Source organism: Coregonus lavaretus (assembly GCF_964263955.1).
Source record: "Coregonus lavaretus genome assembly, chromosome: 11".
In the NCBI taxonomy this organism is placed as follows: Eukaryota; Metazoa; Chordata; class Actinopteri; order Salmoniformes; family Salmonidae; genus Coregonus; species Coregonus lavaretus.
Genome location: NC_139998.1, coordinates 27,980,800 through 28,052,888, shown reverse-complemented (window position 1 = coordinate 28,052,888; position 72,089 = coordinate 27,980,800).

Below are 72,089 nucleotides of genomic sequence, written 5' to 3'. Positions count from 1 at the left end.
TATTTCACCTCCACTCCATTTTACATTTTAGTCATTTAGCAGACGCTCTTATCCAGAGCGACTTACAGGAGCAATTAGGGTTAAGTGCCTTGCACAAGGGCACATCGACAGATTTTTCACCTAGTCGGCTCGGGGATTAGAACCAGTGACCTTTCGGTTACTGGCACAACGCTCTTAACCACTAAGCTGCCTGCCGCTCCATGGCGGACAAGCTGCAGACGCTGGTCAAACGCTCCTCAGTTGCATCTTAAATTATAGTATTTTTTCTAAGCTAGTTAGACTGAAGTGCTGTGAGAAAGATCACCCGTCTAGCCTATTTATAGACCAACAACTACTGTGTGTGTGGAATCATTATGGAACTCTGCTGTAGAAACACTGGGTGGCCACTGGGCAGAGTTAGCGTACAGGCAATATGTGGAGGATGAATAAGAACTAAATATCTATGAGCAGCACGCACACACGCAGGCAGGAACGCACGCTCAGGGCTCTCTTTGGCTCAGGGCTGTGTGTTTGTCACAGCAGTGATGCTGAGCTAGAGCAGAGTTCTCTCCCTAACTGTGTCTTTAATTTTGGCTGCTATTATAGCCCTGCACCCACATCATGGCCCACATTACCCACACTGCATCCAAAAACACTTAAACAGGGACATGACTGAGAGATGACTGAGAAACCCAAGGGAGAAAGAGGGGAGGAGGGGTGGAAAAGGAAGGGAGAGATAGAGAGAGGGAGAGGGGATTAAATGCTGATTCCATTTATGTAGCATTAAAGGTCAAATGCAGCCGTTTTTATCTCAATATCAAATCATTTCTGGGTAACAGTTAAGTAACTTACAGTGATTGTTTTCAATAAAACGTTTCAAAATAGCTTCTTAGCAAAGGGCAATTTTGCAGAACAGCCTGAATTATTCGGGGAATGGATTCTACAAGGTGTCGGAAACTTTCGTTGCTCAATTGGTATCAAGGGACCTAACGTGTGCCAGGAAAACATCCCCCACAACAGTACACCACCACCTGTACCAGGCAGGATGGGTCCATGGACAAATGCTGCTTACGCCATATCCTGACTCTGCCATAAGCATGGCACAACAGAAACCGGGATTCGTCGGACCAGGCGATGTTTTTCCACTCCTCAATAGTCCAGTGTAATTGATCGCGTGACCACTGGAGCTTCTTCTTTTTGTTTTTAGCTGATCAAATCACATTTTATTGGTCACATGCGCCGAATACAACAGGTGCAGACATTACAGTGAAATGCTTACTTACAGCCCTTAACCAACAGTGCATTTATTTTTAACAAAAAAAGTAAAAATAAAACAACAACAAAAAAAGTGTTGAGAAAAAAAGAGCAGAAGTAAAATAAAATAACAGTAGGGAGGCTATATATACAGGGGGGTTCCGGTGCAGAGTCAATGTGCGGGGGCACCGGCTAGTTGAGATAGTTGAAGTAATATGTACATGTGGGTAGAGTTAAAGTGACTATGCATAAATAATTAACAGAGTAGCAGCAGCGTAAAAAGGATGGGGTGGGGGGGCAGTGCAAATAGTCCGGGTAGCCATGATTAGCTGTTCATGAGTCTTATGGCTTGGGGGTAGAAGCTGTTGAGAAGTCTTTTGGACCTAGACTTGGCACTCCGGTACCGCTTGCCGTGCGGTAGCAGGGAGAACAGTCTATGACTAGGGTGGCTGGAGTCTTTGACAATTTTGTGGTCGTCTGCTGCAATAGCTGACCTGTGACAAGGATCGACGAGTTGTGCGTTCCGAGATGCCGTTCTGCACACCACTGTTGTACTGCACTGTTATTTGTCTGTTTGTGGCCCGCCTGTTAGCTTGCACAATTCTTGCCATTCTCCTTTGACCTCTCTCATCAACGAGCTGTTTTTGCCCCCACAGGACTGCACCTGAATGGATGTTTTTTGTTTGTCGCACCATTCTTGGTAAACCCTAGACCCCAACATGCATGAAAAGCCCAGAAGGGCAGCCGTATCTGAGATAATGGATCCGGCTCGACAGGCACCGACTATCATACCACACTCAGTTGCTTAGGTCACTCGTTTTGCCCATTCTAACATTCAATCGAACAGTAACTGAATGCATCGATGCCTGTCTGCCTGCTTTATATAGCAAGGCACGGCCATGATCCATTTTTGTAACGGGGTGGTGTACCGAATAAACTGGCCAGTGAGTGTATATATAAAACACAGGACAATCACGTTTTTTACTGCACTGGGCCTTTAAAGATTTTTTTTTACAGCCAGCAGAAAATAGACCGAATAGACATTTTCTCTGTTATGTGTGAGTTCTTCATGCTAGTGCTGACATGCACAACACACACACACACAGACAGTCAGACATAGGCCGTGTCCGAAATCTGGCTTGCCTGCTACTTACTTAAACTGCATACTGTGTACTAATCGTACTATATACTATTTAGCATGTACTGTTTAGTAAAAAGGTATGCATTATGCCACGGCGGCAGTAACATATTACTTTTGGTGGTGCATTTAAGACAAATGGGAACTTAGATCTCAGACTTGGAAGAATTGTGACGTCAATGATCTTCAGGTCGGAGAAGTCGAAGCTCTAGGGGAGAATCTCAATTGCATACTCCTTGCGTCCTCTCTCCTCTCTCTTCTCAAAACCCATTGGATGAGAAAGCCAGAGGTCCCTCCTCTCTGACCTTCTAAGTAGGTGAGAAGAGAGGACGCGAGGAGTATGCAATTGAGATTCCCCCCATGATGATGTTCAAGTTTCCGACTTGTAATTTTGAGGTGGATGACCGTTCAAACCGATTTTTCCCAGTCAAAGCAATATTTCTCCTGAATTCCCAGTTGTCTTGAACCCATCATCAGCTACGGCTTCACTAAACCGAAATTATCGTCTGTAGCCCCACCCAATACCACTGGAGTGTTGTCGTTTTGGGCTAACGTTAGCTAAGTAGCTAGCTGTTTCAGTCCCACTTGGGTTCCAAGCGGAGATCGTTAAACCACACTTGTAGCGGTCTTAAAGACAACAGGCATAACGGTGTCACCGTGGAGGCCTCCGCGAGCATGTCCATCAGTTGTTGGAACGTTCGTACTTTCACCAACGCGTTCAACTGGAATTGTTGCAGGAGAAGAAGAATGCTGTCCACGCCCTGAGGGGTTACACAGGCCCTCATGGTGTGGGAGTTCAGAGTCATGACAATAAAGGTGACCTTCTGGCTTGATGTGAAGTTGCTGTTTTTGTTGTTCAAGGTAAGACCCAGTGCGTTGACATGGGTCAGTGTCAGTGCTGTGCTCTCGGCCGCATACTCGGGAGAGGGGTCGCAGATAAGCCAGTCGTTGAGGTAAGGAAGGATCTTGATCCCCTCTAAGTGGAGGAAGCGCAGGGATGCACTCACGCATCTTGGAGCCAGCTGGTAGAGCACGGCGCTTGTAACGCCAGGGTAGTGGGTTCGATCCCCAGGACCACCATACACAAAAATGTATGCACACATGACTGTAAGTCGCTTTGGATAAAAGCGTCTGCTAAATGGCATATTATTATTATTATTATTATAATACTAAGAACTGGTATGCCTGGGCTTGGAAGGCGAACCACAGAAAACGTCTGTGTTCCAGTAACACAGGAATGTGAAAGTAAGCATCCTTTAAGTCCTGGGACATGAAACATTCCCCTGTGGCAACGGTCAACTGTCCGCAACATGTGGAAAGGGAGAACTTTTAGGAAAACATTGAACCGTTTTAAATCCAGAACTGGACGGAAGCCTCCGTCTTTCTTGGTACCAGGAAATAGCTTAAGTAAAATATGTTCTGATGCTTTTAATCTTGTGATCGCACCCTTCTCCAGGAGAGATGTAATATCCTGGTTGAGGGTGCAAGCTTTCAGGTGGTCTGTGGTCATTCTGACCCCTGAGAATGGTGGGGGTTGGCGTCGGAACAGCAGCCTGTACTCTTGAAAGGGTCAACACTACCCATGGGTCTGAGGAGTGAGATGCCCAGTAGGTCAGGTGCTGCTGTTTTGTAAATTGGCCGACCCCCGCCATAGCTTCTACCCCCACGAGTGTTTGTGGGGTTGGGAGGGGGGTGGCTGCATCGCTGTCTGGGTCTGGCAAGCACCTGCGTTAGGCTGATGGTAGGGCCAGGGTTGTGTGTAGGGCTGAGTGAGAGCGGCAAGGTTCACACACATCAGGCCTCCCTCTGCCACAACTCTGTGATGCCTTGTTTCTGGCCTGACTCAGCAGTTTTCTTCGTTTGATGGCCTGCTCAGTCACGGGGCCGAAGAGCTGTCCGGGGACCACTGGGAGCTTTCTCAGCGACCGTCTGGAGTGGTCGGACATGGGGGCTTGAGCGAGTCAGACCTGCCGACGAGTCACAACTAGGGTGGACATCAGTCTGCCTAGTTCTCTGGTCATGAACACAAACGCATCATTCAGGTTGCAGAGGTCCAGGTCTGCGTGCTCTGGCTGGAGCATCTTGTTCTGTGTTAGCATGAGCACTGAGAGAGAATTCCCAATACGGGTCATGCAGGCCACTGTGTCGTAGACCCATGACAGTAGTTAATCAGTGGTCCTGCACTGAGGTCTGGGGCAGCGGGCGTCATCCTTCAGGACTTCATCTGGGGAGATCATCAGCTCTGCTATGCATTTATCCACCTTAGGCATATAGTAGAGCCCATGTTGTTTTGCGTCGTGCATGGGAGATAGCGTCTTACTATCCTTGCCGTGGTGGGCAAGAGCACGGCGGTCTGCCAAGCATCTCTGAAGCCCTGTAAGAAAAGCCGGTGAAGGTGGCACACTGAATGGTGTAGCTGCCGGGGCCTTTTAAAAGAACAGGTTAGTGGCAGGGGCTGTGGTTTGAAGGTCACTAAGCTCTAGCCTAGCTGAGGCCACACGCAGGACAGCATGTAGTGAGGCAGAGCTTTCTTCTGAGTCAGTGTGATCAGAGCCTTGGAATGACTCCTCTGACCATCCTAAGCGTTGATGTTGAACGGGTCCACAATACTGTTGGCACTTTCCTCTCCATGTTGGCTGCGTCCTTATCCTGATCATTAAAGGGCGCCATCGGTTTCATGGGCTTTCCCTATTTTGGTGGCCCTGGAAAGGGTCCTGGCGAACAATGCCGGATGCTGGTAAATTATCTGTGAAAACCAGGCCCTCAACTCTGGCTAGACATGCTTCACTCCTCCACAGGCAGGATGGCACAGTTAATGCAGGGATCAGAGAGGGCCTCGCACAGGAGACCAACGCCTAGGCAGGTGGGGCACAGGTCATGACCATCTTCCACTTGTGGTTCAGCTCCACAAGAGGAGCAGCCATGCATACCCAGTATCATGGTGATGTGTTATTCTCTCAGCTCAGAAGGAAGAAAAAATGAATAAAAAAATATACAGTGAGTGTGATAGAATTAAAAGTGCCTCAATAATAATGAAATAATAATACAGAATCATAATGTGTACCAGTAAGTAATATACTGTTCATTTATCTAAATGTTGATTATACGATCTGTGTGCTCTATTGACGTCTGATCTGACTTTGATTGGTTATACCTAGGAATTCCAATAAGGGCACATGGGGCTTCCCTGTCACACCCTGGCTCTGGGGACTCTAATATGTTGAGCCAGGGTGTGTAAAGTCTATGTGTTTTGTTCTATGTTCACAGTCTAGTTCTTGTATTTCTATGTTGGCCAGAGTGGTTCCCAATCAGAGGCAACGAGTGTCAGCTGTTGCTGGTTGTCTCTGATTGGGAACCATATTTAAACAGTCTGTTTTCCCATAGTGTTTGTGGGATCTTGTTCCGTGTTGGTTGTGTTTAGACCTAGGACGTCACGTTATCGTTTATTGTTTTGTTTATTGTTCGTGCATTCATTAAATAAATATAATATGTTTGCATTCCACGCTGCGCCTTGGTCCACTCACTCTAACGATCGTGACAGAAGATCCCACCATACCAGGACCAAGCAGCGTGTCCAGGAGCAGGCAGCCTGGACGTGGGAGCAGATAATGGACGGGCAGGGGTCCTGGACCTGGGAGGAAATCCAGGCCGGGATGGATCGCCGTCCATGGAAGGAGACGGTGGAGGCGCGACGGAGAGAGGAGCAACGGCGTCAACAGTGTCGTCGTCGGACGGACGAGAGGCAACCCCAAAACATTTTTAGGGGGGGGCACACGGCATGGGCGACGGGGCAGCAGGAGGCAGCTACAGGGCGTATTGGGAGGTTAGGTGAGGAGGCCACCAGGTTAAGGGGGCTATTGGTCCAGAGGGAGCAGGAGTTAGTGGTTCAGAGGGTGGAGCTACTGGAGGCGATAAGGGAGAAGGTGAGAATAGAGGCACGGCGAGAGGAACTGTGTAGGCAGCTGAGGGAGCGGAGGGTTATGAAGAAACCCAGTCCCACTCCTCACACCAAGCAAGTGGTGTGCGTCACCAGTCCGGTCCGGCCCGTTCCTGCTCCCCGCACTAAGTTGATGGTGTGCGTCGCCAGCCCGGCCCGGCCTGTTCCTGCCCCTCGCACCAAGCCTACGGTGCGCGTCGCCAGCCCGGCCCGGCCTGTTCCTGCTCCCCGCACCAAGCTAATGGTGCGCGTCGCCAGCCCGGCCCAGCCTGTTCCTGCTCCCCGCACCAAGCTAATGGTGCGCGTCGCCAGCCCGGCCCGGCCTGTTCCTGCTCCCCGCACCAAGCTCATGTTGCGCGTCGCCAGCCCGGCCCGGCCTGTTCCTGCTCCCCGCACCAAGCTAATGGTGCACGTCGCCAGCCTGGTCCGGCCTGTTCCTGCCACTCGCACTAAGCCAGGGGTGCGAGTTGTCAGCCCGGTACGGCCCGTTCCTGCTCCACGCACCAAGCTAATGGTGCGCGTCGCCAGCCCGGCCCGGCCTGTTCCTGCTCCCCGCACCAAGCTAATGGTGCGCGTCGCCAGCCCGGTCCGGCCTGTTCCTGCCACTCGCACTAAGCCAGGGGTGCGAGTTGTCAGCCCGGTACGGCCTGTTCCTGCTCCCCGCACCAAGCTAATGGTGCGCGTCGCCAGCCCGGCCCGGCCTGTTCCTGCTCCCCGCACCAAGCTAATGGTGCGCGTCGCCAGCCCGGCCTGTTCCTGCTCCCCGCACCAAGCTAATGGTGCACGTCGCCAGCCCGGCCCGGCCTGTTCCTGCTCCCTGCACCAAGCTAATGGTGCGCGTCGCCAGCCCGGCCCGGCCTGTTCCTGCCACTCGCACAAAGCCTACGGTGCGCGTCGCCAGCCCGGCCCGGCCTGTTCCTGCTCCCCGCACCAAGCTAATGGTGTGCGTCGCCAGCCCGGTCCGGCCTGTTCCTGCTCCCCGCACCAAGCTAATGTTGCGCGTCGCCAGCCCGGCCCGGCCTGTTCCTGCTCCCCGCACCAAGCTAATGGTGCACGTCGCCAGCCCGGCCCGGCCTGTTCCTGCTCCCCGCACCAAGCTAATGGTGCGCGTCGCCAGCCCGGTCCGGCCTGTTCCTGCCACTCGCACAAAGCCAGGGGTGCGAGTTGTCAGCCCGGTACGGCCCGTTCCTGCTCCACGCACCAAGCCAGGGGTGCGCATCGTTGCCCGGTCCGGCCCATTCCTGCCCCTCGCACCAAGCCTACGGTGCGCGTCGTCAGCCCGGTCCGGCCCGTTCCTGCTCCACGCACCAAGCCAGGGGTGCGCATCGTCAGCCCGGTACGGCCCGTTCCTGCTCCACGCACCAAGCCAGGGGTGCGCATCGTCAGCCCGGTCCTGCCCGTTCCTGCTCCACGCACCAAGCCAGGGGTGCGCATCGTCAGCCCGGTCCGGCCCGTTCCTGCTCCATGCACCAAGCCAGGGGTGCGCATCGTCAGCCCGGTCCGGCCCGTTCCTGCTCCACAAACCAAGCCTACGGGGCGCGTCGCCAGCCCGGCCCGGCCTGTTCCTGTCCCTCGCACCAAGCCTACGGTGCGCTTCGTCAGTCCGGCACAACCCGTGCCTGGGTCACCGGTGCCTGGTCAGGTACCGGTCAGCTGCTCCACACCGGAGCCTAAGCAATCCGCTCCTACGATGTCCAGTCCAGCTCCAGCCAGCGGGGTAAAACGCACATGAGCCTTGTTTCACATGTTATAAATGATCTTGAACAGGAAGAAGTAAAAGACCTAGAGGATGATAGCATGTCTGAACTGTTGAACCTTAAAGACATGATAAATGAGATGCAGGAGGCTATTGACGTTATCTCAATAGCCAAAGCAAATAAAAATGAAGAACACGAAAAACTACAAACAGAGCTAGAGCAATTAAGGCTTTTGCTTAAACAAAAGGAAAGTGAGATGCAGGAGCTTGTTAACAAAATTTGAAATGACACTGTCACAAACCAGGCCCCGCCTCCCTCTCAAAACACAGTGCAAATGCAGGGACATGCCACAGTATGGCTCAAAGAGTTCAGGATATCTGGTCAAATTGGTGAACCAGGCCAAAAAGACAGACAGTTCTCCAGCCTTGCTCACCGAATCGAAAACAGACTAAATAAAGGGTATCCAGAGATAGAAATAGTGGATGCAGTGGTAAGAGCTTTTGCACCAGGGCTGCAAATGCGAAGCTATTTGGAAGGGAAGTCAGAGTTGACTCTACCCACACTGAGGAGAATACTGCGATCTCACTACCAAGAGAAGGGTGCAACAGAACTGTATGGCCAACTCACATCAGAAGTAAAGAGCAGCAAAGAGACCCCACAAAACGACCTAATCCGTTACTTGGATCTGAGACAGAAAATCCTGTTTGCCTCACAGGAAGCAGAGTCTGGTCTTAAGTATGACCCAGCCCTGGTCCAGAGCATGTTCATGCATACTGTCCTGACTGGTCCACAAAATGACAACATAAGAACGTACATGCAGCCATATCTCTTAGACACAAAAACTACAGATGAGCTGCTTCTAGAGAAACTGAACACAGCATTTGCTAACGAGACAGAGAAACAGAACAAAAGGAAAATGGCCATGCCACAGCGGCCCACCACTGTCCAATCAGCTCAGACTGATGAGGCCGCTGTTGAAAATAAATGCCCTCCCCAACAGAACACACCAAAACTTCCCCCTGACCTGGTATCAGAGCTAAAAGAACTGAGGTCTGATATGATGGTGCTAAAGACCTTGAGTGCTGAAGTCTCACAAATCAGAGAATCCATTCAACAACCTGTGATTATACCGCAGCAATATCCCACACCACCAAGCAGAGAACAGGATAACATGACAATGCATTATCAAGCACAAGGCCCACCGCAGCAGCACTGGCCAGCTCGTGGCCTAGGATGGATGAGAGAAACCGTCCAGTTCCATCAACAGCGATATGAACCACAGGTGAGAGAAGTAGATGACGTCGTCCCCACAGTGACCGTACGTACATACCCCAACCAGAAGCCATTGATTACAGGCAACAGCCGCACTGAGCTAAAGGGTAGAGCTGCCGCATTCAAGGAGCGGGACTCTAACCCGGACGCTTATAAGAAATACCGCTATGCCCTCCGACGAACCATCAAACAGGCAAAGAGTCAATACAGGACTAAGATTGAATCGTACTACACCGGCTCTGACGCTCGTCTGATGTGGCAGGGCTTGAAAACTATTACAGACTATAAAGGGAAGCACAGCCGCGAGCTGCCCAGTGACACAAGCCTACCAGACGAGCTAAATCACTTCTATGCTCGCTTCGAGGCAAGCAACACTGAAGAATGCATGAGAGCTTCAGCTGTTCCGGATGACTATGTGATCACGCTCTCCGTAGCCGATGTGATTAATACTTTTAAGCAGGTCAACATTCACATGGCTGCAGGGCCAGATGGATTACCAGGACGTGTACTCCGAGCATGCACTGATCAACTGGCAAGTGTCTTCACTGACATTTTCAACATGTCCTTGACTGAGTCTGTAATACCAACATGTTTCAAGCAGACCACCATAGTCCCTGTGCCCAATAACACTAAGATAACCTGCATACATGACTACCGATCCGTAACACTCACGTCTGTAGCCATGAAGTGCTTTGAAAGGCTGGTCATGGCTCACATTACACCATTATCCCAGAAACCCTAGACCCACTCCAATTTGCATACCGCCCCAACAGATCCACAGATGATGCAATTTCTATTGCACTCCACACTGCCCTTTCCCACCTGGACAAGAGGAACACCTACGTGAGAATACTATTAATTGACTACAGCTCAGCGTTCAACACCATAGTGCCCTCAAAGCTCATCACTAAGCTAAGGACCCTGGGACTAAACACCTCCCTCTGCAACTGGATCCTGGACTTCCTGACGGGCCGCCCCCAGGTGGTAAGCGTAGGTAACAACATCTACCATGCTGATCCTCAACAAGGGGGCCCCTCAGGGGTGCGTGCTCAGTCCCCTCCTGTACTCCCTGTTCACCCATGACCGCATGGCCAGGCACGACTCCAACACCATCATTAAGTTTGCTGACGACACAACAGTGGTAGGCCTGATCACTGACAACGATGAGACAGCCTATAGGGAGGAGGTCAGAGACCTGGCCGTGTGGTGCCAGGATAACAACCTCTCCCTCAACGTGATCAAGACAAAGGATATGATTGTGGACTTCAGGGAAAAAAGAGGACTGAGCACGCCCCCATTCTCATCGACGGGGCTGTAGTGGAACAGGTTGAGAGCTTCAAGTTCCTTGGGGTCCACATCACCAACAAACTATCATGGTTCAAACACACCAAGATAGTTGTGAAGAGGGCACGACAAAGCCTATTCCCCCTCAGGAGACTGAAAAGATTTGGCATGGGTCCTCAGATCCTCAAAAAGTTCTACAGCTGCACCATAGAGAGCATCCTGACTGGTTGCATCATCGCCTGGCATGGCAACTGCTCGGCTTCCGACCGCAAGGCACTACAGAGGGTAGTGCGTACGGCCCAGTACATCACTGGGGCCAAGCTTCCTGCCATCCAAGACCTCTATACCAGGCGGTGTCAGAGGAAGGCCCTAAACATTTTCAAAGACTCCAGCCACCCTAGTCATAGACTGTTCTCTGTGCTACCGCACGGCAAGCGGTACCGGAGCGCCAAGTCTAGGTCCAAATTCGCTTCTTAACTGCTTCTACCCCCAAGCCATAAGACAGCTAATCATGGCTACCCGGACTATTTGCATTGCTATTTTTTATTTTTTACTTATCTATTTTTTACTATAAACTGCATTGTTGGTGAAGGGCTTGTAAATAAGGATTTCATTGTAAGGTCTACCCCTGTTGTATTCGGCACATGTGGCAAATACAATTGGATTTGATTTGATTTAGCCCAGTTCCAGCCAATGTACGAACCACCAGTGAGAGAAACAGCACAGTTCCAGCAGCGATATGCAACACAGCGATACTATGCACCCCCAAACGGGGCCCGTATGAGAAGGTACTTCCACTGTCAACAGAGCAGATCAGAGGAATACTGCCAGCACTGCTACAGATGTGGGAGCAGCGACCACTTCCTGGCAGGCTGCCGGTTTAGAGGAACAAGGCCCACCAGAGAGGTTCCTTTAAACAAAGACATGTTACCCCCGTCGGACAGGGAGTAGCCAGTCACACAGACACGTCCCAACACTGTACAACCTGTGGAATGAGAGAAAATGGCCATGGACTGAAACAGTGCTCTTCCTGTAAGAAAACACTCCACTGCTCGAGAGAATGTCAAAATGAACACTGGGTTGAACACCGAAAATACTACACACAGAGACCGTACTCCTGTATGAAGATGAATGTAACAAAAAATTATTTTGCTAAGGTAAACCCACCTTCTACTGTAACTGCCTTAGTAGGAAAACAGTGCCTTGTTGGATGCTATCTACAGGGTCAGAGAACTCAAGCCTTGTGGGACACTGGCTCTCAGGTGTGTATCGTTGATGAACTGTGGAAAGATGAAAACTTACCTGGTGTTAGGCTGAGAAATGTTTAAGATATAATTGACTCACCTGACTCACTACAAATAGTAGCTGCCAATGGAATGAACATGCCTTATGTAGGTTGCATAGAAGTGACTTTCAAACTGGCCTCAGAGGCAACTGACATTAAATAATGAGTCATCCCAGTGCTCATGATGAAGGGAAGACATCTATCTCATCCCATTATTGGCTTTAGTGTCATTGAGCAAATCATCAACAACAGTGAACAGTCAGAAGGCACATGCACAGAGCAGTTAAATGAGACAGTGAGAATGGCCTTTCCTAGCCTAAAGAAAAACAATGTCCAGGCTTTCATAGAGCTAGTGAGTGCTGAACTGTCATACGAGTACCTGGTGAAAACTACAAAAGAGAAGATCAACATACCAAAACGCACCTCTGTTCAGGTTCAATGTGGAGTGCAGACAAAGCCTGTTAAAGAGGACACCACACTGATCTTTGAGCTTGATGTAAACCCTCAGTGGGCAGAAGGACTTGAGTTCTGTGAGACTCTACTAAAGCTGAGAAAAGATGCCTCTCCACATGTCATCATTGATGTTCAGAATGTCACAGACCAAGACATCATGTTAACAGGGCGAACCGTAATTGGCACTGTGCAGAAAATAAAGTCAGTCTGTCCCACCACCATGCTGGAGAACTGTCATCAATCCCCCCTGTTGCTGTCAACAGAGTTCAGACACAGTCAAAATACTGAAGACTTATGGGATCCTCCTGTTGATCTGAGCCACCTCAACACACAGCAGCAACAAATCATTCACCAACTGTTGAGAGAGAAATCAAGCTCATTTTCAAAATTAGACAGTGACATTGGTTGCATTGAGAATCTGAGCATTTCATTAAAAGACAGTGATCCTGTTGCACGAACCTACCTGTTGTGCCGAAGCCATATACAAAGAGATTGTCAGACCCTGATCTGTTACACCTGTCTTTGTGCTTGTCTCCACCCCCCACCAGGTGTCTCCCACATTATACCCTGTGTATTTATACCTGTGTTTTCTGTTTGTCTGTTGCCAGTTTGTCTTGTCTCGCAAGCATACCAGCATGTTTTTTTCTGTGCTCCTGTTTTCTACAGTCCCTGTTTTCTAGTCCTCCCGGTTCCGTCCATTCTGCCTGCCCTGACCCCGAGCCTGCCTGCCGTCCTGTACCTATCTGACTCTGACCTGGTTTACGAACTTATGCCTGCCCGGACCCTGAGCCTGCCTGCTACCCTGTACCTGTCAGAATCAGACCTGGTTATGAACCTCTGCCTGTCCACGACCTGCCCTTTGCCTGCCTCCTGTGGTTTAATAAACTGCTCTGTGTAATGAACCTTCCGTCTCCTGTGTCTGCATCTGGGTCATATCCTGAGTCGTGTTAGTACGAACTGGCCATGACTGACCCAGCAGACTCGGACCAGCTCCACAACGCTGTCTCCTCCCAAGGAGCCACCATTGGAAGACACAAGGAGTTACTTCAAAACCTTATGGAAGGACTCCAGAACTTGGCAGAGCGCCATGACCAAACTTTCAATGCATTGCTGGAGCAATTCCATGGTTCTTCTTCTAGGCAGCAAGCCTCTACGGTAACCCCCAGACTCTCAGTAACACCGCTACCAGCGGCGCTTCTCCCCAGCCTATCCCGGGCTTCCCGAGAACCCTGCTTACCTCCTCCGGAGCGCTACGCTGGAGATCCAGGAACCTGCCGAGCGTTTCTCTCCCAATGCTCCCTCATCTTCGAGCTGCAGCCCTCTCGTTTCCCTCGGATCGCTCAAAGATACCGTATCTTATAACGCTGATGTCCGGCAGGGCTCTCGCCTGGGTGACAGCGGTGTGGGAGCAACAATCCACCGTTTGCCTCAGTCTGGAGGAGTTTGTTGCGGAGGTTAGGAAGGTGTTTGATTCTCCGTTGTCAGGGAGAGAGGCTGCTCGGAAGCTACTCCAACTGTGTCAAAACTCCCGTAGTGTGGCAGACTACGCGGTAGATTATCGCACGTTTGCCGCTGAGAGTGCCTGGAACCCGGAATCTCTTTTCGACACGTTCCTTCATGGATTATCAGAGGAGGTTAAAGGGAGCTTCCCATGGACCTTGACTCCCTCATCGCCTTGACCTTACGGATCGATGGGCGGCTACGGGAACGTAGGAGGGAGAGGAGGTCTGTTCCCGGTCACACTCGCTCGTCCACTGCTCCCATCTCGCTTCTGAGGAATCCCGGAAGTTCCCGACGTCCAATCCGATGTGAGCCATATGGGGATTTTTCCATGCCACCCTGTTGTGTGGTGACCAGGCCAAATCTCTCTGGGTGCTCATTGACTCTGGGGCCGACGAGAGCTTTATCGACGCTACCTTGGTGTCGGAGCTGGGAATCTCCACTCAACCCCTCTCCATTCCCATGGATGTCAGAGCGCTGGATGGGCGCTCTATTGGCAGAGTCACCCGCAATATGGTTCCTATCAACCTACGAGTATCAGGAAATCACAGTGAGTGTATGCAGTTCCTGCTCATAGAATCTCCCAATGTACCCATGGTTTTGGGGTATTCATGGCTCTAGAAGCACAATCCCCTGATCGACTGGGCTACTGGTTCTATCGTGGGTTGGAGCCCGTTCTGCCATGCGCATTGTCTTAAGTGGGAGAAGCCTCGGATCTCGCCGCCATTCCCACAGAGTACCTGGACCTCCGGGAGGTCTTCAACAAGGCCCACGGTACGTCTCTCCGCATCGACCCTACGACTGCGGCATTGACCTTTTCCCGGGCACTACACCACCTCGGGGGCGGCTTTACTCCCTGTCGGGTCCGGAGACCAAGGCTATGGAGGAGTACATTGAGGACTCTCTCGCTGCAGGAAGTATTCATCCATCTGCCTCTCCCGCCGGCGCAGGGTGCTTCTTTGTGGAGAAGAAGGACAAACCCTGCACCCGTGTATCGACTTCCAGGGCCTTAATGACATCACAGTTGAAAAACGTTAACCTCTACCACTCATCTCCTCGGCTTTCGAATGTGAAGCCTGACGCACTCTCACATTTGTATAGCCCCACTGCTACTCTGTCTGACCCCGAGACCATCCTCCCTACCTCCTGTCTAGCGGCTGCACTCGTCTGGGTTATAGAGAGCCTGGACGGGGGGGCGGGGGGGTCCGGCTAACCGGATGTTTGTCCCGGACTCTGCCCGTTCCTCGGTCCTGGAATGGGCACATTCTCCGAGACTGACCTACCATCCAGGCTCCCGTCGGACCCTGGCTTTCATCCGACGATACTTTTGGTGGCCTTCCATGGTTCCTGATGTCTCTGCATTCATCGCCACCTGCACTGTGTGTGCACAAAGTAAGACTCCGCGGCAAACTCCGGCTGGCCTTCTTCAACCATTCCCTGTTCCTCACCGCCCCTGGTCCCATATATCCCTGGACTTTGTTACTGGTCTTCCTCTGTCAGATGACAACACCACTATCCTGACAGTGGTGGATATGTTTCCTAAAGCCTCCCATTTTCTTCCCCTTCCCAAGTTACCCTCAGCTCATGGTGCAGCAAGTCTTCCGGTCATGGTCCTCAGTTCTCGTCTCGGTTCTGGAAGGTGTTCTGCACCCTCATCGGCCAGCCTGTCCTCTGGTTTTCACCCCCAATCTAACGGCCAGTCGGAGCGAGCCAATCAGGACCTGAAGACGGCTCTTCATTGCCTCGTCTCTGCCATCCCCACCACCTGGGTCATCGGCCAGCCTGCCCGTAACACCCTTTCCTGCTCGGCCACTGGTCTCTCGCCCTTCAAGTGTTCCTTGGGATATCAGCCCCCGCTCTTCCCTGAGCAAGAGAAAGAAGTCAGCATACCCTCTGCCCAGATGTTCGTCCGCTGCTGTCGCCATACCTGGAAAAGAGCCCAGGCCGCTCTTCTGAAGACCACATCCAGTTATCGGCGACAGGCGGATCGCCACCAGACCCCTGCTCCCCGCTATCAGCTCGGGCAGAGGGTATGGCTTTCCACTCGTGACCTGCCGTCCGGGTGGAGTCCCGTAAACATTTCCCCCATATCATCTGCCCTTTCCCCCGTTTCATCTGCCCTTTCCCCATCTCTAAAATCTTTAGCCCCTCTGCTGTTCGTCTTCTGTTTCCCCGCACCCTCCGTATACATTCCACTTTTCATGTGTCTAGGATTAAACCTCTGTCTCACAGCCCTTTGTCTCCTTTTTCCATATCCTGAGCCATGTTAGAGATTAAACTTGCATGACCTGATAGCACAGGGCTGGGTGGAGAAGTCCAACTCTCCTTACTCTTTCCCAGTTGTATGTGTAAGGAAAAAGGACGGCAGCTTACGACTGTATATAGACTACAGGGAACTGAACAGGAAGACTCACCCTGACCTCCAGCCAATACCCAGAATACAGGATATCATGGACAGCCTTAGAGGAAATTCCTGATTTTCGTTCTTAGATCAGGGAAAAGCATATCACCAGGGGTTCATGGCAAAGGAAAGCAAGCCCATGACAGCCTTTCTGAACCTTTGGGTCCTGTATGAGTGGGTTCGGATTCCGTTTGGACTCATGAATGCACCAACAGCCTTTCAGCGCTGTGTGGAGGAATGTTTGGATGGCTTGAGAGATGAGATCTGTGTCCCGTATCTGGACGACACCCTCGTCTTCAGCAAGACCTTTGAGAACCATGTCAATGATTTTAGAAAAGTACTACAGAGACTAAGATAATATGTGATAAAGCTGAAGCCATGCAAGTGTGAGATATTCAATGCGGAGGTTCGCTATTTAGGGAGAATAGTGTCTGCCGAGGGAAGCAAAATCGATCCAGTTGATACTGCAGCAGTCAGAGGTCTGAAGGACAAAATACCAAGTACAGTAGGAGAGTTCAGAGGGATCATGGGGTTGCTAAGCTACTATAGGCAATACATCAAAGACTTCTCACGCATTGCTAGCCCACTTTACGACCTGCTCACAGGGTTTCCTGAAGAAGTTACAGGTACACACAACAAAGCAAAGTGATGGCAGACAAAGGGGAAAACAAGAGGAGTGCCCACTCACAAATCAATCACGTGGACTGATGAGCATCAGCAGATAATGGAGCGGCTGAGATTCTATCCCTGTACTGGTCAGTCACAGTAAAGTTTCGCGACTACTTATGCTATGCACCGACTTTCACAGTGTACAGTGATAACAATCCCTTGACCTACGTCTTGTCGACTGCCAATCTGAATGCGAAAAGGTGCAGATGGGTTGCAGAACTCGCTGATTTCCATTTCATTATCAGATATCGTCCAGGCAAAGAGAACATTGACGCTGACAGTTTGTCCAGAATGCCAATAAACACTGATGAGAGAATGTTCAGAGGAGTTGACATTGGACTTATTTGGAGCAACTCCACTGGCCTCCGACGCACAACAAGACTCAATCATATCCTGGTCAATGGCAGTCTCCGCTATGTATGCAGCAACAACAGAAACCAGATCCATCATGCCTTTCTCAAAAGCAGAGATACAGTGAGGGAACAAAGTATTTGATCCCCGGATGATTTTGTACGTTTGCCCACTGACAAAGAAATTATCAGTCTATAATTTTAATGGTATGTTTATTTGAACAGTGAGAGACAGAATAACAACAAAAAAATCCTGAAAAACGCATGTCAAAAATGTTATAAATTGATTTACATTTTAATAAGGGAAATAAGTATTTGACCCCCTCTCAATCAGAAAGATTTCTGGCTCCCAGGTGTCTTTTATACAGGTAACAAGCTGAGATTAGGAGCACTCCCTTTAAGAGTCTCTTTAATGACTATGCTCTGAAGTTTGGATTTCCTACAAGAATACATCACGATCAAGGAGGAAAATTTGAAAAACTGCTTTTCAAGGAATTGCAAACGTTCTGCGGCATCGCAGGGTCAAGGACAACTCCCTACCCTCCGCAGGGGAATGGACAGGTTGAACGCTTTAATAGAACGGTATTACAGATGTTCAAGATACTCACAAACAGACAGAAAACTAACTGGAAGGAGTACCTGAACAAGCTGCTGTATGCATATAACTGTACTCACTGTGAAGTGACAGGATTCTCTGCATCTTACCTTCTGTATGGATGGTCACCGAGGCTACCCATTGACATGCTCTTCAACTTGAACTCAGGGTCAGGAAACAGCAATCATCAAGACTATTCTAAGAAATGGAAACAAGGAATTCAGGAAGCACACAGAATCGCAAGGGAGAACATTAAAAAGTCAGCAGACAGGGACAGGGGTAAAAGGAACTATGACAGCAAAGTCAGAACGTCAGTGTTGCAACCAGGCGATCGTGTCCTCATCAGAAACATGACACCACGTGGAGGTACAGGCAAACTTCGTAATCACCGGGAAGACAACATTCACACAGTTGTACGCCAGGTTGGAGAAGACATTTCGATCTATGAACTGAAACCTGAACAAGGAAATTGACGGTCCAGACGAGTCTTGCACCACAACCTACTCTTACCGTGTGACCACTTGCCCCTTGAAGTTCAAACACAGCAAAATTCCAAGCCAAAGAAAAGAGGAACAAACCAAAGTAACGGACAAATGGAAGAACTCGAACAGGACGATGAATACTACAGATATTAAATACCGTCTTGGGCGTACCCAGAAAGAAGTGAAAGTACTGATGTAGAACCTGCAGAACACGTAGTTGACCCCAAACAGGACACACCTGTGGTCAACCCAATGCCTCTGCCAGAAATGACTCAGAACGAAGTGGAACAGACAATGGACTTACCTGTGGACTTACCCGTGGACAAAGAAGTTCCAGCTCCTCCGCATCAGTGAAGTAGAGCAAAAGTCTCAGTTGCCTAGGAGAGAACGTATGACAACCTTGGAATTCCAGCCTGTTACAATGCAGGACCAACAAACAATGTCCTGTACCAGTACCAGACTGTGCACTACGCAAATACACAAGAAATGGCCTCATGGACAACTCCTGTTCAACCATACCAGTACCAGCAATATATCTACGGAATCTAAAAAAAGACAAGTACTGGCCAATACAGAAATATATTGTTTAGTGTGCAAGAATATGAAAGTGCTCATGGACTTATAATAGAGCTGAGTACAGAAACAAAGAAGCTCATGGACTTATGATACAGTTGAGCACTAATTCGGGTATAAAAGAGTTCCTGTTACTATGAGAGAGAGAGAAATAAAGTTCCTGCTGATGTGTTAAGAGCCATATAAGACAAAATTATGTTAAAAGAGCCATATAAGGTCAAATACAAAAGAGCCATACAAAGAATGTCAATTCAAGCAATGTCAGAAGAGTTCCTGAATGTTATACATTCATACAGCACTTAAGGTCAATGGTGATGTTATCGGGGTGATAACTAATTTTGAAGGGGAGTGTGTGATAGAATTAAAAGTGCCTTAATAATAACAAAATAATAATACAGAATCATAATGTGTACCAGTAAGTAATATACTGTTCATTTATCTAAATGTTGATTATATGATCTGTGTGCTCTATTGATGTCTGATCTGAGTTTGATTGGTTATACCTAGGAATTCTTATAGGGACACACTGGGCTCAGTGTTGCCAACTTAGAGACTTTGTCGCTATATTTAGCGAGTATTCAGACCCCTCTAGCGACACATTTTCAGAAATTTGACTAGCGACAAATCTAGCAACTTTTTCTGGTGTTATTGGAGACTTTTGGAGACTGACGTGAAAGCACGTATCATTCTTACTCTTCTCAACGAGCAGCGGGTGCTGCCGTGGGCCCCACCCCCGTCCCAAAGCACTCACAGGCAGCCAGTCCTCACGCAGCAGTTCCTCCCAGCTGCAGTCAGAGCAGGAGATGACACCCCTCTGTGTCCAGACTGCAAATGAATCGCGCATGCGGGAAGCCGCGACTGGCTGATCCCGCCCTGGCTTACATTCAGGGCGGGATGTAAATGTAAAATTTTCTTTGTCTAAAATAAATCACTGCACAAAAGTAAATCACTGCATTTGACTCACACAGCCTCAGTCACTTACTCACCTCGTCCACTGTGTGTGTGCCTCTCTGTGACATAAGCTAAACATCTAGCTGGCTAGCTCATCATGTCTCAGTCTAAACTGTACACTCAAAAATACAGAAAGGAGTGGGAATCAAACCCTGAATTCAAAGGCTGGTTGAAGCCGTTTATTGGAGATGGTACACGGGCATACTGCCTGTATTGTAAGGCTGATTTCTACGCCAAACATAGTGAAGTAAAAAAACACATGACAACTCAAAAACATACTCAAAAGGCAAAGCCTTATAACAGTTCCACCCAAAACAAGCTGCCATTTATGGTTTAAAAAATTGACTCTGCAAAAAAGGCTGAGGCCACCATGGCATTAGCTATCACTGAACACTGTTCCATGCTGACATGTGATCACATTGTAGAAGCATGTAGATCTGCTTTCTCAGACTCCACTGCTGCTACCCACTTCAAAATGCACAGAACAAAGTGCACAGAAATGATTCATGGTGTTCTAGCACCATACTTTCTAAAAAAGTTGGTCGCAGATGTGGGTGACCAGCATTTCAGCCTCCTCCTCGATGAGTCCACGGATGTAAGTGTTTCTAAGTACCTGGGGGTTGTGATAAGGTACTTTAGTGACACCAAGCAGACAATTGTATCACATCACAACGTTGACATCAGCAAACCACTCACCCACACTACGCCATACACGCTGTCTGCCATCTGCCCGGTATAGTTGAAATCTGGATTCATTCCTGAAGAGCACACTTTTCCAGCGTGCCAGTGGCCATCGAAGGTGAGCATTTGCCCACTGAAGTCGGTTACGACGCCGAACTGATGAGTCAACAGATGAGCTTCCCTGAAACGGTTTCTGACTGTTTGTGCAGAAATCCTACGGTTGTGCAAACCTACAGTTTCATCGGGTGGCTGGTCTCAGACGATTCCGCAGGTGAAGAAGCCGGATGTGGAGGTCCTGGGCTGGCGTGGTTTTGAGGCCGGTTGGACATTTTACATTTTACATTTACGTCATTTAGCAGACGCTCTTATCTAGAGCGACTTACAAATTGGTGCATTCACCTTATAGCCAGTGGGATAACCACTTTACAATATGTTTATTTTAATTTTATTTTATTATTATTATTATTATTATAAAAAAATGTGGGGGGTGGGGTGGGGTAAGGGGGGGTTGAATGATTACTTTATCCTATCCCAGGTATTCCTTAAAGAGGTGGGGTTTCAAGTGTCTCTGGAAGGTGGTGAGTGACTCCGCTGTCCTGGCGTCGTGAGGGAGCTTGTTCCACCATTGGGGTGCCAGAGCAGCGAACAGTTTTGACTGGGCTGAGCTGGAACTGTGCTTCCGCAGAGGTAGGGGGGCCAGCAGGCCAAGGGTGGATGAACGCAATGCCCTCGTTTGGGTGTAGGGACTGATCAGAGCCTGAAGGTACGGAGGTGCCGTTCCCCTCACAGCTCCGTAGGCAAGCACCATGGTCTTGTAGCAGATGCGAGCTTCAACTGGAAGCCAGTGGAGTGTGCGGAGGAGCGGGGTGACGTGAGAGAACTTGGGAAGGTTGAACACCAGACGGGCTGCGGCATTCTGGATGAGTTGTAGGGGTTTAATGGCACAGTCAGGGAGTCCAGCCAACAGCGAGTTGCAGTAATCTAGACGGGAGATGACAAGTGCCTGGATTAGGACCTGTGCCGCTTCCTGTGTAAGGCAGGGTCATACTCTCCGAATGTTGTAGAGCATGAACCTACAGGATCGGGTCACCGCCTTGATGTTAGCGGAGAACGACAGGTTGTTGTCCAGGGTCACGCCAAGGCTCTTCACACTCTGGGAAGAGGACACAACAGAGTTGTCAACCGTGATGGCGAGATGATGGAACGGGCAGTCCTTCCCCGGGAGGAAGAGCAGCTCCGTCTTGGTGATCCGTCATCCACACTGGTATGTCTGCCAGACATGCAGAGATGCGATTCGCCACCTGGTTATCAGAAGGGGGAAAGGAGAAGATTAGTTGTGTGTCGTCTGCATAGCAATGATAGGAGAGGCCATGAGAGGATATGACAGAGCCAAGTGACTTGGTGTATAGCGAGAATAGGAGAGGGCCTAGAACTGAGCCCTGTGGGACACCAGTGGTGAGAGCACGTGGTGCGGAGACAGATTCTCGCTACGCCACTTGGTAGGAGCGACCGGTCAGGTAGGACGCAATCCAAGAGTGAGCCGCGCCGGAGATGCCCAACTCGGAGAGGGTGGAGAGGAGGATCTGATGGTTCACAGTATCAAAGGCAGCAGACAGGTCTAGAAGGACAAGAGCAGAGGAGAGAGAGTTAGCTTTAGCAGTACGGAGAGCCTCCGTGACACAGAGAAGAGCAGTCTCAGTTGAATGACCAGTCTTGAAACCTGACTGGTTTGGATCAAGAAGGTCATTCTGAGAGAGATAGCAAGAGAGTTGGCTAAAGACAGCACGCTCAAGAGTTTTGGAGAGACAAGATAGAAGGGATACTGGTCTGTAGTTGTTGACATCAGAGGGATCGAGTGTTGGTTTTTTGAGAAGGGGTGCAACTCTCGCTCTCTTGAAGACGGAAGGGACATAGCCAGCGGTCAAGGATGAGTTGATGAGCGAGGTGAGGTAAGGGAGAAGGTCACCGGAGATGGTCTGGAGAAGAGAAGAAAGGAGGGGATAGGGTCAAGCGGGCAGGTTGTTGGGCGGCCGGCCGTCACAAGTCGCAAGATTTCATCTGGAGAGAGAGGGGAGAAAGAAGTCAAAGCATAGGGTAGGGCAGTGTGAGCAGGACCAGCAGTGTCATTTGACTTAACAAACAAGGATCGGATGTCGTCAAGCTTCTTTTCAAAATGGTTGACGAAGTCATCCACAGAGAGGGAGGAGGGGGGGGGGGGGGGGAGGGGGAGGATGATTCAGCAGGGAGGAGAAGGTAGCAAAGAGCTTCCTAGGGTTAGAGGCAGATGCTTGGAATTTAGAGTGGTAGAAATTGGCTTTAGCAGCAGAAACAGATGAAGAAAATGTAGAGAGGAGGGAGTGAAAAGATGCCAGGTCCGCAGGGAGTCTAGTTTTCCTCCATTTCCGCTCGGCTGCCCGGAGCCCTGTTGGACATGCTGCCAAATTCTCATCTTAAAACATTCAATTATCTGGCAACAGCTCTGTTGGACATTCCTGCAGTCAGCATGCCAATTGCACGCTCCCTCAAAACTTGAGACATCTGTGGCATTGTGTTGTGTGACAAAACTGGACATTTTAGAGTGACCTTTTATTGTCCCCGGCACAAGGTGCACCTGTGTAATGGTTATGCTGTTTAATCAGCTTCTTGATATGCCAAATGTGTCAGGTGGATGGATTATCTTGGCAAAGGAGAAATGCTCTCTAACAGGGTGGTAAAAAAAATGTGTGCACAAAATTTGAGAGAAAAAAGCTTTTAGTGCGTATGGAAAATTCCGGGGATATTTTATTTCAGCTTATGAAACATGGGACCAACACTTTAAACGTTGCGTTTATATTTTTGTTCAGTGTATATATATATATATATTTGCGCTTGTTGTCTCTTTAGGGGTGAGTATGGCCATATGCTTATACTACAACCCCAAACACTTTTCTGCGTCTCACATGAGGCCTCCTGTAGCTCAGTTGGTAGAGCATGGCGCTTGCAACGCAGGGTTGCGGGTTCGATTCCCACGGGGGCCAGTATGAAAAATGTATGCACTCACTAACTGTAAGTCGCTCTGGATAAGGGCTTGTTGAGTTGGAGGGAGGAGATGCCAAATCTATAGCCTTTGCTGTTGTGGCTTTCCTTGAGAAGTGTTGTCTTAAAAAAGAGAAACTCCTGGGGATAGGAACTGACAATGCCTCTGTTATGACGGGGATTAACAATGGGGTCCATAAAGTGCTGAAGGAGGAGTATGGCCTCAAAGATCTGGTTCTTATTTGCTTTGTGTGCCACTCTCTGCAGCTTGCTGTAAGTCATGCTTCCAATGACACCATCCCCCGTAGTGTGGAGTACTTGGTACGAGAGACTTATAACTGGTTTTCAGTGTCTCCAAAGCGTAGGGAGGCCTACAAGGCCATATATGAGACCATCAACTGTGGGGAGAAACCTTTACAGATAACCAAGGTGTGTGCCACACGTTGGCTCTCCATTGAACCCGCGGTTTCACGGATTTTGGACCAGTGGGAGGAGCTTAGGCTGCATTTCGCAGTCACCAAGTCCAGTGAACACTGCTACATGGCTGAGGTTTTATACTCCATGTACAGTGATCCTCAAAACATATTGTATCTGACTTTTTTTAAGTCAGTGCTGGGTGAGGTACAGTTGGCCATCAAGGCTTTTGAGAGAGAGCAAGTAGGTCCTCTTAAGATACTTGACAACTTGGTTAGCCTGATCAAGTCTGTGAGCAGCAGGGTGCTGAATCCACTGGCAAATGTTGATATACTCAAAGGGCCAATAGATGGATACATCAGTCCCAAACCGTACCTTGGTCACCTTTTTGAGTCAAAGACAGCTGAGCTCACCTTGCGCCTGAGGATGAAAACAATGTCCGAAAGCGGTGTGTAGCCTTCACCATCTCCCTCACTAATGAGTTGAGGGTGAGACTGCCGGACAACATCGAAGCATTGCAGTACATGTCAGTTTTCAATGTGGAGGAAACTCTAAAGTACAATGGAGAAATAGAAAAAATAGCCAAGCTCCTTGGCTACTCCCCTGCAGAGATAGACAAGATTGTCCAGCAATGGCGTGCCATCCATCTTAGTAAATGGAATGAGACAAAAAAACACACTGGGCTTCTGGAGTGAGATTTGGTAGTTCAGGGATGCAGCTGATATCAACCCGTTTCAAGAACTTGCAATGGCTGCTGTGTCTGTGTTGTCCTTGCCACACTCGAATGCTGAAGTCGAGAGAGTATTCAGCCAGATGAATGTGGTAAAAAGCAAACTTAGAAATCGGATGTCCTTGCAGACCCTTAACTCCATCCTGTACATTCGATATGGACTGAATCTGTCTGGTGAGGCTTGCTATGAGCACCAGCTAGCTGCCTGATAATGTTTTGCAGCTTTTTGGCACATCAGCTGCTTAGTCATTTAAGTCAGCTCCCTCAGTTGCTGAACCTGCCATAGAGAGCATTGACCAAAATGACGATGACCCACTCTTTCTGTGTGTGTGGAGGGGGGTAAAAAAAAAAAAAAAACTGAATTAGGGCCAGGCTAGTTACCATCATTTTCTCATATTGCAATTGACTGTTTTTTCTATTGTCTCTTTTTGGTCCATTTAGATTGTTTATGTAGATTGTATACAAAAAAATATTTAAAATGTTATGGTTAAACATTTTCATGTTTTACTGTGACTTGTTGTAGGCTCCTAAGTGGACCAAACCAAATTTAAGAAAACTGAACGAAAAAAAGTAATAACAATAAAATAAATAACAACCTCCGCCAGAGTGTCTCTTTTGGGTCACTTTTGCCGGTCCCAAGCCCGGATGAAGGAGGATGGTTGGAATTGTGACATAAAAAAAAACAAGAATCGACAGAAGAAAATTCATTTGTAGTTGTAAACATTTTTAGGGTGTTTTTTACTCACTTTTTGTCTCTCCCACGACGTTATTCCTCTCTCCTACAGCGTCCATCACAATGACATGCATGTGGTCAATTATGCAAATTAGGTGATGATGTCATTTAGCAACTTTTAGGACAGCCAATAGCTACTTTCCTTACTGAGGAGTTGGTAACACTGATTGGGCTTCCCTGCGCACTCATTACAAGTGACTTGAAGTTGAAGCTACATCTCAGTGTGATTTATTTCTATATTTCCCTCTTTCAGGTATGAACGCAATTTCTAATATATTTGTTCATGTCAGAATGTTACAGATATTACTGTGTGTTATTTAGTCAGCAGCAAATATGTTTAAAACAGTAAATGTGTTATTTGTATGGTAAGACCACTTTGAAATTAGCCGTTTTGGTGACTTCGTGATCAAAGCGTGCCCGAGAGAGACCGCGCACAGCTCATGAGTGTGTGGGTGAATGGGAACAATGGAAAACTTTTGGGAAATGTGAATGTTGTTGTAATCTAAAGCACTAAATACTAATCAATACAAGGTTATACATGTTTTCGTTATTAGGATGAGTTTGCATACTGATAGGAATTAATTAATAAATACAGTATGTAATAAATATAGGAACAGTATATATAAGGATAATTAACAGTGATAATAAATAGTGGGATATGTGATGCATTTTAAAAGGTTAAAAGGTTTGTCATTGCATTTCATAGTGTCAATTTAAAGAAGGATAATAAAGGATTCATTGAGCCATTGTAATGTATAAATGAGACAGTACTGGTTTATTGAACAATTGTAACAGCTATGTAATTTGAGAGAACATATTTTGTGCATTTGTGAAACATTATATTGTGTACCTATGTAAATGGTTGAGGATTTTAGATATGAAAAACGCTCATTACAAGTGACTTGAAACCGAAGGTACATCTCTGTGTGTTTTATTAATATATTTCCCCCTTTCAGGGGTATAACATGAGCTCCAAAAGTATTGGGAGAGTGACACGTGTTGTTATTTTGTCTCTGTACTCCAGCACTTAGGATTTGAAATGATACAATGCGGTTAAAGTGCAGACTGTCAGCTTTAATTTGAGTTTATTTTCATCTATATTGGTTAAACAGTTTAGAAATGTCAACTTTTTTTACATAGATTTCAGGGGACCAGAAGTATTGGGACAAATCCACTTATATGTGTATTAAAGTAGTAAAAATGTAAGTATTTGGTCCCATATTCATAGCACACAATGACTACATCAAGCTCAATGACTACATCAAGCTTGTGACTACACATTTGTTGGATGCATTTGCTGTTTGTTTTGGTTGTGTCAGATAATTTTGTGCCCAATAGAAATTAATGGTAAATAATGTATTTTGTCATTTTGGAGTCACTTTTATTGTAAATAGCAATAGAATATGTTTCTAAGCATTAATGTTTATGCTACAATGATTACGGACAATCCTGAATGAATCATGATGAGTGAGAAAGTTACAGAGGCATAGACTAAATATCATACCCCACCAAAAATGCTAACCTCCCCTGTTATTGTAATGGTGAGAGGTTAGCATGTCTTGGGGGTATGATATTTGTGCGTCTGTAGCTAGGTTTCCATCCAAATGGCAACAGATTTTCATGCAAATATTCTAGAATCAGGATTAAGAAAATATGCACATTTTCCCACCAGTATTTTGTATTTGTATTTATTAAGGGTCCCCATTAGCTGCTGCCACTCTTCCTGGGGTCCAGCAACATTAAAACAGTAATAAACAGTTTAAAATATTCCATGACATTACATTTCATAACACTTTACCCAATACATTTAGTGTGTTCCCTCAGGTCACTACTCCACAAATGGCCATAGCTTGAGTGGGCAACATGCACTATCATCCAAAATTGACATGTTGACTTATTTTGCCATATAAAAATATTTTATGTGGACAGTTTGTGTTACTACCTTACACAAGCTTGCATTTTCACCTCATACAATTGAGTGAAATTACACATAATTTTTACCTCAGATTTGTAATGTTAATATAAAACTTTCTAGTCATCAAGATGACACTAAATTGATTGCTTTAACCTTTTACTGCAGTGGGCTAAATCAGGGTCACACAGAGTGTTTCTTGGTACTCTAAAACAAATCTACTTTGAAACAAATGTATACACCTCACACACATGGTTATGGGCTTACAAAAAATAAGGCACCTGTACCATGTCAGATATGTAATGTAACAGTTGAAATGTATTCAATTTTAAGTTTGCATCCCAATATTACACTTTATATACATAACAGAAGACTGAAATATAAAGAAAAACCTGTTTGACATTGAAACACCGGATTTTCAGAGTTCTTAATTTTTATAATGTTTATTAATTATGATTACAAAAATAAAACAATAGCATTCCAGCCATGAGGCCACTAGGTCATTTGACTGCAGGAAAGGGCTACACAGATTAATATCTTTGTTTTTTTACCGTTGATTTTGTCATGCTCGCCTGTCAATTTCAAACTCCAATGGCAAGGAAAAATCGGGGCACTCTTTATAGAAGTCGCAGGCCACAAACAAATACACAGATTTGACAGTCAAGCTATCATGCAAATGAGAGCCAACCCCTGTCACTACTTACAACTACATATGGAGAGATTATTCGGTGAAATTATCCTGTTTTCACTTTGTTATTATTGGTTATTGTGTGTAGATTGATGAGGAAAAAAACGAATTTAATCAATTTTAGAATAAGGCTGTAACGTAACAAAACTTGGAAAAAGTCAAGGGGTCTGAATACTTTCTGAATGGACTGTACCTTAAATACCCCTGCACATTGATCTGGTACTGGTACTGGTACACCCTGTATATAGCTCCATTCGTGTGTATTATATTCCTCGTGTTACTGTTTTATTTTAAATTTTTTACTCTGCATCATTGGGAAGGGCTCGTACGCAAGCATTTCATGATAACGTCTACACCTGTTGTATTCAGTGCATGTGACAAATACAATTTGATTTGATTTGAAGCACCAAGTTAAAGGTATGGCAGGCAGCAGGCTGCAAATCTGTTTTAAAAGATGTACGATAAAATAGTAGTGATCATTTTAAGAGAACAAAAACTACTTACCCATACATTTGAACACCACTACAGAAGCTTTGCTAATCACCATCTTCCAAGTTGTTTTGTTGTTTACTTGAAGAGAACTATCAAATCTCGAAGCCCGCCTCTCAGTTTTATCCAGTTCCAATGCATTATGTGCATGTGAAATTACAGAGAAGTGTACAGTGAATTCTACTAGATGAAAAGCCAAAATGAGTATAACATAAAGCATACTTGATTTTCTAAAATTCACATACTATAAAATGTTCTATTCTCTTATACCCAAATGGCCTACTATTTAGGACAATACTAGGCTCACCCCACCCTCCATACTTAGAATGCGTCATCTAATGCGCGATTGAGTTGTTTCCTGCCATTCCTAAAGTTCATTTCAGTAGCGCATCCCCATATCTAATTTTCAGCTGTCAAACAAACATGAGTCTGAAAATACTATTCTCTTCCTCAAAAGTGTGCAGCAAATCCTACTAGATGAAAAGCCAAAATGAATATAACATTTTGGTATTTAAAGCAAAATCGATTATTGAAATTATAAAACATAATATTTTCTTATTCCTAAAATACTTACTATTTAGAACGGAAGTATGGGTATTTGGACACGGCCACACGCACGCACACGCACACCAGGGGAGAACAACTGCCTCCTCTCATTGAAGCCACAGAAGTTCAATGCCGACCTCAGTACTGCAGACATTGTAAGCAGAAAACAGGAACCCCATTATAGTGAATGGAAAAATGTCAATCTTCGTGTAAAAAAGCAAAAGATTAGTAGGCAATCATGGTAACAGTAATTGCTTTTAATACACAAGATGTATGTTTTTATTTTTATATCGCACACAGAAGAAGTTATAAGGATACTTTAGTTGCTAATGGCAGACTGCAGTAACCCGGTCCGCCTTCAACTTGAGTTACTCAATGAGAGGGGGAAGCACTGAGCTAGCCTGCAAAGTCTCTTCCTGGAGTAGCTCAAACTGCCCATGTTAAATCTCTATGAGCCCCAACCATAACCCACTTAATCTGACTTCAATACGTTATTGAGTCTTCACATAGGAATAAATGGTGTCACGCGATCGATGGCTTTCTCCATTCATATACACTACCATTCAAAAGTTTGGACGCACCTACTCATTCAAGGGTTTTTCTTTATTTTTACTATGTTTTACATTGTAGAATAATAGTGAAGACATCAAAACTATGAAATAACACATATGGAATCATATACTAACCAAAAAGTGTTAAACAAATAAAAATATTTAAATTTTTTGAGAATCTTCAAATAGCCACCCTTTGCCTTGATGACAGTTTTGCACAGTCTTGGCATTCTCTCAACCAGCTTCATGAGGTAGTCACCTGGAAGTTAATTTAATGTGTTTGAGCCAATTAGTTGTGTTGTGACAAGGTAGGGGTGGGTGGGGGGGGGGGGGGGGTATACAGAGGATAGCCCTATTTGGTAAAAGACCAAGTCCATATTATGGCAAGAACAGCTCAAATAAGCAAAGAGAAATGACAGTCCATCATTACATTAAGACTTGAAGGTCAGCCAATACGGAACATTTCAAGAACTTTGAAAGTTTCTTCAAGTGCAGTCACAAAAACCATCAAGCGCTATGATGAAACTGGCTCTCATGAGGACCGCCACAGGAATGGAAGACCCAGAGTTACCTTTGCTGCAGAGGATAAGTTTATTAGAGTTACCAGCTTCAGAAATTGCAGCCCAAATAAATGCTTCACAGAGTTCAAGAAACAGACACATCTCAACATCAACTGCTTAGAAGAGACTGTGTGAATCAGGCCTTCATCATCGAATTGCTGCAAAGAAACCACTACTAAAGGACACCAATAAGAAGAAACTTGATTGGGCCAAGAAACACGAGCAATCGACATTAGACCGGTGGAAATCTGTCCTTTGGTCATGAGTCCAAATTTGAGATTTTTGGTTCCAACCGCTGTGTCTTTGTGAGAAGCGGTGTGGGTGAACGGATGATCTCCGCATGTGTATTTCCCACCGTAAAGCATGGAGGAGGAGGTGTTATCGTGTGGGGGTGCTTTGTTGGTGACACTGTATGTGATTTATTTAGAATTCAAGGCACACTTAACCAGCATGGCTACCATAGCATTCTGCAGCGATATGCCATCCCATCTGGTTTGGGCTTAGTGGGACTATCATGTGTTGTTCAACAGGACAATGACCCAACACACCTTTAAGCTGTGTAAGGGCTATTTTTGATGGAGTGCTGCATCAGATGACCTGGCCTCCACAATCCCCCGACAACCCAATTGAGATTGCTTGGGATGAGTCGGACGGCAGAGTGAAGGAAAAGCAGCCAACAAGTGCTCAGCATATGTGGGAACTCTTTCAAGACTGTTGGAAAAGCATTCCAGGTGAAGCTGGTTGAGAGAATGCCAAGAATGTGTGCAAAGCTGTCATCAAGGCAAAGGGTGGCTATTTGAAGAATCTGAAATATAAAATATATTTTGATTTGTTTAACACTTTTTTGGTTACCACATGATTCCATATGTGTTCTTTCATAGTTTTGATGTCTTCACTATTATTCTACAATGTAGAAAATAGTCAAAATAAAAAAAACTCTTGGTGTGTCCAAACTTTTGACTGGTACTGTATATAGTCATTGACACACACACACACGCTCACACGCACACACAAACAAGGCCACCAGTCTCCTAGCAGACGTGTTGTGTCTCCTCTAGAGGCTCAGACAGCGTGACATCCCTGGCTCCCATCTGGTTAATGACCCGTAGCACACTGCTACTGTCAAGGACCATCACGCCTGGTTGACTGCTGACTGCTCATACATGTAGGAGGGAGGGAAGGAGGGAGGGAGAGGGAAGAGATAAAGAGGGCTATAAGGCTGATGAAAATGCTCTCTATCATTACGATATGCACTCTTGGTTTAAATGTTACTGCTGTGTTTCTTATAGAACAACTCAATATGCTTTAAAATGTTGACTGTATGACATTTGAAATAGAATGGGAGTAATGGTCCTTATAAAAGTGGTGATCTGTATGCGTTCTCATGCAGATCAGTCAGTGCAAGATCAGCTTTATATTCACTCTACAGAGGCCATGACTGCATGTAGAGCTGGAAGTGAATTTAGAGGCATTTACAGCTGCCTACCACAGTCCCCCTCTATTTGTGTGCGTTTGTGTTTCAAGTTTTTATTGTCAAGTGCATCAGTACAGTGAAATGCCTTTCTTGCTTGTTCTTTCCCGACAATGAAGTAATACAATCAAAAAATTCAATGAAAGTCAAGTAGCGCAAAATCATACAAATAATGAGCATAATAAAAATATCCCCATAAAAATCATTCAGTTTAAGCTTGAGATAGCTGTTTGAGACCATGAGACATCCCAAAAATCGTCCTTCTCACAGAATCGTCTGTAGCGTCCAAACGGTTTGGCCTACAAACTATTATGACCATCTATGGAAAGATGAGACGACACGAACATCTGAAGGTCCCCCGGTACCAGTTGAAAAAATTAATGGAATTATATATGAAGACTGTTTAGTGCCAAGATTAAAGGGTTAAATACATGTTGAAAATAATATATACTGTACATGTTTCCTGATCTTTCTTATATCTCTCAGATATAGGACAGACACTTCAGAACAAACTTCCTTTTTAACCTGTTACTCAATGTATTTTTATGGGCTAATAGTAGTAAGGCCAAATAAAACTTAGTTTTAGATTTGATACTTCAAGGGGTCTTAAAATTATTTCTTAAAAAATGTCCATATAGCTTAGTAGATGACCCCCCACCGCTTAGACAGGGCTTAGACTCTTATGGGTTAGAACAAACAACTCCACAGTTAAGTTTGAGCATTAATTCCGAATGGTTAAGTTTAAGGGTTAAGGTTTGGGATAAAAAATAAATATACAAAATAAATAAATGAGTGCCTAGCACTGGGATTGAACACACGACCCTCAGAGCCAGAGCTTGCTGCTTACCCCCATCCCCCTAGCAAAACTCAAGCAAGCCTCGTTGATGGTAATAGCCCTCATCATTGCCCCTAGTGGCCAGTTTTGACATCATCTCCTGACGTCCTGCTTACCTGGACGGACATCTAATTTCGCAGTGGATCTTGAGCAACCTGTGTGTGGGTGCATAATGAGTCCTGAGACAGACAGGGGGAGAGCTATTTAAGCCAAAGGACTACCATTACAGACAGAGTTTCAGACAAGAAAATATTGTTCATAATGTATCTTGTCTTCTGAACTGCAATTAAGCACTCGCTTTCTGCCACTTTCTCTGAGGCCTCTCTTCTCTCTGCAGTCCCTCTCTCCATCTCTGTGGTCCTTCTCTCAGTTGTAGCCATCTAGGATGGATGGGTGGAGGGACCCACATGAAAAAATTCTACAGTACTTACTGTAGAATTCGTCATAAACTGTACTATAATGTAGAATACTATACTACACACTGTAGTATCCCTTGATCATGTGTAGTACCTACTATAGAATATTGTAGTATACTGTAGAATACTATAGTAAATACTACAGTGTTATCCACACAAAAAACATACCTACAATTTATGGGAAATTTGCTATTTTAGTAGTTCTCCAGTAGGTTTCCTCAAGGAGAAAGCCTGCCACCTCAATGTCAAAGATAATAAAACAAAACACTTAAGTAAATACTACAGTAATGTCCCCAAAAACACTACAGTAAAATACTACAGTATACTACAGTATGCAAAAACACTACAGTGAATACCACAGTCCAAAAACACTACAGTAATTACTATAGTATATACTATAGTTGTTTTTACTACAGTGTGTATAATATAGTAAACTGTAAATACCACAGTATACTACAGTTAATACTACAGTATTCACTGTAGTGTTTTTGAGGACTTCAATACTACAGTAAAGTCCACAAAACACTACAGTGAATACTATAGTATTCATACAATAATATACACTATAGTATTTTTTCATGTGGGGATGGAGGGGTTGGAGGTGTGTTTCTGTGGGTGACGTCTCTTAGTCTCCTGTTATAGTTGCATGTGATAAAGACTGACCACATGAAAGGTCTCTATTACAATTTTAAATTAGTGTATGTGTGTGCGTGTGTCTGCATTTGTGTGTGTGTGTGTGCATGCGTAAGTTTCCTCACCTGTATGTGCATATATGTGTGTTTGCCAGCTCTCCTGCGGTCTGTGAGTGTGTGTAGTGCGTCACCCTGCTCTCTCTGTCCCAGGTCCCCAGTAGGAATGGGCATATGGTAACCCTGGGATACGGGCTGGACTTAATGACATTACTGCCACCACAAACACACTTCTGACATCACTGGCCTCCTCCTGAGACTAAGGCAGAGAAACCAGAGCCCTGTAGGCATCCTTACTCTGCCACAGAGGAGAGAGGGACAGAGGGAGGGATGGCTAGAGATAGAGGGAGAGACCCTCTGTCATTAGAGTGAGTGAGTGATGGAGGGAGGTAGAAAGAGTGAAAATTGCTAGTACTGCCAGCATAGCACAGCTTAAAACGTGAGTGTGTACAGTGTGTGTCTGATTGAGCATAGCACACACCTGAACTCTTCTCGCTGTCATCAGTCATCGCTCTTCTAAAGGGTCAAAGGGTGTTGCCCTGTTGACGTCCTTTAAGAGATCCGGATGCGGGGCATTTACTGTAATTATTTATATAATTATTTATTTATGTATTATTATTATTATTTATGTATATACTTGTGCAATTACTATAATATCTGTAATTTGTGTTTTTAGTGGCTACTGAAAGCACTTTCTCTTCCGCTCTGCCTAAGTGAATGTGTTTGAATAAAAATTAAACCCTTAATGACCGTACATTATACATTTCATAAGGCCTTTAGTTATGGCGTAATTATCCACAACATTGTGGTCTGAAAATCCTGGCTCATAGGCTACATCAGACCTGCAAGTCACAATATGCTGGTTTGTGAAGTGATTAGTAATTCCTATAAGAATCCATCCAGAGGAAGGTAATCCAACAATTTGAATAGTTATCACCAACATCCTGCATTCAGGATGACTGCTATGGTGAAGGACTTCACATGCAAGACTGTATACATCATCTAAACATCTACATTTAAGTTATTTATCTTTGTATAGTGCAGTGCATTCGGAAAGTATTCAGACTCCTTCCCTTTTTCCACATTTTGATATGTTACAGCTGTAAGGTACTGTATTTATTTTCTTATTTCATGTTGTGTTCTTGAACGTAGCCCTATCTTTCATTTTTGTTCATTGATTTCACCTGTTTTAGTTACTCACCTGGTCTCATCAGCTCCTTATTTAGTTCAGTTCATTTTGTTTGTGCCTTGTGAGGTATTGTTAGTTTTGACTCTACTAAGCCTTTTCCTAGACCGTTTGTGAGAACCAGTTATAGCCATCAGTCCTAGTTTTGATTCTCCTGCCTGTTTGCCTACCTGTGTATGACTATTGCCTGCCTGTGACCACGATTCCTGCCTTCTGCGAAGGCGAAATAAACACCTGCCGCGCTCTTTGTGTGAATCTACACTTTTTTCTCCCTGAGTATTCATTACAACAGCCTTATTCTAAAATGGATTAAATTAGTTTTTTTCCTCATCAATTACAGACACAGTACCCCATAATGACAAAGTGAAAACAGGTTTTCATAATTTTTTTGCAAATGTATTGAAAATAAAAAACCTTACCTTATTTACATAAGTATTCAGACCCTTTGCTATGAGACTCGAAATTGAACTCAGGTGCATCCCGTTTCCATTGATCATCCTTGAGATGTTTCTACAACTTGATTGGAGTCCACTTGTGGTAAATTAAATTGATTGGACATGATTTGGAAAGACACACACCTGTCTATATAAGGTCCCACAGTTGACAGTGCATGTCAGAGCAAAAACCAAGCCGTGAGGTCGAAGGAATTGGCCGTAGAGCTCCGAGACAGGGTTGTGTCGAGGCACAGATCTAGGGAAGGGTACCAAAAAATGCCTGCAGCATTGAAGGTCCCCAAGAACACAGTGGCCTCCATCATTCTTAAATGGAAGAAGTTTGGAACGATGAAGACTCTTCCTAGAGTTGGCCGCCCGGCCAAATTGAGCAATCAGGGGGAGAAAGGCCTTGGTCAGGGAGGTGACCAAGAATCCGATGGTCACTCTGACAGAGTTCCTCTGTGGAGATGGGAGAACCTTCCAGAAGGTCAACCATCTCTGCAGCACTCCACCAATCAGGCCTTTGGGGTAGAGGGGCCAGACGGAAGCCACTCCTCAGTAAAATGCACATGACAGCCCGCTTGGAGTTTGCCACAAGGCACCTAAAGACTCTCAGACCATGAGAAACAAGATTTAACTTTTCCTGAATGCCAAGCGTCACGTCTGGAGGAAACCTGGCACCATCCCTACGGTGAAGCATGGTGGTGGCAGCATCATACTGTGGGGATGTTTTTCAGCGGCAGGGACTGATAGACTAGTCAGGATCGAGGGAAAGATGAACGGCGCAAAGTACAGAGAGATCCTTGATGAAAACCTGCTCCAGAGCACTCAGGACATCAGACTGGGGCGATGGTTCACCTTCCAACAGGACAACGATCCTAAGCTCACAGCCAAGAGTGGCTTTGGGACAAGTCTCTGAATGTCCTTGAGTGGCCCAGCCAGAGCCCGGACTTGAAACCGATCGAACGTCTATGGAGAGACCTGAAAATAGCTGTGCAGCGACGCTCCCCATCCAACCTGACAGAACTTGAGAGGATCTGCAGAGAAGAATAGGATAAACTCTCCAAATACAGGCGTGCCAAGCTTGTAGCGTCAGACCCAAGAAGATTGAGGCTGTAATCGCTGCCAAAGGGGCTTCAACAAAGAACTGAGTAAAGGGTCTGTGATATTTCAGTTTTTTTATTTTTTATAAATGTGCAAAAAATATCAAAAACAGTTTTTGCTTCAACATTATGGGGTATCATTTGTAGATTGATGAGAAAAAAAAACGATTGAATAAATTTTAGAATAAGACTTTAATGTAACAAAATGTGGAAAAAGTCAAGGGGTTTGAATACTTTCCGAATGCCCTGTATAAGATCAGTTAAACAATCAATGTGCATGCAGAAACACAGATATTAAAACAAACTATTCTAAAAATCTACCTGCAACAATGCATGCTAGGAAATATGATAATGTGGCCCATCCCATGTATTTTTCACTCAGAGTTAATGGAAATTAACTCCACACAAGCTATGTTTCCATTAACTTGTCCGGTGATTTTTTTGTTGACATTTAGAAAGTTTGCATAGAAAATAGATTCAACAATTACATGCTACTGCGCGTTTCCATTTAACAATTTTGTTGCGATAAAAACAGCTGGACATAATGAAGTTACACCTAAAAAACACAAAAACCTATAGTGTTGAATAGAAGTAAAGTGGTTGAAGTGTTTCCATGACCCATTTAGCCAAATTGAGCATTAAACAATTGGCAACTACATGAGTGGCGCAGTGGTCTAAGGCTGTGCCACTAGAGATCCTGGTTCGAATCCAGGCTCTGTCGTAGCCGGCCGCGACCGGGAGACCCATGGGGCAGCGCACAATTGGCCCAGCGTCGTCCAGGGTAGGGGAGGGAATGGCCGGCAGGGATGTAGCTCAGTTGGTAGAGCATGGCGTTTGCAACGCCAGGGTTGTGGGTTCGATTCCCAGGGGGGGCCAGTATGAAAAATAAAATACAAATAATGTATGCACTCACTAACTGTAAGTCGCTCTGGATAAGAGCGTCTGCTAAATGACTAAAATGTAAATGCAACAGCCTGTGTGCCCTCCCACCTATCTGTTGGCCATATTCTAATAATTCTCACGTGCCTGAACTTATCGGCAATGTCCGTGGCATAGTGAAACTTGCACTCCTGAAGATCTGAAATAAGTGGATGGTGAAACTTGCATCGAGCCAACCAGCAAGGTGAAACAATTCAGCCATTCTTGAAAGATCCTGCAAATAAACATTATTTTTAGAGATGGAAAATAGATTTAGCAGGCAGTATGCATATATAATTAAATGTGGGGGAGCTTCATAGTTACATGTTGATATCATGTGCCCCATGTACCTTCAAAATTATTCGGCAATCGTCATTTATTCGAAAAACACAGTTTCCATCATAATTTGTCGCAATAAAGAGCGTTTGACAAAAGAAAAGTCCACCACTGTCGAACAGATAAAAACGTTGTCGATCTTTAGAAAATGTCACCTATATCTGCCTTTTCCATTACACATCGCAATAATTTTTTTGCAACATTGCTTTTCTCTAATAAACCTGGGTCAATGGAAACGGCTTAGTGTCAAGTAACAACAACACCATGTGGTGTTGATTCCACTGTGATTCAAACAACACTTAATTTATTCACCACAGGTTTTGTCCATTTTAATCCCACTGGCGTTAACCCTACTAGAATCCACACTCATATACAGTACACTACATGACCAAAAGTATGTGCTTGTCGAACATCTCATTCCAAAATCATGGGCATTGATATGGAGTTGCCCTCCCCCTTTGCTGCTATAACAGCCTCCACTCTTCTGGGAAGGCTTTCCACTAGATGTTGGAACATTGCTGCAGGGACTTGCTTCCATTCAGCCACAAGAATTAGTGATGTTGGACACTGATGTTGGGCGATTAGGCCAGGCTCGCAGTCAGTGTTCCAATTCATCGCAGAGGTGTTAGATGTGGTTGAGATCAGGCCTCTGTGGAGGCCAGTCAAGTTCTTCCACACCGATCTCGACACACCATTTCTGTATAGACATTGCTTTGTGCACGGGGGCATTGTCATGCTGAAACAGGAAAGGGCCTTCCCCAAACTGTTGCCACAAAGTTGGAAGCACAGAATCATCAAGAATGTCATTGTATGCTATAGCGTTAAGATTTCCCTTCACTGGAACTAAGGGGCCTAGCCCGAACCATGAAAAACAGCCCCAGACCATTATTCCTCCCCCACCAAACTTTACAGTTGGCACTATGCATTGGGGCAGGTAGCGTTCTCCTAACCCAGATTTGTCCGTCGTACTGCACGATGGTGAAGCGTGATTCATCACTCCAGAGTAAGCGTTTCCACTGCTCCAGAGTCCAATGGCTACGAGCTTTACACCACTCCAGCCGACGCTTGGCATTGCCCATGGTGATCTTAGGCTTGTGTGTGGCAGCTCGACCATGGAAACACATTTCATGAAGCTCCCAAAGAACAGTTCTTGTGCTGACGTTGTTTCCAGAGGCAGTTTGGAACTCTGTAGTGAGTGTTGCAACCGAGGACAGATAATTTTAACGCGCTACGCTCTTCAGCACTCGGCGGTCACATTCTGTGAGCTTGTGTGGCCTACCACTTCGTGGCTGAGTCGTTGTTGCTCCTAGACGTTTCCACTTCACAATAACAGCGCTTAAAGTTGACTGGGGCAGCTCTAGCAGGGCAGAAATTTGACGAAGTGACTTGTTGGAAAAGGTGGCATCCTATGACGTTGTCACGTTGAAAGTCCTGAGCTCTTCAGTAAGGCCATTCTACTGCCAATGTTTGTCTATGGAGATTGCATGGCTGTGTGCTCGATTTTATACACCTGTCAGGAACAGGTGTTGCTGAAATAGCCGAATCCCCTAATTTGAAGGGGTGTCCACATACTTTTGCATATATTGTGTATGACACTCACAACACTTTTTACCTCAACACTGAGATTTTAACACTTGCAAATTTGCTGTGCGGCTGTGTCTGTCTGTGTATCTGTGTGTCTGTGTATATGTATCTCTTCATTTGTGTGTGTGTGTGTGTTTGTTTCCCCCAGGGTAGATGCTCTGTAATCTCTCTCCCACTGATCTGGTTCAGGCTGACTGCTGGTGACCTTGTGGACTCAGTCAGAGGACTAGTTTTCACTGCCAACCCTGCTACAGGGTTTACCAAATCTCTATCTATGTGTGTGTGTGTGTGTGTGTGTGTGTGTGTGTTTACACAGCATTTACATTGTTTCCCATTACAGGGGGCTGAACTGACTGATTTAGCCTCGGTTTCACTCCTCCTCATTAGGAAATGTGACTGAGAAACAGATTTGGATCTTGGCGGCGTGCTTTGATGAGGGTGTCTCTTGTGTGTGTTCGCACATTGGAAGCGTTTGTACATTCACTCTGCCAAAACAGTACACAATCAGAGTCACTCACCCTTCTACATAACAAACCAGGTCATGTGTCTTGAAGTAGCCTAGGCTAGCTAGCAAGCCAGCCAACTTATTTCACCAGTTAGCTTCAGCCGGCCGGTATGACCTTGGTAAAGTTGATTTGACTTTGGATAGCCTATCTCTGTGGGGTTAGTTAGGGACAGTCAATAAATTACACAATGTTAATGGGACAAGATTTTCATGTTGCATATTTTTTTTGTTTTGTTTTCTCATTTAATGCTTTCAATAGTTGTTTATTCACTTCTAAAATGTATAGTTGGTTTGAGGTTTTTATGTCATTGAAATTTGGAGCTATTGACATTTTAAAATATTTCCCCATGTACCTTGTGTAATTTACTGATGGTCCCTAACTAGCCCTATAGGGATATCCAAAATGAAACCACATTTACCACGGTCAGAGTGCGTTCCGCACCCAGGTGTTTAGTGGGCATTACGAACGGTCACGTGCAGCTGTGCTCTTAATTATTTATTACTTGGGTGCTGCCAGCTGTGGGCAGGATTAAAATAAACCCAACCCAAGGAAAGCTGTTACATACTAGATTCCGTACATCTCGCACATCTCATACAGACTTTATGACACTTTGTAGTCAATTTTGACACTAGAATAACTGTTTCTGACCAATATTGATGCCACATAGGCTGTTTTCAACCAGAGAAGCTGGTTTTTCGGTTCAGTTGCACTTTAACTCCACATTAATCAATTAACTGTAGTCTAACTCTAGAATAGTACTAACTGTGAAGACCACGCAGGTCTGATAACTGTGATTGATTCCTGAATGACACCCTCCATATTGCAGTCAGCTAGACTAGACTTGAGAATACTGCTCATGGGGACAGGCTACAGGTCAAGCTTAGGACTGAGGAACACTTTGTCTCAGACACACACACGTACACACACGTACGTACACACACAGCTACATGTCCCCTGTCCTCTGGCTGCTGCCTTGTGGGTTCAGCTGGAGTTCGAGGCTCTCTCTGAGGCGATGTCTCTGTGTGTGTTTTTGTGCATGCGTCCGCTTGCGTAAGTGTTTGTGTGTGTGTGTGTGTGCGTACGTGCATGCATGCGCTTCCGTAAGTGTTTTTGTCAGTGTGTGTGTGCAAGCATTTGCATAAGTGTTTGTGTGTGTGCATGCATATGTGTGTATTCGTGTATGAGCATTTACGTGTGTGGGTGTCAGGCTGCCATTGCCAGCATACTGAATGATTGATCCCTCTAGAACTTGACTGCTGTCTTTTACATTCCATAATATTCTCTTCCACGTTCTATTCTTTAAGTGATTCAATTGGTTCTGGTTCAATAGTTTGTTGATGAGGGAGTGGTCATTTCCTCTGCCTTCTGATAGGTCTAATCCTCCTTTATCTCACAGAGAGCATTCTCCTAAAGGAAATATGAAGATGGAAAGTCACACAAACATTACACTTACATGATGTATTGTTAATGCAGTGAAAATACAAACTAGGTGACAGCAATATGGATCATGTCCCCTTCTTGTAGAAAGGGGATGAGGAGAAGAAGCACACACATCTGAATGCTCATGACTCCTTTCTATGCGCACCAAAATTACGATATGTTTCTCTGAATTGCCTTGTGAAAGCCTAACACTGTAAGATAATGTTTGATCATTTAGCTAGTCATGTTGGCAATAGAACAAGCTTTCAAATCATGCCCACCTGACCCAGATTGTCATTTACAGATGTCGGATCTTAACTTGATCACTCTTTTCTCGCAAATAAATATTCCTGCTGCATCTGAAAATTCACGAGTCTTGTGATTCCTTGAAAATGAGCAGTTCTGTTTCTCTCCATGCGAGGGCAGCCGAGTAATTGGGATCAGGCCTGCTATGAAAATAATACTCTCTCTCGCTCGCTCAAACGCTATGCATAGGTCCTATTACTGCAACATTAAATGTATTTTTTATAATCTGAAATGCAGCCATACACATCAACAACTGTTGTTTTATATATCTTAACACAAGATAGATATTGGTTTCCACTAGGATATGACCTTTAAGTGGGAAGTGTATCCTAAGGTTACGAATGAACTGTCAAAATTGAGTTCAACTGTGGCCTGGTGTGGTCTAGTGGTTAGGGCTGCTGCCTTCTGCGCGCACATACAGTATAGGCCTACCATGTGGTTTCGATTCCGGACATTCTGGCAAAAATAACTAAATCCCCCGATTTACTTGATTGAGTTACACATTTCAAATATGGACGGTTCAGAGATATTTCTTAATAAGAAATTACCATGCCAGACACTTTCTTTTAAAGACAGTTGTATTTAATGGATAACATAAATAGGAAACAAATAAAATAATAACAGTAGGCTACACCAACATTACTTTCCTTTCATACAAAGTGTCGAGTAAATTGCCACATTAGATTTTCTGTGGTAAACAAGGACATTTATTTCTATAGTGCGGAATTGTGGCGGGTGATTTCGGACGGAGTCAGGCGCAGGAGGGTAAATCACAGCGGTACACATCAATGCGTAATACACTCCAGTGCGGTAAATACGGCACACTGGAGAAAACAAGGCACACGGGTGAATATCCCGGCGATACAAATACCAAGTAGCTCCACCAAGCTATAATTCCTCCACAATAAACAGTCACACACAAAGACAAGGGGGCAGAGGGAACACTTATACAGGTACTGATGAGGGGATATGACCCAGGTGTATGTAATAAACAAGACAAAACAAATGGAATGATGAGATGAGGAGTGGCAGTGGCTAGAAGGCCGGTGACGACGATCGCCGAAGCCTGACCGAACAAGTAGGGGAGGCAGCTTCGGAGGAAGTTGTGACAGGAATGCTTGTCAAATAGATACATCTCCCTTAGTCTGTTAAAAAGGACTAAGTTGTTTTGATGATAATACCAACCAGAGAGCAAACATATCTTGAAAGACTTTCGTTGCAAGCAAGACCAAGATAACACCGAAATCATATTTTAGGCAGCGGTATTGAGATCAGCTGTGTTGGTGAATTTTGCGCATATTGATGTTTTAACAAGAAATCAGCTGGTGATAATCTTAGCCATCGATGGTTGCAATAGGCCCCTTGCTATTTGATTATGTTCCAATACATTCTGTAGGCTACAAGTTAGCCTATAATTGTCACATAATGAAAGGTGTGAAAACCGCTAATAGGCTACTGTTTGTGTTTCCCTGGCTGAGGTGATGAGTTGATTTGGGCCATCAGTTGATCAACAGATGTAGGTCAACTGTAGAATGATGTACACTACCAGTCAAAAGTTTGGACACACCTACTCATTAAAGGGTTTTTCTTATTAATTTTCCATATTGTAGAATAATAGTGAAGACATCAAAACTATGAAATAACACATATGGAATCATGTAGTAACCAAAAAGTGTTAAACAAATCAAAATATATTTGAGATATTAGATTCTTCAAAGTAGCCACCCTTTGCCTTGAGGACAGCTTTGCACACTCTTGGCATTCTCTCAACCAGCTTCATGAGGTAGTCACCTGGAATGCATTTCAATTAACACGTGTGCCTTCCTTAAAGTTAATTTGTGGAATTTCTTTCCTTCTTAATGTGTTCGAGCTAATCAGTAGTGTTGTAACAAGGTAGGGGGGTATACAGAAGATAGCCCTATTTGGAAAAAGTCCATATTATGGCAAGAACAGCTCAAATAAGTAAAGAGAAACAACAGTCCATCATTACTTTAAGACATGAAGGTCAGTCAATACGGAACATTTCAAGAACCATCAAGCGCTATGATGAAACTGGCTCTCATGAGGACCACCACAGGAATGGAAGACCCAGAGATACCTCTGCTGCAGAGGATACGTTCATTAGAGTTACCAGCCTCAGAAATTGCAGCCCAAATAAATGCTTCACAGAGTTCAAGTAACAGACACATCTCAACATCAACTGTTCAGAGGGGACTGTGTGAATCAGGCCTTCATGGTTGAATTGCTGCAAAGTAACCACTACTAAATGACACCAATGGAAAGAAGAGACCTGCTTGGGCCAAGAAACACGAGCAATGGACATTAGACCGGTGGAAATTTGTCCTGGAGTCCAAATTTGAGATTTTTGAATCCAACCCCCGTGTCTTTGTGAGACGCGGTGTGGGTGAACGGATGATCTCTGCATGTGTATTTCCCACCTTAAAGCATGGAGGAGGAGGTGTTATGGTGTAGGGGTGCTTTGCTGGTGACACTGTCTGTGATTTATTTACAATTCAAGGCACACTTAACTAGCATGGCCACTACAGCATTATTTAGTGATACGCCATCCCATCTGGTTTGGGCTTAGTGGGACTATCATTTGTTTTTCAACAGGACAATGACCCAACACACCTCCAGGCTGTGTAAGGGCTATTTGACCAAGAAGGACAGTGATGCATCAGATGACCTGGCCTCCACAATCCCCCGACCTCAACCAAATTTAGATGGTTTGGGATGAGTCGGACAGGCAGAGTGAAGGAAAAGCAGTCAACAAGTGCTCAGCATATGTGGGAACTCCTTCAAGACTGTTGGACAAGCTTTCCAGGTGAAGCTGGTTGAGAGAATGCCAAGAGTGTGCAAAGCTGTCATCAAGGTAAAGGGTGTATATTTGAAGAATCTCAAATATAAAATATATTTTGATTTGTTCAACACTTTTTTGGTTATACTTGATTCCATATGTTTTATTTAATAGTTTTGATGTCTTCACTATTATTCTACAATGTAAAAAAATAGTAAAAATAATGAAAAACCCTTGAATGAGTAGGTGTGTCCAAATTTTATTCGCTTGGTACTGTATAGCGGTCTTTTTACGGGCTCCTGACCAATTATGCTATTTTGAGTGTTCTTTTGCGCTGATTGTAACTTTTTTATACTTAATGTTTCCACCATCGTTTCCTGTGACCGGAAATATCTTCTGGACATCAGAACAGCGATCACTTACCTTGATTTTTTTTAAACAATACAAAACATACACATACAAACGACAACATCGCACAAACATCAACTGCATCACACCTGCCCAGACCCACATGGTCACACCCATCTCCAGTGCCCGCATCACTCTTCGCCACTTGGCCTCAAACTGCACCATGTTGTTTCTCTCCGTTGCCCAGGCACTTTCTACATTTTGATAATAAAGCATTTGACCTTTCCATTGTGTTAACGAAAGAGGATTGGTGATATCCAGTTTTGAAGTACACGTTTTTTCAAGATGATTGACGAAAAAAGTATCATAACTTTTGGACTTTATAACATTTCCAGAAAACATGGATTATTGAGTCATTGTTAGTTTTACACTTAAGACATGATTCTGCTGTTGTGCTGTAGATTTTGTGAATTTTGTCTCTTGTATAATCAATTCTATACATTAGTTTAGGATGTACTGTTCACCCGGGACCAGGCCCTAATCCCTGACACTCGGAAGAGGAAAAGATGACAATATAGAGGCCGACGTGGGGGCAACCTGATGAAACTACGGCGGTTTGAAGAAACCGCCTCTACCTTCTGTTCTATTGGCGAATGTACAATAACTGGAGAACAAACTAGACGAGCTCCGTTCGAGACTATCCTATCAACGGGACCTGAAGAACTGTAATATCCTATGCTTCATGGAGTCGTGGGTGAACTAGGACATGGTTAATATAGACTGAGTGTACAAAACATTAGGAATACCTGCACTTTCCATGACAGACTGGCCTGCTGAATCCAGGTGAAAGCAATGATCCTTTATTGATGTCACTTGTTAAATCCACTTCAATCAGTGTAGATGAAGGGGAGGACACAGGTTAAAGAATGATTTTTTATCCTTTTGACAATTGAGACATGGATTGTGTATGTGTGCCATTCAGAGGGTAAATGGGCAAGACTAAATATTTAAATGGTCGTGTCAGGCACATCGGTTTGAGTGTGTCAAGATCTGCAACGCTGCTGGGGTTTACATGCTCAACAGTTTCCTGTGTGTTTCCCACAGTGTTCAAACTTAAGGGCGGGGGTGTGTCTCTTTGTTAACAACAGCTGGTGTGCAATCTCTAATATTAAGGACGTTTTGAGGTTCTGCTCATGATAAGCTGTAGACCATACTATTTACCAAGAGCGTTTTCATCTATATTTTTCATAGCTGTCTATTTACCACCACAAACCGATGCTGGCACTAAGACCGCACTCAACAAGCTATATAAGGCCATAAGCCAAAAATAAAACACTAATCCAGAAGCAGTGCTCCTAGTGGCCAGTGATTTTAATGCAGGAAAACTGAAATCCGTTTTACTTCATCTCTACCAACATGTCAAAAAACTCTAGATCACCTTTACTCCACACACAGAGATGCATACAAAGCTCTCCATCGCCCCCCATTAGGCAAATCTGACCATAACTCTATCCTCCTGATTCCTGTTTATAAGCAAAAACTTAAACAGGAAGTACCAGTGACACGCTCAGTTCAGAAGTGGTCCGATAAAGCGGATACTAAGCTACAGGACTGTTTTGCTAGCACACACTGGAATATGTTCCAGGATTTATCCGATGGCATTGAGGAGTTTACCACATCAGTCACTGGCTTTATTAATAATGCATCGACGACGTCGTCTCCACCATGACCGTTCGTACATATCCCAACCAGAAGCCATGTATTACAGAGCTGCTGCTTTCAAGGAGCAGGACACTAACCCGGACGCTTATAAGAAATCCTGCAACACCCTCCGACGAACCATCAAACAGGCAAAGTTTCAATACAGGATTAAGATAGAATTCTACTACAATGGCTCTGACGCTCATTGGATGTGGCAGGGCCTGCAAACTATTGCGGATTAAAAAAGGGAAACACAGCTACAAGCTGTCCAGTGACATGAGCCTACCAGACGAGCTAAATGCCTTCTATGCTCGCTTTGAGGCAAGCAACACTGAACCATGCGCGAGAGCAGCAGCTGTTCAGGACGTCTGTGTGATCATGCTCTCCGTAGCCGATGTGAGTAAGACCTTTAAACAGAATAACATTCACAAAGTCGTATTACCAGGACGCATACTCAGAGAATGCGCTGACCAGCTGGCAATTGTCTTCACTGACATTTTCAACCTCTCCCTGACCCAGTCTGTGATAGATGTTTCAAGCAGACCACCATAGTCCCTGTGCCCAAGAACACACTGGTAACCTGTCTAAATGATTATTGCCCCGTAGCACTCACATCTGTAGCCATGAAATGCTTTGAAAGGCTGGTCATGGCTCACATCATCACAATCATCCCAGACACCCTGGACCCACTCCAATTCACATACTGCCCCAACAAATCCACAAATGACACAATCTCTATTTCACGTCACACTTCCCTTTTCCACTTGGACAAAAGGAACAACTACGTGAAAATGCTGTTCATTGACTACAACTCAGCGTTTAACACCATAGTGCCCTTGATGCTAATAACTAAGCTCCCTGGGACTGAACACCTCCCTCTGCAACTGGATCCTGGACTTCCTGACGGGCTGTCCTCAGGTGGTGATGGTAGGCAATAACACATCCACCACGCTGACCCTCAACACGGGGAACCCTCATGGGTGCATGCTTAGTCCCCTCCTGTACTCACTGTTCACCCACGACTGCGTGGCCGAGCATGACTCCAACACCATCATTAAGTTTGCTGACTACACGACGGTGGAAGGCCTGTTCGCAGACAACGATGAAACAGCATATAGGGAGGAGCTCAGAGACCTGGCAATGTGGTCAACAACCTCTCCCTCAACGTCAGTAGGACAAAGGAGCTGACCGTGGACTACAGGAAATGGAGGCCCGTTCACACCCCCATTCACATCGAAGGGGCTGTAGAAGAGAGGGTTGAGAGCATCAAGATCCTCCGTGTCCACATCACTAAGGATTTATCAAGGTCCAAACACACCAACAAAGTCATGAAGAGGCACGACAACGCCTCTTCCCCCTCAGGTGGCTGAAAAGATTTGACATGGGCCCTCAGATCCTCAAAAGGTTCTACAGCTGCACCATCGAGAGCATCTTGACTGGCTGCATCACCGCTTGATATTTACATTTAGGTAATTTAGCAGACGCTCTTATCCAGAGCGACTTACAGTTAGTGAATGCATACCTGTTTTTTTTTATTTATTATTATTTTCATACTGGCCCCCGTGGGAAACGAACCCACATCCCTGCCGGCCAAACCCTCCCCTAACTTGGACAACGCTGGACCAATTGTGCGCCGCCCATGGGTCTCCCGGTCGCGGCCGGCTGCGACAGAGCCCGGACTTGAACCAGGATCTCTAGTGGCACAGCTAGCACTGCGATGCAGTGCCTTAGACCACTGCGCCACTCGGGAGTTAGTCCCCGATATGGCAACTGCTTGGCATCCGACCACAAGGTGCTACAGAGGGTAGTGCGTACAGCCCAGTACATCACTGGGTCCGAGCTCCCTGCCATCCAGGACCTCTATACCAGGTGGTGTCATGCACCAAAAATTATTAAAGACTCCAGTCACCCAAGCCACAGACTGTTGTCTCTGCTACTGCACGGCAAGAAGTACCAAATGCACTGGAACCAACATGACCCTACAGGACAGCTTCTACCTCCACTCCATAAACTTTTTAGCTAATCTAATCTAATGGCTACCAGGACTACCTGCATTTACCCAATTTTTTTTGCACTAAGTCTCTTGCACTGACTCTATGCACACACACACTGTTGAACTCTACTACACCCTCACACATACTTACACTGACAACCCATCACACAGGTACAAACACATGCCCACACACACATACAGTGGCTTGCGAAAGTATTTACCCCCCTTGGCATTTCTCCTATTTTGTTGCCTCACAACCTGGAATTAAAATAGATTTTTGGAGGATTTGTATCATTTGATTTACACAACATGCCTACCACTTTGAAGATGCAAAACCTTTTTTATTGTGAAACGGAAAACTTGAGCGTGCATAACTATTCACCCCCCCCAAAGTCAATCCTTTGTAGAGCCACCTTTTCCAGCAATTACAGCTGCAAGTCTCTTGGGGTATGTCTCTATAAGCTTGGCACATCTAGACACTGGGATTTTTGCCCATTCTTCAAGGCAAAAATGCTCCAGCTCCTTCAAGTTGGATGGGTTCCGCTGGTGTACAGCAATCTTTAAGTCATACCACAGATTCTCAATTGGATTGAGGTCTGGGCTTTTACTAGGCCATTCCAAGACATTTAAATGTTTCCCCTTAAACCACTCAAGTGTTGCTTTAGCAGTATGCTTAGGGTCATTGTCCTGCTGGAAGGTGAACCTCCGTCCCAGTCTCAAATCTCTGTAAGACTGAAACAGGTTTCCCTCAAGAATTTCCCTGTTTTTAGCGCCATCCATCTTTCCTTCAATTCTGACCAGTTTCCCAGTCCCTGCAGATGAAAAACATCCCCACAGCATGATGCTGCCACCACCATGCTTCACTGTGGGGATGGTGTTCTCAGGGTGATGAGAGGTGTTGGGTTTACGTCAGACATAACATTTTCCTTGATGACCAAAAAGCTCAATTTTAGTCTCATCTGACCAGAGTACCTTCTTCCATATGTTTGGGGAGTCTCCCCCATGCCTTTTGGTGAACACCAAACGTGTTTGCTTATTTTTTTTCTTTAAGCAATGGCTTTTTTTCTGGCCACTCTTCCCTAAAGCCCTTTCTCTATCTTTGGTCTCTTTGTTGCCTCTCTGATTAATGCTCTCCTCTTGGCAGGTTTGTTGTGGTGCCATATTCTTTCAATTTTTTAATAATGGATTTAATGGTGCGCCGTGGGATGTTAAAGTTTCTGAATTTTTTTATAACCCAACCCTGATCTCTACTTCTCCACAACTTTGTCCCTGACCTGTTTGGAGAGCTCCTTGGTCTTCATGGTGCCCCTTGCTTAGTGGTGTTGCAGACTTTTTTGAAATAAGTTATTTTCTTCATTTCACTTCACCAATTTGGACTGTTTTGTGTATGTCCATTACATGAAATCCAAATAAAAATCCATTTAAATTACAGGTTGTAATGCAACAAAAAAGGAAAAACGCCAAGGGGGATGAATACTTTAGCAAGGCACTGTAACATTCACACACATTCATACTGACGACACACATTTACATTTACATTTAAGTCATTTAGCAGACGCTCTTATCCAGAGCGACTTACAAATTGGTGCATTCAACTTAGAATAGCCAGAGGGACAACCACCACTGGGGGAGTGGGGGTGTAGAAGGATTACTGTTATACTATTCCAGGTATTCCTTAAAGAGGTAGGGTTTCAAGTGTCTCCGGAAGGTGGTCAGTGACCGCTCTCCTGGCCTTGTGGGGGAGCTTGTTCCACCATTGGGGTGCCAGAGCAGCGAATAGCTTTGACTGGGCTGAGCGGGAACTGTGCTTCCATAGAGGTAGGGGAGCTAGCAGGAGGTTGGTGGCACTTTAATTGGGGAGGACGGGCTCGTGTTAATGGCTGGAGCGGAATAAGTCAAATTATATCCAATACATCAAACACATGGTTTCCATTCCGTTTGCACTGTTCCAGCCATTATTATGAACCGTCCTCCCCTCAGCAGCCTCCTCTGCGCCACACACACACAAACACACTTTCACCACATGCACTGCTGCTAGTCACTTTACTCCTACCTATATGTACAGTACATACAGTAAAACATTGTTGAATTCAAACGTTCTGCTGACCCGTCCACAACAATTTGACATTGTTTTCTCTTTCAGAAACTGACACAGTCCTTTTCCAGATACAGCATCAATTACTGCTAAAGATTAAAACATTCTGCCAACACAGTAAATAGACCGGTACGGTAGCTTATGTAAAATATTTGACAGTATGGGTAGGCTACAATATTGCTGTGCAATAGGAGCGCGACATCATTGCTTATTTAATCTCAGAGCCTATTCCAAGGAAGGACATATGAACCCAATAATCTATTGATACCGTAAAACACCTAGTCTCAAATTGCCACCTGTCCCTTTTAATGGCCTGGCAATGGTACACTTTAGAGCAAATAAACACCTGTTTCAAATAAACGCCTGTTCTAATTGAATTGTTTATGAGGTTACCATGTATTACCATGTATTGTTTATGAGGTTTAATGTTTAATTTGTTACATTAAAACATGAAGTAATGACTCGAAAAAATTATGGTAATCATCCGTTTCTATCGCCAATAAGAAACTGCTAGCCATTGGCTGCTAACATTTGAGAACTGTTGGCTAACTGGTAATCACAAAAACATTCAACATATTCTGGAGTACAGACCCATAGAAAGCAGAAGAACTGGCCGAAAAGGCACAGTCAAAGAGAAGAATAATTATTCTGTCAATTAATTTTTGGTATTTTTTTATGTTTATATAGGCATACTAAGACAAAAGAAACTTGACACAGAGTGAAAATGATAACACATTTGTTCAGAAAATGAAGAAATTGATTAAAATGCTGGAAGTGAATGCTGGAAATAAACTATTAACTATGCAAATTAGCAAAAGCTGTGTGCATTAAGGAAATAGACGCCTTTCTCTAATAAGCGCCTGTTGTGTTCAGCGATTTAAGCAAATAAACACCTGAGCTATTAATTGAAGTTTTACGTAAACTAAATATTGACCAACAATTCGTCTTTTGCATGCCATGGCCTAATGCCAATAGTTCCAAATTGTACAGCAAAAGAAAAGTGCGTTATTGTCACCATAAAAGGTGAATGAAGGTGTTTTCCAGGCGGCGTTTTAGTGCTCGTTCACGCTCGCACAGTTTTACAACAGGTCTGATATATAACGGGAAACATGCCTATGTACGGTGTGCGCCAAGTTTATAAATCTCAATATTTATGTACATGGGCAGACTAAAATTTACGCAACGGTTATAAATGAGGCCCCTGTTGTCAACGAAGCATGTGACGAACAAAATGTGATTTGCTCACCCACATTTTATAGTTAGGCTATGTATAGTTTGATAATATAGTATTTGGAGTGGATGGGCCTTACTGTAGGTAAGATATCCATTGCTAAGCTGTTATGCGCCAGCTACAGTAGCATAGGACTACTGTACTTTCAATTTAATGCCGGCATTTGAAGTCATCCTTATTGTGGATTGAAAGCCTGTATTGTGTGGCTTTAATATTTAATTTCGTAAAGCTGTCAGGATGTTTATGCATTTGAGACTATCCAAAAACAATTTGGTAGAGCTGTGACACTTTGATGTAAATTATCAGACTGTTCGTTTTACTTGAACTTGAAAACATTTAACTTTACTTGAAAACATTGAAATAAATTCTATTACTTTGTGGGCCTAATTTAGGCTATAGGCTATCTAAATTAATTGAAAGATGAACGATCCAAAGGTGGAACTCCTCCACTCACTCAGAGCGTGAATCAAAAGTGAAAGGGCAAATTTGCAATGTCTTCGAGGCTTAAAAGTCCACTTAAATGTTTTATTTCGACCTCAAATCTCTGTCCTGAATCTCAGCATATAGAGTTTATTTTGTATTTATTTCTTTGTTTTCTCTTTCAATGGTGGAATCAGTTAGCATAGCATCTATTGTTGCTTGCTCGGTCAGTGGATGTTCTATGATTCAATTTAGCCTACATTGTATTATTGATAATCATGTTTTATGTTGGACGTGCGCTCACAATTTAATTGTTACTTTTCCAATGATTTCTTATTTCTTAAAAGTGTTTTTTTAAGGAGTGGGGCAGTCCGACTCCTTTTGTAATTTGTTTGCTTTTATTGAAGAGATAGAAAGACTGCACGATAGGGGGAGTCAAAGGGCAGTGGGCCAGATTCAAACACATCCCGACTGTAACCGAGCTGTAACCGCTGGACCACACAGGTACTGAGGCCACCAGTAATGTATTCTGCCCATTGCTTGCCTTGAACACATAATAAAACGATTGATCTAAAATAAAATAATTAAAAAGACATCTACCCCCTACAAATATGTCAATTTATTATAAACCACAAAATAATTTACACGAGAGGCGCTGTAGCCTGCACGTAGACGACATAGGCTACTTGAACTGGCGCCCAGTGGACGTGCAGCCTAACGTACAATGTACGTACAGTACTGCAATGTACACAAACACCGCTTCAGGTTGCTCCCTGGCGCCGATTCTAAATATTTCTACATATACAGTATTAAAATCCTCTTGCTGCAGGATTATTTTCCTCCTGTGAAGAAACGGGTCAAATTAAGATCCGATATCTGTAGGTGTATTGCTTATAACCATGTCATAAGAGCTGACAAAACTTGTCATAACCTGTCATAATATGGTCTTAACACTGCCATGACCCATATCGTGTTGTGACATATATTGTGTTATTTTATGGCTGGTTACAAGAGTGTCAAAACCCACATTTATTCAAATGAGTTTTTTCTCTGCCAAGAAGTTTCCTTTCGTTTAAAAGTTTATTTCTTAAACCGTTTGTTGTTGTAATGAATTCTTTACAGTCATGTTTTTTTCATTATATTTTAAATAACTTGTAGAAAATAAACTTTATGACACTGTCATGAAGCATTATAACCATCCTGTGTCACCTTACTTGGACTAAGAAAATGCACATTATGACACTGTCAAGAAGCAATATGACCATCCTGTGTCACTTTACTTGGACTAAGAAAATACACTTTATGACACTGTCATAATGCATTATGACCATCATAATCATATAAGCCAGATAGGCCTATCACGTACATGCCCTTATATCAGTCATCAGTCAAAAAGAGGATGTCTTGTCCTGCTCCTGAAATCTGCTCCTGCATTCATTCCAGTCATCAGCAACAGAGCATTGGGGTAGGTGCATGTCTGACATCAATGTGTGCACAATTACAATGATAATATGATATGTTCAATGCTAAGAAAATGACAGATAAATTCAAAATGACAGGCTACAAGGACAAAACACTTAAGGCTGCTATGATGAAAATATCTCAAAAACCAAGAGAGGAATTGCTAAAAACTAAACCAAAGAAGAAAAACAATGCAACAGTGTTTTGCATTAAGTACACCAAGTGTTCGGAGAAAATGAAAGCAATCCTGAAAAAGTACTGGCATATTCTGCAATCAGACAAAAAAATTGCACCTCTTCAAGGAACCCCCACTGGTGGTCTATAAGCGTGGTCACAATATTGGGGATAGCTTAGTGAGATCTGACCTGCCCCCTGAGCCCATTCAGACACTCTTGACACCCATTCCAAATGGGAACTACAAATGTGGCTCATGCGCACAGTGCAATAGCATTACAAAAACATCCTTCTTCAGACACTCACATTCAGGTCGAAAAATCCCTGTTAGGTGTATCATCTCATGCAAGACAAAGGGAGTAATCTATCTCATCACCTGTACATGTGGGAAAGCCTACGTAGGACAAACGAAAATACAATTAAAACAACGCATAGCTGAACACCGCAGCGCAATCAGGTGTAAGAACACAGACTATCTAGTAGCAGCTCACTTTGTTGAAGCTAACCATCCCATCTCCTCCCTCAGATACACAGGCATTGAGCATGTTGCTCTACCAAGGAGAGGAGGTTACATTGAGATCCTACTACTACAGAGGGAGGCCTACTGGATATCCTATTTAAAAACGTTGACCCCTAGTGGTCTGAATATTGACTTTGATCTCAGGCCCTTCTTATTTTACATTTACATTTTCGTCATTTAGCAGACGCTCTTATCCAGAGCGACTTACAAATTATATATTTTTTAAACAGGTCTTGTAAATGAATGTATTCTTTCTACAGCTTATCAGCATACACCCAATATGTTCCCCTTGTTGATGATGCTTATTATGCATTATGGTTGAACCAAAAGATTACATGTAACAAAAATATATAGGTGAAATTAAATGAAACAATAATGTATGTTAATGCTAATGTTATGCTAATGATAACAATGGCATAACATATTCAATATGCTGTGGACTATTGTCTTTTAACAGTTTCGCTCAATTCATTCTGATCAACCTAGCAATTACGACACACCCCTCACTATTGTCATTGGTTGCACTAATTGCACTGTTTGTCTACATAACCTGGTTCAAGCATTCATGACATTACCCTGAAGAAGGCACAGTGATGCCGAAACGTTGGTGATTTTTTACCTAATAAATTACTGGGAGGTTATACATATGGAGTGTGCTCTCTCTTTGTTTTTATAGCTTACAATAAAAAAATTATAACATAAAGCATAAGCACACAAATCCCTGGGTCGCTCCTCTTTTCAGTTCGCTGCAGCTAGCGACTGGAACGAGCTGCAAAAAACACTCAAACTGGACAGTTTTATCTCCATCTCTTCATTCAAAGACTCAATCATGGACACTCTTACTGACAGTTGTGGCTGCTGCTTCGCGTGATGTATTGTTGTCTCTACCTTTTTGCCCTTTGTGCTGTTGTCTGTGCCCAATAATGTTTGTACCATGTTTTGTGCTGCTACCATGTTGTGCTACTGCCATGTTGTGTTGCTACCATGTTGTTGTCATGTTGTGTTGGTACCATGCTGTGTTGTCATGTGTTGCTGAAATGCTATGTTGTTGTCTTAGGTCTCTCTTTATGTAGTGTTGTGGTGTCTCTCTTGTCGTGTTTTGTCCTATATTTTATATTTATTTTTTATTTTTAATACCAGCCCCCGTCCCCACAGGAGGCTTTTTGCCTTTTGGTAGGCCGTCATTGTAAATAAGAATTTGTTCTTAACTGACTTGCCTAGTTAAATAAAGGTTAAATAAAATTAAAATTAAAAACATACTGTTGACACGTAGGCTATGGTGAAATGGGATGTTTTGCCTTGTGTGGTAGGTTTTGACACTCTTATGTAGGTGTCATAAGCAGTCATAAAATAACTACCGTGGTAGGTTTTGTGGGTTTTTACACTATTACGTAGGTGTCATAACCAGCCATAAAATACGCACTATATGTCACAACAGGTTGAAATACTGTTTATGTGTCATTACAGTGTTATGACAATATTATAAACGGTTATGACAAGTTATGTCAGCTGTTATGACATATTATGACATGGTTATGACCGTGTCATAACGTGTTATGACGCTGGGTGTCAAGTAAAGTGTTACCGAAAGAAATCCATACGTCCTTCATTATAGCTTTGTGTGTATGTGTGTGAGAGAGAGAGCATGTATGTCCTTGAGGGAGGGCACATCAGAACATGGCTATCCTAATCTCTGTCTTTCTATCTGTCTCTGTCTCTATTCCTCCGTCTAAAGAGAGAGAGATTAAGAGTGGGGGATTGGGTCTGATATCTCTTAAATAACTGAGAGATAGAGAAAGAGAATGAGAGTGAGAGACCACTAAGTGTGGGGATACAGAGAGGAAAATCTTATCATGATTAGCAAGATTTCAGAAAGGTGTGTGTATGTGACCTCCCCTGGTGTGTTATGTTATTCTGTTCATGTCACGATCATGACTCTGGTCTGGTCCCTGTAGTAAAGCCCTCTGGTCAGAGATAACAGGTCACACACACATGATGAAGGGGTGACCATCTAGTCTCTCTAGACCAGTGGTGGTCAGTGCCGTTTTTATTTTTTTTATGAGCTTGGCCTTTTTTCTATTACAGCATATTGGATTACTGTCATTCATATTCCATTCACCCAGCTCAATGTAACATCAATAGGTTTAGGCTACTACATGATACTCTAACTTTCCCTATACCCATCATGAGGTTGCTACAACCTAGCTTATGAATGAAAGTTTACATTGTAGATGCACAGGTCGAGAGAAAAATGAGAGTAATCAAGGTGACAGACAGTGACACATTCAGTACCGCCTTGCACACTCTTGCCTGCATCTAGCTGATCTAGGGTGTAATCATTAGTCCAACAGTTGCAAACGAGAGCTTCTACTGGACAAATTCAGGTTTGGTTCCATTTTCTTCCATTTAAGAAATGTTTTTCAACAGAATCGGCGGAATGAATACACCACTGATCACACGCAAACACAGTTCACTTTCATAGCAGCCACATACAAACAACATGATCACATAATTCCTTCTCACATCTATGCACTCTCCTCCTCTCACCTTTCCCATTGCTTGTGGACTTCAGTGCACAACAAATCAGCTGTCTGTGACAAGGCGAAAAAACCTTTCCAAGCCAAACCTTCATATCATAACCGCTAACGTCTTAGTCAACAAAGCTACTAGAACTAACGCATTAGCAAACCCGCTACAATCATGCAGTACTGTGTACAGTCAGCAAGCAGTTTAGCAGTTACACCGGCGGACCCCGGTGGCAATACATTTATAAAACCAAAAGCTTAACTTGACTTGGAAGAGTGCCAGTGTTGGATAGCCATAGCCAGCTAGCTAACATAGCATCCCTATTTATGTTTGAGCAGGGTGTTTGAGTAGGCTAAACTAGCTAGCTGCATTCACTAGCTAAGTGAAAGTGCAAAAACAAAAATACAAAATATAGCTAGCTCTCTCTCTCTCTTTTGCTTCTTAATTTGTTTTATTAAGTTGTTAAAAACTGTTTAACTATTGTTTAACTGTGAGTCATCTACTCACCACATTTTATGCACTGCAGTGCTAGCTAGCTATAGCATATGTTTTCAGTACTAGATTCATTGTCTGATCCTTTGATTGGGTGGACAACATGTCAGTTCATGCTGCAAGAGCTCTGATAGGTTGGAGGATGTTTTCCGGAAGTTGTCATAATTACAGTGTAAGTCTATGTCAGGGTGTTGTGAACCATGAGCCTCCTAGGTTATGTATTGAAGTCACTGTACCCAGAGGAGGACGGAAACTAGCTGTCCTCCAGCTACACCATGGTGTTACCATACAGAGTGCTGTTGAGGCTACTGTAGATCTTCATTGTAAAACAGTGTGTTTTAATCAAATATTTGGTGACGTGAATATATTTGTTATAGTTCTATCTAAAAATGATACTTTTTTTAATGTTTCGCTATTTTTGTTTTTATGAAATTCACTGAGGAGGATGGTCCTCCCCTTCCTCCTCTGAAGAGCCTCCACTGCTCTAGACAGACAGGTTGCTTCCGGCAACATACCAATGCTCCAGCTTAACATGTCTGTAGAAGTTCCGGCGTCAGTTAGGACAGAGAGGACGAATCGGTAAAGTCACTGCCGTATCCGCTTCTTGCACTAGCGAAACATGAGCACAATTTCCACCCACATTTAAAACCCTGCCTATCCAAACTTGTGATTTGTTGGGAGAGTTGTCTGTCTGAAGAGGACCCTCTTTCGAAATGTCAGAGAGAAGCCAACATCCCCCCCAGACCTTGTGCCGTTGCCTAGCTTACGATGCACCAAGGTCTGGGATCTCCGAGACTAGTGACCATCTAGTGAGAACCACCAGGGATGGGTTGTGGTTAAATATGAGATGGCTAAACTCAGAACGCATGCATGTCCAGATGACAGATGGTAAAATGCCCAATGCAAACAGTGCTAATCTAGGATTGGTGCTTGACAGTTGACAAATAAAAAATATTTAACTTTTCCACTGTCAATAATCTCATCATGACCAGAATGGGGAAGTTGGTAGTTGGCAAGTTCTGTATCAAGTCTGTATAATTTTGTCACTTCTTAAATGGAACGTGACTCAGTTAAAAATGTAATGGAAATGTACACAAAAAAAGTAAAAGAAAGATAATATAACATTATTACACGTGTGTGTGTGTGTATTTATTTGTGTGTGAGAGTATGTGTGTGTGTGTGTGTGCTTGCATGTGTGCATTTGTGCTTGTGTGTGTGACTGGTGTTCTTTTGCTGCAGTGCATCGCCTCTATCACAACTTTCTACCGGTTTCCCAGGCAACGAGGGTGTCTGCACATGGAGAGCATCTTCCCCAGAACGAGAGCCTTTGTCATTGCAGTCACGATCTGAGAGGGAGAGAGAGGGAGAAGGAGAGATATAGCGAGAGAGAGAAAGAGAGAAGGAGAGAGAGAGAGACAGAGTGTGAGAGAGAGAATGGGTGTGACTGCAGGTGAATGTGTCATAAGTGTCAGAATCACTGTCATTTCAAAGGTGTATTAGAAAAGTATTGTGATTTAATTTGAGTCACAGTACAAATACAGTAAAATAGACTGTGTGTGTGTCCATGAGTGTCTGCATGTCTGACTCACCCTGCTCTAAGGTTCATTGCTACTGTTAGCCTCTGTTCTGTGTTGGTCCTAACTCACCCCACCAGGCTTGACATCTTCACAGCAGGTTAGGGTCATTCATGCCATCACCAAAACGTTTGAATATGGAAAACCAAAATGGAAGGTTCTTATTGAAAGTACAGATACAAATGTAAGATCTTAATTTGACCTGTATTGTCACAGCAAAAGAATCCTGCAGAAACAGGATTTGAATGTTTAGTCAATAATGTTACTTGATCAGTGTTTAGGCCAGGGATCACCAACTAGATTCAGCCGCGGGCCGATTTTTTCTGGAGCGGATGGTCGGGGGGCTGTAACATAATTACAAATAATTTGTAGACTGCAAATTGACCGCAAGAAGCCCAAACAGATATAATGTTTCACTAAAACATAATCATTTCAAACCTTGCTTACATTTGTATATGATCACGTGTCTCTCTATAATACTTGGGAAATGATTTCTTAAACTGACAGATTTTTTATGGGGATTTCTGTATTATGCTAATTCTATTTAAATGGGGGCACGGGCATTGACCTTAAGGGGTTAAAATAAAATCACTTGGAGCTGATTTCCTGGTGTTTTTACAGTCTTTTATGTCCAACAATGAAAATTCCACACAAAATAGTTTTTTATCTACAGATACCCTTTGGTGTCCCATCCAAGGTTTCAACCAAGCCCTTCTTAGCTATGATATTTGTCACTGACTGTTACCAATGTGCTATCGTGAGAATGATTGTTGAAAGATCTCCACTTAAAAACGTAATAGATTTACTCTTGCTATAGAAGTAATTCCAAAGGGTCAGTTTAACAGAGCAAATTAACTGGGTATGGTAGTAGGTGCTAGGCGCACCGGTTTGTGTCAAGAACTGCAACGCTGCTGGGTTTTGCTCAACAGTTTCCCGTGCGTATCAAGAATGGTCCACCACCGAAAGGACATCCAGCCAACTTGACACAGCAGTGGGAATCATTGGAGTCAACATGGGCCAGCATCGCAGTGCAACACTTTTGACACCTTGTAGAGTCCATGCCCTGACGAATTGAGGCTGTGCTGAGGGCAAAACAGGGTGCAACTCAATATTAGGAAGGTGTTCTCAGTGTAGATCAGTGGTTCCCAACCGGTGTTCCGTGGCACACCTTGATGAACTTTGAAATGTGACCTGTGGAATGCACATGGAATTTTTACTTGGGAGCACTAGTGCCGGTCAGATAATACATTAAATGACACATTGTTACATTTGTGTTGTAGTTTCAAGTCCAGTGTGCTCAGGCCGTTGTTATATTTGTATCATTTGAGGGGTGCGCATCACGAGCAAAATAATTTGTATAATTTTACTGTACTTCGTCTGTGAAAACAATTAGCACAGGCAAGTCTGATTAGGCTTAGCCAGAGAAATGTATTTCTTATTATAAACTGGGTGGTTCGAGCACTGAATGCTGATTGGCTGACAGTCGTGGTATATCAGACTGTATACAATGGATATGAAAAAACTAATTTTTACTGCTCTAATTTCGTTGGGAACCAGTTTATAATAGCAATAAGGCACCTCGGGGGTTTGTGATATATGGCTAATATATCACGGTTAAGGGCTGTGTCTAGGCACTCCGCGTTACGTCGTGCTTAAGAACAGCCCTTAGCCATGGTATATTGGCCATATACCACACCCCCTAGGGCCTTATTACTAAAATATATTGGTCTTGGCTTAGCTAGACCATAGTATCTGCAATAGAAAGAAACGCTGTGGGTGTGCATTTGCAATGCAGAAAACCAATTGTCTGTAGCCCAAACCGTTCAAAACTAAAAACCTATTTTATCTTATTTGTTCTGCCGCACAGATACGCAGGACGCTCTTGAAAGGGTACACACAAATTAACCATCATGAGTAAGGAACTGTCAAAATGATAACAAATATTTCTAATAAACCCTATTTAATCTAAAAAAAAACGTTTTTCACAGAAAATAGATGATTTATAGCAGGGGGGGACATAACCTGGTGGGGGGTCTGGGGGTCCTCCCCCCAAATTGTTTGGGGCATCTAAAGCTCACTTCCTGCATTTTTACACAATCCAATATGCTGTCTCCATTTAGAACAAAAAGTAAGCATAAATGCCTACAGTCATCAAGCTAGGTAAGATATCATTATTAAATATGTTTAAGTGATTAATAAGACTGAACTACATCAAAGGTAAATCATAAATAGGTATCTCCCCTGATGTGGGCATGTTTTCAATACATACTCCTTTAGTCGTACTGTAGTCTATATAAGGCATCCAGACCTTATGAAAGTTGCCCAGTATACCCTTAACCTTAAATGCAATAAAAGCAATAAATGTCAAGTATCAATGTGCAGCGGTAGGACGGAGTCAGGCGCAGGACACAGAACTGAGTAAACGACGTACTTTACTCGAAAAATAAACAACACTAATTTCCACGCAGGGAAAACACACCAGCTCACATAAGTCTTAGACACAAAACAAAGAACAAACACGCACAAAACCATGTGGGCACCAGAGGGTTAAATAGGGAAATATAATGTAATGGGAACCAGGTGTGTAAAATCAAGACAAAACAAATGGAAAAATAAACGTAGATCGTGGCAGCTAGAAAGCCGTTGACGACGACCGCCGAACGCCACCAGAACAAGGAGAGGCACCAACTTTGTCCCCTTTTGTGTTTTACACCTCCAGCAGAGGAATGACATTTCTGAGAACATGTAATTCAGTTTCACTGGCATATAGTACGTTCTATGGATGGCCTTAAACTGCAGTAATTTATGTCTGAGATGATATGAACATGACTGGGCATTCAAACAGATCTGTATCCATTCATCATCATCAATAGCTTCTACCAGGTCTTCCACACATGTTTGTTTTATATGTTTGGTGCCAATGGATGGGAAAAGCCTCTATCAACCCTTGGTACAGTTTGGAAATCAACTTTGAAAGTTTGTAATATAGGCCTACTGTAAAATTAACCTGAGCTCCGTAGAGTAGTCTTTCCTGGCTGTCTGACCCTGCTGGGACCCCTGTCACCATCTGATCCTACAGTGGTTCCTCAATTAAACGTTTCGAGCTTATGCCGCAACCGTTTGTGGTAGATGGTGGCAGATTGTGGTAAATTACGTCATTCCGTCATTGTGCCACACTATCACAAGGGGGAGTTAGAACACTGATAATGCTTTTGGTTTCTCTTCCTCTAAAAACAGAAATAAATCATTCTAAATAACAAACTGGCTTTATTTACCACAGTGTGAAAGACTGATAGCCCCTCAATATAGAGTTTCTGAAACACGGAGTCCTTCTTTGCTGATGTGAAGAAGAAACTGAATGAAATAGATTCCAGCGAGGACAGGGAGAGGAAAGGTTGCCCATATTTTCAAGACCTGAGCTACTTAATTTATGAAATGTACTAGTTTATTTAGGCAATTTAATATACAGTGGGGAGAACAAGTATTTGATACACTGCCGATTTTGCAGGTTTTCCTACTTACAAAGCATGTAGAGGTCTGTAATTTCTATCATAGTTACACTTCAACTGTGAGAGACGGAATCTAAAACAAAAATCCAGAATATCACATTGAATGATTTTTAAGTAATTCATTTGCATTTTATTGCATGACATAAGTATTTGATACATCAGAAAAGCAGAACTTAATATTTGGTACAGAAACCTTTGTTTGCAATTACAGAGATCATACATTTCCTGTAGGTCTTGACCAGGTTTGCACACACTGCAGCAGGGATTTTGGCCCACTCCTCCATACCTTCTCCGGATCCTTCAGGTTTCGGGGCTGTTGCTGGGCAATACGGACTTTCAGCTCCCTCCAAAGATGTTCTATTGGGTTCATGTCTGGAGACTGGCTAGGCCACTCCAGGACCTTGAGATGCTTCTTACAGAGCCACTCCTTAGTTGCCCTGGCTGTGTGTTTCGGGTCGTTGTCATGCTGGAAGACCCAGCCACGACCCATCTTCAATGCTCTTACTGAGGGAAGGAGGTTGTTTGCCAAGATCTTGCGATACATGGCCCCATCCATCCTCCCCTCAATACGGTGCAGTCGTCCTGTCCCCTTTGCAGAAAAGCATCCCCAAAGAATTATGTTTCCATCCCCATGCTTCACGGTTGGGATGGTGTTCTTGGGGTTGTACTCATCCTTCTTCTTCCTCCAAACATGGCGAGTGGAGTTTAGACCAAAAAGCTCTATTTTTGTCTCATCAGACCACATGACCTTCTCCCATTCCTCCTCTGGATCATCCAGATGGTCATTGGCAAACTTCAGATGGGCCTGGACATGCGCTGGCTTGAGCAGGGGGACCTTGCGTGCGCTGCAGGATTTTAATCCATGACGGCGTAGTGTGTTACTAATGGTTTTCTTTGAGACTGTGACCCAGCTCTCTTCAGGTCATTGACCAGGTCCTGCCGTTTAGTTCTGGGCTGATCCCTCACCTTCCTCATGATCATTGATGCCCCACAAGGTGAGATCTTGCATGGAGCCCCAGACCGAGGGTGATTGACCGTCATCTTGAACTTCTTCCATTTTCTAATAATTGCGCCAACAGTTGTTGCCTTCTCACCAAGCTGCTTGCCTATTGTCCTGTAGCCCATCCCAGCCTTGTGCAGGTCTACAATTTTATCCCTGATGTCCTTACACAGCTCTCTGGTCTTGGCCATTGTGGAGAGGTTGGAGTCTGTTTGATTGAGTGTGTGGACAGGTGTCTTTTATACAGGTAACGAGTTCAAACAGGTGCAGTTAATACAGGTAATGAGTGGAGAACAGGAGGGCTTCTTAAAGAAAAACTAACAGGTCTGTGAGAGCTGGAATTCTTACTGGTTGGTAGGTGATCAAATACTTATGTCATGCAATAAAATGCAAATTAATTACTTAGAAATCATACAATGTGATTTTCTGGATTTTTGTTTTAGATTCCGTCTCTCACAGTTGAAGTGTACCTATGATAAAAATGACAGACCTCTACATGCTTTGTAAGTAAGAAAACCTGCAAAATCGGCAGTGTATCAAATACTTGTTCTCCCCACTGTATTAGTTTAGGTTTGGCCTATTTAGTAGGCTGTTTTGCAGCATAAAGTGGTCCATAAAGTGGTCCTCTGTAGCTCAGCTGGTAGAGCACGGCGCTTGTAACGCCAAGGTAGTGGGTTCGATCCCCGGGACCACCCATACACAAAAAATGTATGCACGCATGACTGTAAGTCACTTTGGATGAAAGCGTCTGCTAAATGGCATATTATTTATTTTATTATTATTTAAAGCTATATTTGTCTGCATAATGCTGAGTGACTCACTCATTCGTGGCTTTTGATCAAAAATAAATACATACCAACATTCTTTCTGATAGTCTTTAATAAATAAATGTTTGGACCAAGTTAATCTGCTCATGTTGTGTGTGTGTTCAATTATTTGTGACATTGTGGTTACAAGTGTGACATTAAGGCACAAGTATCCTGTTTTTCGAAAATCATTAGTCCACATGTCTAGTGTAATTGCGCCATTGTATTTACCGAAGTTCCCTCTCAACTGTAGGAACACCCGCCAGTTTATGTATTTTGCCTGATGCAGGACTCTAGTGCAATAGGAGAGAGACTGACTGAAACATTCACACCTCCATTAATTTACAAAAGGATAGTCTAATAGCTCGGCTAGGTGTGAAAAATCCAGCAATTTGTGCCACAGTTTAGACTAATGATAGATGCTGCGGTCAGAGTTGAGTCTTATTGTAAAGTGTAGCCTAATGGCCAAAAAAGGGCAAACTTGCAATGTATTCGAGGCTTAAGTACTCTAAAGTTTTACATTTCTAACTCAATATCACAGACCAGATTTGCCCTAACAAAAAATGCATCAACCCCTACAAATATATTCATTTATTATAATCCACATAATAATTCAAATGAAATTAGCTGTAGCGAGAGGAAAGAGACTGCATGCTAAAGACAATCAGAAAGAATGTGTCTTTAACCCTGCATTATAATATAACTTATTTTGAACGAAAGCCAGGAATGAGTGAGTCACTCAGCCCTATGCTTCTGTTCCTGCTTCTGTTGCCTATTTGAGTGTTTGTTTAATATCCTACTGATTCTGTGATCACCCAGCCTCATGCATAATGTCAGATAAAGCCATTTCACAAATCCAGCAGTTTTTAAACTTTGCTATGCTATATTAAAGGCGTTATAAAAAAATGTAATTAGAACAGACTCTCTGGTATAACTTATACTTTATTTAGTATCGTTTACACTGTTCCAAACTGGCAGATAAATTATATTGTAATCTAACAGCACCTGTTTGTCATGCAACAGTATCTATTGCGCGTTTGAAAATGATTTTACATGAGGCCTAATTCACAGGATATGCCTAAAATACTTATACAGTGGGGAAAAAAAGTATTTAGTCAGCCACCAATTGTGCATGTTCTCCCACTTAAAAAGATGAGAGAGGCCTGTAATTTTCATCATAGGTACACGTCAACTATGACAGACAAAATGAGAATTTTTTTTCCAGAAAATCACATTGTAGGATTTTTAATGAATTTATTTGCAAATTATGGTGGAAAATAAGTATTTGGTCAATAACAAAAGTTTCTCAATACTTTGTTATATACCCTTTGTTGGCAATGACACAGGTCAAACATTTTCTGTAAGTCTTCACAAGGTTTTCACACACTGTTGCTGGTATTTTGGCCCATTCCTCCATGCAGATCTCCTCTAGAGCAGTGATGTTTTGGGGCTGTCGCTGGGCAACACGGACTTTCAACTCCCTCCAAAGATGTTCTATGGCATTCAGATCTGGAGACTGGCTAGGCCACTCCAGGACCTTGAAATGCTTCTTACGAAGCCACTCCTTCGTTGCCTGGGCGGTGTGTTTGGGATCATTGTCATGCTGAAAGACCCAGCCACGTTTCATCTTCAATGCCCTTGCTGATGGAAGGAGGTTTTCACTCAAAATCTCACGATACATGGCCCCATTCATTCTTTCCTTTACACGGATCAGTCGTCCTGGTCCCTTTGCAGAAAAACAGCCCCGAAGCATGATGTTTCCACCCCCATGCTTCACAGTAGGTATGGACAGTAGGTATGGTGTTCTTTGGATGCAACTCAGCATTCTTTGTCCTCCAAACACGACGAGTTGAGTTTTTACCAAAAGTTATATTTTGGTTTCATCTGACCATATGACATTCTCCCAATCCTCTTCTGGATCATCCAAATGCACTCTAGCAAACTTCAGCCTGGACATGTACTGGCTTAAGCAGGGGGACACGTCTGGCACTGCAGGATTTGAGTCCCTGGCGGCGTAGTGTGTTACTGATGGTAGGCTTTGTTACTTTGGTCCCAGCTCTCTGCAGGTCATTCACTAGGTCCCCCCGAGTGGTTCTGGGATTTTTGCTCACCGTTCTTGTGATCATTTTGACCCCACGGGGTGAGATCTTGCGTGGAGCCCCAGATCGAGGGAGATTATCAGTGGTCTTGTATGTCTTCCATTTCCTAATAATTGCTCCCACAGTTGATTTCTTCAAACCAAGCTGCTTACCTATTGCAGATTCAGTCTTCCCAGCCTGGTGCAGGTCTACAATTTAGTTTCTGGTGTCCTTTGACAGCTCTTTGGTCTTGGCCATAGTGGAGTTTGGAGTGTGACTGTTTGAGGTTGTGGACAGGTGTCTTTTATACTGATAACAAGTTCAAACAGGTGCCATTAATACAGGTAACGAGTGGAGGACAGAGGAGCCTCTTAAAGAAGAAGTTACAGGTCTGTGAGAGCCAGAAATCTTGCTTGTTTGTAGGTGACCAAATACTTATTTTCCACCATAATTTGCAAATAAATTCATTAAAAATCCTACAATGTGATTTTCTGGATTTTTTTTCCTCAATTTGTCTGTCATAGTTGACGTGTACCTATGATGAAAATTACCGGCCTCTCTCATCTTTTTAAGTGGGAGAACTTGCACAATTGGTGGCTGACTAAATACTTTTTTCCCCACTGTATCAACTAGGCTAATAAATAATCAAAATGTTCCTTTCGATTATTTAATTAACCTATATCATGTCTTTTCAAGTTATCCCTTTGGAGCCCCTGCAAATGGGATTTGGTGTTGTTGAACGGGAGTAACACAATGTATTACAACTGAATTTGAATGAACTGAACGATGAGGATGAAGAAGAGAGTGATTTAAAACAATAGTGTAAGAATTACTCTTCCTCTGTCCCCCAGGCGCACACTCAAAAAAATACACTTTTATTTGTTTCTACTTTGTCAGAAGAAGCTGTAACTGTACCATGTAACAAGCATATAGACACATATACAGTATTTGTCCATCAACATCTTTATGTTTTCATTAATAAAATATTGATAAAAAAGACTCTTTCAAAATGCAGATGTTTATTCCAACTACATCTCAAATACATTTTAGTTGCACGTCCCCCCAGCTCCACGACCACAGGTAAAACCTTGCTGAGATGATCAATGTATTTGTTGCATTGTTGTATCATCAGTTTCTCAAGCCAAAACGTCTTGATGGCCTTCACCAGTTCATCTTTGCTTGTAAGCTTGGCAGAGTTACGGATGAAGGCTTTCAGTTAATGCCAAACAAGTTTGATCAGGTTTAAATCAGGAGACCTACATAATAAAAAAATATATATATTTGTAGATATACTGTAGGCGAGGTGAGTCTCACTAGTGTTGAGTAATGTGCTGTGAAAAGTGTTGTAGGCCTACTTACTCTGCTGGCGTCTTGACCCAGTTCATGCACTCATTTGCAATGTGTTTTGGGTTTTTGTCTGCATTTGGAGAAAAAAAAGGACATTAACAAAACAGCCAACATTAGGTAATATAATAGAAATATAGAGTGCTATGAAAAAGTATGTGCCCCCTTTCTAATTTTCTCTACTTGTGCATATTTGTGATACTGAATGTTATCAGATCTTCAACCAAAACCTAATATTAGATAAAGGGAACATAAGTGAACAAATAACACAGCAATTACATATTTATTTCATAAACACAGTTATGCAACACCCAATTCCCCTGTGTGAAAAAGTAATTGCCCCCTTACACTCAATAACTGGTTGTGCCACCTTTAGCTGCAATGACTCCAACCAAATGCTTCCTGTAGTTGTTGATCAGTCTCTCACGTCGCTGTGGAGGAATTTTGGCCCACTCTTCCATGCAGAACTGCTTTAACTCAGTGGCGTGTGGGTTTTCAAGCATGGATTGCTCAGCAAGTCCTGCCACAACATCTCAATTGGGATTAGGTCTGGACTTTGCCTAGGCCATTCCAAAACTTCCAATTTGTTGCTTTTTAGCAATTTTCATGTAGACTTGATTGTGTGTTTTGGATCATTGTCTTGCTGCATGACCCAGCTGCGCTTCAGCTTCAGCTCACAGACGGATGGTCTGACATTCTCTTGTAGAATTCTCTGATACAGAGCAGAATTCATGGTTCCTTCTATTAAGGCAAGTCGTCCAGGTCCTCAGGCAGCAAAGCATCCCCAAACCATCACACCACCACCACCATGCTTGACCTTTGGTATGATGTTCTCACTGTGGAATGCAGTGTTTGGTTTTCGCCAGGCATAATGGGACCCATCAAATTTGTCCTTTGGTCTAGAGTCCAAATTGGAGATTTTTGGTTCCAACCACCGTATCTTTGTGAGATGCGATGTGGGTGAACGGATGATCTCCGCATGTGTATTTCGCACCGTAAAGCATGGAGGAGGATGTGTTATGGTGTGTTGGTGCTTTGCTGTTGACACTGTCTGTGATTTATTTAGAATTCAAGGCACACTTAACCAGCATGGCTACCACAGCATTCTGCAGCGATACGCCATCCCATCTGGTTTGGGCTTAGTGGGACTATCATTTGTTTTTCTACAGGACAATGACCCAACACACCTCCAGGCTGTGTAAGGGCTATATTACCAGTAAAGAGAGTGATGGAGTGCTGCATCAGATGACCTGGCCCCCACAATCCCCCGACCTCAACCAAATTGAGATGGTTTGGGATGAGTCGGACCGGAGAGTGAAGGAAAAGCAGCCAACAAGTGCTCAGCATATGTGGAAACTCCTTCAAGACTGTTGGAAAAGCATTCCAGGTGAAACTGGTTGAGAGAATGCCAAGAGTGTGCAAAGCTGTCATCAAGGCAAAGGGTGGCTATTTGAAGAATCTCAAATATAAAATATAGTTTGATTTGTTTAACACTTTTTTGGTTACTACATGATTCCATATGTGTTATTTCATAGATTTGATGTCTTCACTATTATTCTACAATGTAGAAAATAGTAAAAATAAAGAAAACCCTTGAATGAGTAGGCATTCTAAAACCTTTGACCGGTAGTGTATATACACATAATAGTTGGCCTACTACAACATTAGTGTAAAAGTCCTTAACAAAAAATACCTTCCATAAGTCCACTCAAGTTTCTTCAACTGTCTTTTGACTGTGATTAGAGCGATGTTGATGTTGTGCCGTGATGCCAGATGGCCTTTGCCGATCGCTCATCATCTTCATCTATCAATGAGTCGATGGCTTGAATAGTCTCGCTGGAAAAAAAAAAACTGTAGCCTGCTGTACCTGTCCAATTTCCTGGGCTTTCGCTGTACCGTACCGCAGCATCCTGCAAGCTGTGCTGCAGTATGACAAAACTTTTAAAGGAAGAACCACTGTACTAAGACATGAGCATAGTGTTGTGTACTGACTGCACTAGAGGGCTGCATTCCCACGGGATGCCAACGGGTCCCGACAGAGATCGTTGCTGCGCGGTCTGCCTTTTTTCATGCTGCAGCGGGTCAGACAGACGACTTTGGGATTAAAATATTTTTGTTGTCCCACAGATTATTTGGAAATTGTCCTCTTTCTGCTTTGTATGCATTAGCATACCTATTGTATTTTTTTTTGCATTATTCACACACACAGAATTCGCTGCTTCAACTTCAGTAGCCACCTCTCCTAGTTGGGCGTGAGAGTTAAAGTGCGCCTAGTATGTGTGGTCTCATTGAAATAGAGTATACTGCCTACATGGGCGGAGAATCAAGTGGCAGTTTGTCATGCGTCTCTGTGTAGCGGTAGGATGGAATCAGGCGCAGGACACAGAACTATAAAAACGAAGTTCTTTACTGGAACAAAATAGCAGAGCAAATCCTCCACGCAGGGAAGAGCAAAACCCGGCTCACCAAAAGACAGCAAAACAACGAACATTCACGCACAACACCATGAGGGAACCAGAGGGTAAAATAGGGAAACAAATTAACATAATGGGTAACAGGTGTGATCAATACAGACAAGACAAGTGTAACACAGAAAACATCGGTAGCAGCTAGTACTCCGGTGACGACGAACGCCGAAGCCTGCCGAGCAAGGAGGAGGGGCAGCCTCGGCTGAATTCGTGACAGTACCCCCCCTTGACGCGCGGCTCCAGCCGTGCGCCGACACCGGCCTCGGGGACGGCCAGAAGGACGCGGAGCAGGGCGAGTCGGATGACGACGATGGAACTACCTCAACAGGGAGGGATCGAGGATGTCCCTCCTCCGGACGTACCCCTCCCACTCCACGAGATACTGCAGGCCCCCCACCCGACGCCTCGAATCCAGAATGCAACGGACTGAGTACGCCGGTGCCGCCTTGATGTCCAATGGGGGCGGAGGAACCTCCCGCACCTCAGACTCCTGGAGCAGACCAGCTACCACCGGCCTGAGGAGAGACACATGGAACGAGGGGTTAATACGGTAATCAGTGGGGAGCTGTAACCTATAACAAATTTGTTCAACCTCCTCAGGACATTAAAGGGCCCCACAAACCGCCGACCCAGCTTCCGGCAGGGCAGGCGAAGGGGCAGGTTTCGGGTTGAGAGCCAGACCCGGTCCCCCGGTGCATACACCGGAGCCTCACTGCGGTGGTGGTCGGCACTCGCCTTCTGTCGCCTGATAGCATTTTGCAGGCGTACATGGGCAGCATTCCAGGTCTCCTCCGAGCGCCGAAACAATTCATCCACCGCAGGTGCCTCGATCTGGCTCTGATGCCATGGTGCCAGGACCGGCTGATAACATAGTACACACTGAAAGGGGGACAGGTCAGTGGAGGAGTGGTGGAGGGAATTTTGTGCCATCTCTGCCCAGGGGATGTAAACTGACCAATCCCCCGGCCGGTCCTGGCAATATGACCTCAGAAACCTACCCACATCCTGGTTTACTCTCTCCACCTGTCCATTACTCTTGGGGTGAAACCCTGAGGTCAGGCTGATCGAGACCCCCAGATGGTCCATGAACGCCTTCCAGACCCTTGATGTGAACTGGGGACCCCGATCAGACACTATATCCTCAGGTACCCCGTAGTGCTGGAAGACGTGTGTAAACAGGGCCTCTGCAGTCTGTAGGGCTGTAGGGAGACCGGGAAAAGGAATGAGACGACAGGACTTAGAAAACCGATCCACAACGACTAGGATCATGGTATTCCCTTGTGACGGAGGGAGGTCCATAACAAAGTCCACCGATAGGTGTGACCATGGCCGTTGTGGAATGGGGAGAGGTTGTAATTTCCCTCTGGGCAGGTGTCTAGGTGCCTTAAACTGGGCGCACACCGAACAGGAGGAAACATAAACCCTCACGTCCTGAGCTAAGGTAGGCCACCAGTACTTCCCACTAAGACAGCGCACTGTCCGACCGATGCCAGGATGACCAGAAGAGGGTGACGTGTGAGCCCAATAGATCAATCGATCGTGAACATCAGACGGAACGTACACACGACACACTGGACACTGGGGGGGAGTGGGTTCCGTGCGTAACGTCCGCTCGATGTCCGCGTCAACCTCCCATACCACCGGTGCCACCAGACAAGAAGCCGGAAGTATGGGAGTGGGCTCCCTGGACCACTCCTCTGTGTCATACAGCCGGGACAGAGCGTCTACCTTAGCATTCTGGGAACCTGGTCTGTAGGATAGGGTGAAATCAAAACGCATGAAAAACATGGCCCACCTTGCCCTGCGAGGGTTCAGTCTCGTCGCCGCCCGTATGTACTCCAAATTGCGGTGGTCAGTCCAAATGAGAAAAGAATGTTTTGCCCCCTCAAGCCAATGTATCCACGCCTTTAGAGCCTTCACAACAGCTAACAGTTCCCGGTCCCCCACATCATAGTTTTGCTCTGCCGGGCTGAGCTTCTTTGAGAAGAAATCACAGGGGCGGAGCTTTGTGGGCGTACCCGAGCGCTAACACAGTACGGCTCCTATCCCAGTCTCGGACGCGTCCACCTCGACTATGAATGCCAAGGAGAGATCTGGATGAGCACAGGAGCCGAAGTGAACAGTGCCTTCAGGTGACCAATAGCCCTGTCCGCCTCCACTGACCACCGCAGGCGCACCGATCCCCCTTCAGCAAAGAGGTAATGGGAGCC